This window comes from Populus trichocarpa, chromosome 1, assembly GCF_000002775.5.
Source record: "Populus trichocarpa isolate Nisqually-1 chromosome 1, P.trichocarpa_v4.1, whole genome shotgun sequence".
Classification (NCBI taxonomy): domain Eukaryota; kingdom Viridiplantae; phylum Streptophyta; class Magnoliopsida; order Malpighiales; family Salicaceae; genus Populus; species Populus trichocarpa.
The window spans coordinates 15,138,993-15,211,081 of NC_037285.2; the positions used below are offsets into that span (position 1 = coordinate 15,138,993).

At 31.6% G+C, this 72,089-nt stretch overlaps 5 protein-coding genes and 2 long non-coding RNA genes across 7 annotated transcripts; 5 read left to right on the top strand and 2 right to left on the bottom strand.

The window, feature by feature from the left end:
- Positions 1–1,601: 1,601 nt before the first annotated feature.
- LOC127905243 (uncharacterized) lies at positions 1,602–36,208 on the bottom strand. The gene is made up of 2 exons (XR_008059101.1): positions 36,071–36,208; positions 1,602–1,837 (listed from the first exon to the last, which is right to left on the bottom strand). It is a non-coding gene; the product is annotated as an uncharacterized LOC127905243 (long non-coding RNA).
- Positions 1,687–3,105, top strand: LOC7486626 (probable 2-oxoglutarate-dependent dioxygenase AOP1). The gene is made up of 3 exons (XM_002298088.3): positions 1,687–2,060; positions 2,278–2,602; positions 2,754–3,105. The coding sequence occupies exons 1-3, from the start codon at positions 1,687–1,689 to the stop codon at positions 3,006–3,008; spliced, it is 954 nt and encodes a 317-aa protein (XP_002298124.1). The 3' UTR covers positions 3,009–3,105.
- Positions 15,833–18,230, bottom strand: LOC112326766 (uncharacterized). Its single transcript, XR_002980661.2, has 2 exons — positions 17,651–18,230; positions 15,833–16,206 (listed from the first exon to the last, which is right to left on the bottom strand). It is a non-coding gene; the product is annotated as an uncharacterized LOC112326766 (long non-coding RNA).
- Positions 35,797–37,340, top strand: LOC7486627 (probable 2-oxoglutarate-dependent dioxygenase AOP1). The gene is made up of 3 exons (XM_024581505.2): positions 35,797–36,293; positions 36,511–36,835; positions 36,987–37,340. Exons 1-3 carry the CDS (start codon positions 35,920–35,922, stop codon positions 37,239–37,241), a joined length of 954 nt encoding a protein of 317 aa, XP_024437273.1. The 5' UTR covers positions 35,797–35,919; the 3' UTR covers positions 37,242–37,340.
- A 13,659-nt stretch (positions 37,341–50,999) lies between these two features.
- Positions 51,000–52,536, top strand: LOC7486629 (probable 2-oxoglutarate-dependent dioxygenase AOP1). The gene is made up of 3 exons (XM_002298091.3): positions 51,000–51,480; positions 51,612–51,933; positions 52,067–52,536. Exons 1-3 carry the CDS (start codon positions 51,104–51,106, stop codon positions 52,307–52,309), a joined length of 942 nt encoding a protein of 313 aa, XP_002298127.1. The 5' UTR covers positions 51,000–51,103; the 3' UTR covers positions 52,310–52,536.
- Positions 52,537–55,176: 2,640 nt separating this feature from the next.
- LOC7486630 (probable 2-oxoglutarate-dependent dioxygenase AOP1) lies at positions 55,177–56,610 on the top strand. The gene is made up of 3 exons (XM_002298092.4): positions 55,177–55,620; positions 55,776–56,094; positions 56,229–56,610. Exons 1-3 carry the CDS (start codon positions 55,253–55,255, stop codon positions 56,475–56,477), a joined length of 936 nt encoding a protein of 311 aa, XP_002298128.3. The 5' UTR covers positions 55,177–55,252; the 3' UTR covers positions 56,478–56,610.
- A 12,421-nt stretch (positions 56,611–69,031) lies between these two features.
- LOC7486631 (probable 2-oxoglutarate-dependent dioxygenase AOP1) lies at positions 69,032–71,086 on the top strand. Its single transcript, XM_002298093.4, has 3 exons — positions 69,032–69,494; positions 69,692–70,013; positions 70,704–71,086. The coding sequence occupies exons 1-3, from the start codon at positions 69,121–69,123 to the stop codon at positions 70,950–70,952; spliced, it is 945 nt and encodes a 314-aa protein (XP_002298129.1). The 5' UTR covers positions 69,032–69,120; the 3' UTR covers positions 70,953–71,086.
- The last annotated feature ends 1,003 nt before the right edge of the window (positions 71,087–72,089 follow it).

A 72,089-nucleotide genomic window follows, 5' to 3' on the forward strand; every position in this document is an offset into this window, starting at 1 on the left:
TATACTTCTCTCTTTTTGGGGAACCAATTGGTCTCTAGTTGTCCTTTTCTATCAAGAATATTTCACATGAAAATATGGAGAGATGGTGGATTATCAGGCTCTTCTTGGCCATAAACTTCTAGTACATATATTTCTCTCCCTTCGAGGGAACTAATTGGCCCTTGGTTGTCCTTTTGCATTTTCTAATTTCAATCAATATATATATATATTTCTCCTAGGGTAAAGTCACCACTTGGTGTTTATAGTTAATTAAAAATTAATTTTTATTTTGCATTTTTTTTAATTTTTTCCCTGTTTAGAAAAATTATGAATGATATCTTCAACAAATTAAATTGCTCAGCAATGTACATATTAAATTGATTTGGTATCAGGACAATAATGAAGTTGGCAAGCAGATACTTCAATTGATCTCGATCAATTATGTCATCCAAACAAGAAATAATATAGCCATGGTTAGAATCACATTAATTTGTTCATCAATGAAATTATTTTTTATCATTTTTTTATTAAAAAAATATTTTTTAGACGAATTAATTTCAATGAATCGAAAAGATTTAATTGTATCCCATCATGAAGAAATGGATGTGTCAACAATTGATCATTTTCTAAGTTCGAAATTGGCAGGTGAGGTTCTTACATCAAGCTAAAAGGATTCTTCTTTTTGTTTATCCTGGGGATATGATTTTTCATTTAGAAAATTAATATGGACAAAATTACAGTAAAGGTTTGCATATTACGAAAAAGAAAACCTAATCCAAATTATTTACATCGAAACTAGTTGACTCCCAGTATAAAGCTTCTTTTTCTTTCAATGCCAAAAAGGGTGAAGAAGGCATTGTTAATTGTTTTTTATAATCAAGACAAAAATTAATCGCAAATTAAAAAATTTATACATACATTCAATAAAATAAATTAAGAATTATATATATTAATAAATAATAAAAAGTTTATTGATTTTAACCAAAGATTGAGTCGAGAAATTGAGATAAAAATTCAATTTCTTGGAAAAAAAATGTTAAGTATTTGTTTCAGTTTAAAATCGGGTCTTTAAAGTTTTAATTGATTTGAATCAATAAGATAAAATTTTATTTTTTCCAATTGAGCATTAACTCAATGTCAAAATGTATTTTTAACATTATAAGAGCTCATATAAAGATAATCAAGATGAAAAATCAAATTCAATCTCAAGTTAACTTAATATGAAAAGATTAAATTGAAAATAAAAAAAATCAAATTAAAAAAAAACATTGTTAATAACTATTGTAACCCATAAAATATTGTGTTTTTAACAAGGATTAAAAACTATTACAACCTACATGATTAAAACTTGTTACATTTTCTTGTTTTTTTTTAAATATTCTTATCAAAACTGATTGCTTCACGTGTTCATGATTCAAAACACTATTTTACTATGAATCAATCTTGCAAAACAGTTGTTAAATAAAAAACGAAAGGCACAGTAAAGAAAAATGATGCAAATGAAATGAAAAAAAAAGTTTGAAGGATCCAATACAATACAAAAAAGGATGCAAATAAAAAACATAACCCAAGTTTTTTAATGTATAGTATAATAAATTTTCATATTACGACGGAGAACCTAATCCAAATTATTTACATTTAAATACACCTGAATTGAGATTTCTGTTCCTCATTTTTTCAACAAATTAAAAACCTAGTATCCTAAATATGAGCCAGGAAACTCCTTTTCAGCTTCCTTCAATAGATTTCTGCAAGTCAGATCTAAAGCCAGGAACTTCAGAGTGGGACTTGGTGAAATCTCAAGTTTGGAAGGCAATTTCAGAGCATGGTTGCTTCAAGGCTTTGTTTGACAAAATTCCTCTGCATGTCGAGAAGTCATGTCTTGGTGAAGTGAAAGAGCTCTTTGACTTACCCCTTCAGACCAAAAGGCAACATGTTTCTGAAATACCCTTTAATAGCTATTTTTGGAAATCCCCACCTCCGCTGCAATATGAAAGCTTCGGTATTGAGGATCCCAGCATCTTCGAAAACTGCAACAACTTCACCAATGTCTTGTGGCCACATGGAAACCCAGATTTTAGGTACGTGAGAACATTCTTTTCAACTTTTGGAGCTCAAACTGCAATAATATGCAATTCAATCATTATTATTTTCATATGGGCTAACGAAGGTGAAACAGAACTTGATCCACCAGCATATCGGTTAGGTTGAGTGATCATAAATCACTCGAAAAAAGTATTGCTATATATCCCAACTTCTCTTGTAATTAATCCAAAATCTTCCTTCTGTTTTCTGCAGAAAAAATATAAACTATTTTTCAACAAAAGTATCAGAATTTGAGAAACTCATAAGGAGGATGATTTTGGAGAGCATGGGTCTTGACAATTACTTGGATGAACACATGAGCTCGACTACTTGTGTTCTTAGAGTAATGAAATATCAAGTGCCTCAAATTACTGAACCAACGTATACCTCAAAGCCCCACACAGATAAGAACTTAATTACTATATTGTATCAAAATCAAGTTGATGGGCTGGAGGTACAAACCAAACATGGTGAGTGGATTGGTGTGGAACTCTCCCATGATCACTCTTTTGTCATCTTGATTGGGGAATCCTTTAGAGTAAGTCACTGTTCTTTCTGCATTCCATAAGTTTATTTGATAATATATTTGCTCAAGATTTGAAGTTTAAATTCTAGTTTAAGTAAATTCAAAATATACGGACGTACAAAACATAAGCACTTCCGTTTCTTATTGGAATTGATTTCTGCAGGCATGGACGAATGGTCGATTGCACCCGCCGTATCACCGCGTAAGGATGAGTGGAAGCGAGGCAAGGTACTCTGCTGGATTGTTTTCGTTTTTCAAAGCAGGTTATAAAACCAAAACCCCTGAAGACTTGATCGATGAAGATCATCCCTTGCTTTACAAGCCATTTGATTATTTTGAATTCCTCAAGTTTTTTTCGGCCTGGGCACCTAAGGCTCAGCCTAATCAGTGTGCTTTAAAGGCTTATTGTGGTGTGTGATATTCGTAATCTTAAATTAAAGCAACCTTGTGAGGTCGCTGTTTTTTTTTACTTTGTAATAACTAATAATGAAAGAGTGAATGTTGGTTCGGTATAATGTAAGTCATAACTAGAGTTGTTCAAGTTATAATGTTAATAATAATAATAATAATAATAATAATAATCTTAGCTTGTTTAAAGAAAAGCTTATAAGCGTATATTTACCTTTTAAAAAAACGAAACCAAAAAAAACTTTTAACTCTATTTGGAAAGAAAATTCTACACTAACTAAAAATATAAACAACAAACAACATCTTTGACATCATCTATATCTTCTGGGCATGATCGATTTTAGTCAATCATGATCAATTTGTCAACATGGTCGATTTTGATCAATCAAGGTTGATCATGGTCAATTTTATTATGAAACTGTTTTGACACGGACAAATTTTTTCTTGGATTTTACCTTGTCCAACTAGTTAAAAAACAAATCCTCCAAATGTTCCATGCTAGTCTTATATATTTACTGAAAGACATGTCTTCTAGTTAATACCCACATATAGAAATGTTGGTTTATCATAACGATAAGGATAAATTTGAAAAACAATGAAGGTTTTAAAATACCTATAGTTTCTAGTAGATTGATAGTATAACTATTTTCATTGATCTTTCGTATTATGTTGTGAGATCCACATTTATGTTGGGTTTCTCAATACACATAATCACAACGAAAATAATAATTTTAAGATTTTTTAGAAGTCTCATGGATCCTATTAGAAAAAGTATGATTCTTTAGGACTTGAGTGAAGATTACCTGAAAATCATTTCTTCTTTCTAGGGTTTGATAAACTCTTCAAGTTTAGGTTGTCATAAATTACAAGTCATCCAATTTTCTGGTTTTGAATGTTAGAGAATAATATAAATTATATATTGGGACCTCACCTAACATCTTAAGATTTTGGATTGAGATGGATCTTTGATGTGATAATAGAGCTAGCCATTATGACTAAACGATAACAAATTTGAAATTAATTAATAGCGCAAGGTAGTGTAGACTTATGCAAGTTTCAAACTCAATGGACTTTCACTTGAGGGGATGTGTTAGAGAATAATATAAATCATATATTAGGCCCCTACTTAACAATTTAAGCTTTTGAGTTGGGATAATTCTTTGACATCTAACCATAATCCAAATGAATCATCAGATTAGAAATCTCCTAAACCATTCAAGAGAGAGGAATTGTTATGCCTAGAGTGCTAACTCTTTTATTAATTTCTCTACCTATATACTTACGTTTAGGTATAAAAAAAAAGTATGAGACATAACATTTTATTTATATAGAAAACTTGATAACCTTATCAATGGTAAAATATCACTTTGTCTCCTAAAAACAATATCACATTTTATTTTAAGACAGCCATTAGAGATTTATGCAATCAAATTCTCACTTGATTTTTTTTAGGTCTAGAATTGCAATTCCGTATATAAATTACACTCTACTCCTCGATTTCTAATTTATCTACAATCTAGTCCCATTTGATTAATCATCCTAGTTAATTTCTTATCAATAATTCTTAATATGTATGACGCATTAGATTCATAATATATTGGCTCAAACATAAAACATAATCTTATTCATGATAGGGTTAAATGGATTAAATAATTTAACTTATTATCAATTCAACAAATTGATTGATTTATATTTAAAAATAAAGTGCAGTGTCATAACCTAATTTCTGACCCACACGTTTTTTTTTATAGATTTCAAAAAAACTAAAAATTTCCAAAAGATATATATTTTCAATAAATTTAGCCAATTTTAAATGCTTTATTATTTTTATCACTTTTTTATTATTATTATGCGTCAAGTTAAGATAGAAATAATAATAAAAAAGAACATAAAATAAAAAGAGAATAAAATAAATAGAATAAAAAGAATAAAATATTATTGGGGATAAAATGGGACTAATAATTGAATTTAACAAGCAGAGAATTGAGTTGAAAAAAAGGTAAAAAAAAAAAATCATGAATAATTTAGGATGTAATTGAGAACATGATTGAAAAGAAAATTAAGAAAAAAGGTTTGGTTTGGTGTTAATTAAAAGAATTAAAGAACCAAAGATGAATTCATAGCAAGCAACCAAATTTAAAGGTTCAATTAGGGATGAAAAAAAAGCTTTAGGGTAAAAGTGACAAAAATTACATAATTTTAAAAACCAAGTACTAAACTGTATAAATTCCTAACAAGAAGATCCTTAAGATTGTGAAGGAGAACTTTGACTTTAGGCTTGGGATGATGACCATCAACCTGAAACGTGATGATAATATGTTCTTGAAGATAGCAACATACAAATATTCTGGAAGGGATGACCCAAACTTCATTTAGAAGGTTGTCAAGCCCCTGAGAAACTCAAGCTTAAAGAGTTATTTATCATATCACTATTGTTTGATGTTTGTTTTATTGGTACTTGATGAATAATTTGGCTTGTTTTCTAGCTGCTAGTCTAAAAAAGAAGAAGAAGAAAATAATTTATTTTATGGGTTTGAATTTATTTTTGGATGTTCTGTAATATTTTTTATAGATGTAATATAATTTAAGTTGGGTCAATTTGATCTTAAATAGGCCTAACTAATGTGAATGACACCTTTTAGATCTTTTTTTAGGTATGGTCAAAAGTGTAAGACCAAAGATCAATTTTTACCATCTATACAAGTCTAAAGCCTATTTTTAAAAATGGTATTTTTGACAAGTCTTCTTGTTTTAGAGATCGATGTTGAATTCTTCATGAATAGTCTTTTCAACAAGTCTCTTTTTAAGAGTTTTGTTGTTGCTCATTTTTGCGCCCCATGTGCTAAAGATGGAGCGTACCTCTCTTGAACCAAATACAGGAGTTTAGTTCATGACTTTTGAGGAATTGACAAAAACAGAGAAGAAAGAAATGTTTTTCGAACCCTATTTCAATTGTTTTCTACTATTTTTATCTTTCCCCTTCGTTGCCGAAATCGTCAGGATTCTTAGATTAGTTAGGAGTCTTCGTGATGATAAACTTGTCCTTTCTTTATCTGGTCTTTAAATTTAAATAAATCCCTCAGAATTTGAATTAAAAAAATGATTCTGCTGTTGTCGCAATTCTGTTGTAATACTAATTTTGTTTCGACTTAGGCTTTGATTCTGACTTGACTTCGTGCAATATCTGGCTATTCCAACTATACGTTGTCATTCATGACATGTTAAAGAGTTGATTCGCACCTTTATTGGGTCCTTCAGCCTGCTATTCTTAGGTCAGACTCTCAGTCGTATGAGGATGCTCGGCATTGTTAGTTTCCAAATCAGATCAGAAGACCCTTTTTGACCAACCAGATTGCGACTGAATTCTATTCTTCAAAAAAATTTTATCTAACTTTGAATCCTTCATGAAAGTTGTAGTCTTGTACGTGTAGATGAATTTGGGTTTGTGAATCGCCAAATTTCGATGTCATAAGCTCAAGATATTCACATTTGAATATCTAATGTGAAAGTAGAGAATCCTATCACGAGAAGGATCCTGACCTGAGTTTGCAGGTCTGATTCGAGGGACCCGATTTAATGTTTCAAGGATTTATCGGGTTAATTAAGGACCAATTTTAAACTTTTGAAAATTAATTGGTTTCGTTGAAGGAATTAAGAACAGGGACTGGATCAAAAAACATCATAATCAACTGGCTTTGCAAAAAAAAAAAAAAAAGAGAACATGTGACTATAATATAGAACATCAAGGCTAATATTAAGGAAGCAATATGTCAAGGAGATAATTACTGAATCATATATGTTAAGAAAATAATTACTGCAATATAAAAGACCATATATATAGGATTTGGTTAGTGCTGGTTATGGAAAATAATTACTGCAATATAAAAGACTGTAGATAAAGGAATTGTTGGTATTGGTTATAGAAGACAATCTCTGCAATAATTATTGTAATATTTTCTTGAATAGCACGGGTAAAAATTTCTATATAAATGAACCTGTAGCTATATGCACATGAGGGATTTGTTTAGAGAAAAAAAGTGAGGGGAACACAAAATAAAAAACCCTAAATCTAAACCCTCTCTAAAGGAGCCGCGACCCCAAAAAGGAGGGCTAAGCGAGAGAGCCCCCAGACAAGCCTCCCTTCTCCCTTCAGCCGCAGACTCTCCCTTCCCTTTCTCTACACAGAAGTCACCTCTCATTTCCCTTTGCCAGCCAGCCATTTCAGCTCCCTTTTCTTCTCCCTTTCCCCGCTGGTACTCATTTCATCTCTCTGACAGACCCCTCTCTTTTGGCCAAAACCAGAGAAACAAAGTCTCACCGAGAGCCCCCGTAAACACCAGCCCTCACTCCCTTTTCTTACCGTGAGCATGCACCATCCATAGCAGCAGTAACCATCTCTTCTTAGTAGAGACAAGACGGACGCAAATGAGAGGAAGGACGAACAGAAAAAAAAAAGGGGAGAACATAGAGAGAGGGAGGGAGGAAGACAAAAAATAAAGAGGGAGGAAAAGGGGAAGCACCGGAAAGAAAACTAGAGAACAAACGGACAAAGAATTAACACAACAGGAAGAGCCACAGAGAGAACAAAACACATATATATACGAAGAAACAAACCCAGAAAAAACATGAAAAACCAGAGAGAACGAACGAGCAGAAGGAAAGAACATAAACAGACGAAAACACAGAGAGACCAACCAGCACTCCTTCGCCATCGCCTTCGTCCCTTCGTTTTCGTCTCCAGTTTCTTCTCCTCCAGCGGTGCAACTTTTTCTTCCATAGGCACGGTGAGCTCTGGAAAGCAATAACAGCACCTCCATTTTATGCACTAGCGGCATCCTTGTTGTAACCCATTTTGGGGTCCCCATAAAATATATATATATAAAATATATATATATATATATATATATATATATATATATATATATAGCCGGAAGAAATTAGAAAAATAATAAGAGGTGGGAGCGCTCAGAAAAGAATCAGAAAAATTGACTAAGGAGGTTCGAAAATACAAGGAGTGAAATTGTTTACAGTATATACTTGAATGAGGAGAGCCCTGTTGGAAGAGAAAATTTAATTTGAAGAGAAAAGGCCAAAATTGGATGTTTATGGACTCATTTGGATTTTATTGAAGGTTTAATTGAATTTATAGAGGTTTTGATTGCAAGAAAAATTGATTTTTAAGTCAATTTGGGCTTTAATTAGAAGAAATTTAAGTTCTGGGGCCAAAATATATTTTTTAGGAATTTATTAGGTCAAATCAGGGGCTTAATTGCATAAATATTGAAGTTTAAGGGCCAATTGGGGACTTAATTGAAGAAATCCGAAACCAAGGACCAAATTGGAAAAGGCGCGTAAGTATAGGGGCTGCAATTAACAAAATCCGGGGGCCAAATTGAAGAAATTGAAAGTTTAATGGCCAATTAAGGATGAAATTGCCTAAATCCGAGACCAAGGACTATATTGCAAAAGGCGCGTAACTTTGGGGCCGAAGGTGAAGTTATGTCGAGACTAAATTGCATCAAATCAGAAGTTTTAGGGTCAATTAGGGAATAATATTGAACGAAACTGAAAGTCGGAGGACTCAATTGAAAATTGGCAAAGAAATCCCTACGGCGCCGTTTTGCATTTAAGAAAGGGGGCAGGAACCAGGCGACGCGTCACCCGGTACTGTTCATTTTCTTCCCCACCAAGCTGCCCGAGTGGCCGACTTCCAAGCATGTTTTCTGCCTCGTTTGGCCCCCAAATCCGACAAAGCATGCACCAACATGTCCACCTGGAACCCCTTTATCCCGGGGAGTGGTCCGGTCGGGTCAAAAAGGTTTGGAACGGCTCCGTTTTTTGGCCCAAATCGTGCACCTCGGGCAGTCTGCAAATTTGGCAGTTCGAGGTGCACACTTTGAACCAACGGTTTGAATTACTCAAGTCGAATCAAGGGCTGGGACGTTTTTCCCATTGAAGACAAGATTACCCTCTTTCCGGCCCTATAAATAGGATTAATTTTCATGCTCAAAGGGTTGGCAAAGGAGAGCTCAAAGTCGGCACAAAATAAGCTTTCCTGCCCGGTTTCCTGCAACCAGCCCTCATTTCCAGCTTCTTTTCCCAAACCAGAGGAGCCTCCTCTGCATTCCCCCATCTCCCTTTCACTCGCCCCTCTTTTTGACAGAACAGTCTCCCCTCACTCCCTCATTTCCATCGCCAGGTCTCTCCTCCATTCGGCCCCAGCAGCGGCTGAACAGCAGCAGTAACGTCCCTCTCCATCCCAGCTATTCCCTTCCATCGGCCTCCCTCCCCGGCCAAATCACAGCAGCCCCATTTCCCTTCCAGCCGCCAGCCACACCTGGAGAACCCCATAACAGCAGCCGAGTTCCTCCACCACAGAGCCGTCCCCATCATCTCCTCAGCAGCGACAGCCTCCACAGGAGCAAGCCTCCGCCTTCCAGCCTCTTCACCGGCCAACAACAGTCCTCCTTCCTCCAGCGACGCCCAGCAACAACCGGAGTAGCAGCTCCTTCCTCAGTCACACCAACAGCTCCAGCCGAGAGCTTTCCTTCTCCTCTGCAGGAATCTGCTCCTTCTTCTTCCAGCCGGGACCAGTGCACGCCAGCAAAGAAACCGCCTCTGTCGCGCCAGGTAAACTTCCCTTCCCCCTCATTTCATTTTCGTCTCTTGCGTTTCCTTCTGCATGCAGAACCTTCGGTCTGCATGCAGGAGGATGGGGGGAAAATAATTCCCCCTGTTGGTTTCTTGTGCTGGGCCAGACTTGTTCTGGCCCAGTTAGTTTTGTTGCTGGGCCCGGCTGATCCTGGCCCAGCTCTGCCTTCCGGGTAGGGTCCGGCCCAGAAGAAAAATACCAGATTTTTGTTGGGCCAGGATCGGCCCAACACATTTTAGGGCTGAGTCCGGCCCAGTTCGTTGGGCCGGCCCAGCCCAACCCAATTATATATTATATGTTATGTATATTATATTGTGTTTGTATTATTTATATCTAGATATATACATAGAAAAATTAATTAATTTCGTCGAAAATTATTCCAAAAAATATGTGATTTTCTGCAAGTTCATTACTGTATTTTGATCAATATCGGTTTGTATTTTTATACTGTAAAGATACAAATCCGGTATTCAAATACCCGGTTTTCGTCAAGACATAAAAAAATAAAATAAAATATTTTAAAAATGTTTTGTTTTCATGCATACGGCCTAGTCTCTCCAATATATATATATAAATATTATAACATCATATTTTTCACACAACAAAGAAAATTTCAAAACAATATATGTATTAGCATGCATTTTGGCTTTAATAACCCGTTTATTCAAGCCATGAGAACTAGGCCAATATTTCAAAAATTCAAAAAAAATCTTTTTGTCTTCTTTTAGTATTTGGGATTACGAATTTATACGTAAAACGTATTCCTGATATTAAAAATATGGTTTTTTTACATAGACATTAGAACGGTTAGGTTTTACCCGATAAGATAAGGACCTCCTTATTGAGGAGGACTTTTCTTGAACCATAGACGGACCAACAACTAGGAAACACAACGAGACCTTGAATTTTATCGGACACATAAACAATGCAGCTTACCTTAGGTAGGGCGTATTTGGGGTGCTAATACCTTCCCTTCACGCAACCAGTCCCCGTACCCAATCTCTGAGACCAGTTAGGGTTCCTAGTGACCAAAATACTAGGTGGCGACTCCCATTCCATTTTCTACCAACAAAAGACAATATTTTCTTGTCTCCCCACATTTGCCAGATAGATACCATACACACCTCCTAGATTTTAAAAGTGAAATTTTCGCCGCGACGCCGCGCACCCGCGACAGTCCTCACCAGTAGACCAACGGTGCAACTTATTCTTCGCCAGCACAACAATCTCTTCACTGACGCTTCTTAACAGCCCAGTCGTCTTGCACCGGCTACAACCATGGAGTCATTTTCAGCCCCGACAGCCATCACTAACTCACAGCCCCTTAACCATCGAGAGCAAGTATTAGCCGAAGCTGCCCACAGGAAAACAGAGAAAGAGCAAGAAAACACAGAGGGAAGAACATCCATTCCGCCAGCACATCACACTTTCATCATCGTCTTCGCCATCTCCAGAGAGAGCATCGGCAAGAAGAGACAGAATTAGTGATAACCGGTCGTGCGCAAGAAACTGCAGCATCATCATCTTCGCCCATCAGCAATCAGGTAAGCATCTTGCACTCTTTCCACTTTTGCAAATTTAATTACACGGTTACTGTGCATGCTTTTTTTACTGTTCAAGTGAATTATAATTCACTTGAACAGTAACTAAGGATGCATTTTTTTTCCCAGCCAGGTCACTGGTCTCGGCGAGTGACCCGGCTACGCTGGCTGGGTCCAGCCCAGCCACATGGGTCGAGCTGGACCCAACCCAAAAAAAATAATATAAAAAAAAACAGAGAGAGAGATTTATGATTTTCTGGCAGATTTATTTTATGGTCTATTTTTTTATATATATTGTAAAAAATATTAATCTCGCATTTAGAATACCTGGTTTTCAATGCAAATGCGGTAAATATACATATATATAAAAAATGTTTTCATGTATACGACCAATACCCTAACATATTTTAAATTTCTTAAAAAAAAAAACAAATATTCAAAGTTTTAAAAAAATGTGCTTTAGCATGGATTTCTTAAATAAAAAAAATTATTTTCTTGCATTCTGGATTTTACAACATGTTTGTAAAACTCCAAAGGGTGTTGACCAATATTCCAAAAAATACAAAAATCTTATTTTTGAGAGAATTCATCTATTATTTACTGTTAATGTTTGGATAAAGAAATCCCAAATGAATGAATATCTAAAATATTATTGGGAATAACTTGTTATTATTTGCTGTTAATGTTTGGATAAAGAAACCCTAAAGGGTTAATATCCAAAATATTTTTTTAGGAATAATAAGTCATCACACATCCTTGAAAGAAACCTCGATTATAATTGAGGACATTTTATTTTTTTTTACTCCACGGTTTACGAGCCGTGAGAGTATTAAACACCAAGGCAAAAATAGGCTTTTAAAGCGCTCTGAATTTCCTTAGATTTCTGAATTTTTATCCCTCTTCCTTGCGATTTACGAGTCGCGAACACTTGAAATACTAAGGGAAAAATGAGTTTTTAAAGCATATTGAATCTCCTTAGATTTCTATCTTAGCTATCTTTTAATTCATAGGTTATAAATTTATTTCAAATCAAACACAGATTTTAAGAGATCTGCATCGGTTCTTCTTGGCACTCTGTAGACATATCTAAAGGTATGATCTATATTAGCCAAGGGTTCTCGCTTTTAGACTTTGAACCCAAGCTCATTCATCATAGCAAACATATCATAGGAAAACTGATTAGAGAACACTAACACCATAGCAAGGCAAACCAAACACCTAGCAGCTTACCTTAGGTAGGGCGTACTAGGGGTGCTAATACATTTCCTTTACGTAACCAGTCCCTTGCCTTAGAATATCTGAAAGACCAGTTAGGTTTCCTAGTAACCATAATACTAGGTGGCGACTCCCTTATTCACAAAAAAAAACCCGACATGAATCCCCGCTCCCGAGAAGGGTCACCGCGACGCCGCGCTCCGCCGCGAGGGTGCGACAGGATGGCGACTGCACTAGGGACCCTTGGACTAGGTTTGGTAATTTGTTTGTTTATGTTATGTATTGTTGGTTTTTGTTTCTTTATATGAATGGTTTACTTTGTTCCAAAGCTTGAGCATGCATCTTTACATCTTGTCATACATGGTATATCGGATATGGATAAGATCTTGTTGCATCCTGTCATGCATCACCTTTATTTTTATTATCTTTTTGAGAGCACACACATTAAACTTTAAGTTAAGTTGGGAACTAGTAGCTTGCCTTATGACTTGAGTCAAGGTTTAAGTTTGTGTAAACCCCAACTCTTTGCTGAGTGTTTAGACTGATAGTTATTGGTGCACGTGCCATTCCATTATCTGTTGAGCCCCCATATTGCCTTTACGAGGGTGATCACTGGACAACAAAAGACCCTCTTTAGAGATCAAGTAGTGAACATACCCTATGTCTCACATGAAAGAACTAGAACCCATCCTTAGGGTGTACGCTCCATAATATCTTTTGCATCAAAACAAATCCCAAGGCATTATTAATTCCAGGACTTGTGAACGAAATGGCCACCACTGCTAAATTTTCCATCATGGAATATGGGAAAAATTTTGAACTGTCATAATTGACTGAGAGAGACTGCCGTAGAAGTGATGCTAAGAAGTTATCGCCAATCAAGAACCTGAATTGCATTATGAATGAGGTGAACAAGTTAATAGCTCACTTCCAAAATGTGGATGACATTGCATTTCTTAGGAAATATGGACGCTTGGTAGAGATTGCAAAGGTAGAAGTTTTACACCCAGCTGTACGAGCTTTGGTTCACTTTTGGGATCCGGATTACCGATGTTTTTCTTTTGGGAGCATAGACCTATATCCTACTATGGAAGAAAGAATATGGGATGTTGACTGACTTTCCAAACTATCCATATAAGATCTATTTTACTTTGAGATCTGACAAGGTCATCCCTGGACTGTCAAAGCTACTTAGGATCTTTAACTTGGAAAGGTCTTTGGAGAAGAATGCTACCGGGCTGAAATGGAAGTTTCTAGAAGTTGAACTAGAAAAGAAGTCAGGATCAGAAAAAGAGAGATTGATTGCCTTAGGCATATTTGGCCTTGTGTTGTTCCCAAGGAAAACAGGTGTAATAAGTTTGGATGCCGCTGCTGCTTATATAAAGTATGAGAACACATAAATCAATCTGGTGGCTGCCATTTTAGCTGAAACCTTCCTAACGCTTAACCATTGTAGGAGGACCGGAAAAGGAGCAATGAGGTGTTGCACATAGTTGCTGTATATCTGGATGGTTAGCCATATTGAAACGAAAAAGCCTATTTTCAACATTTTTTGTTGGTTCAACAAAAGACCCCTAATGATAGTGGAAGAAGAAGAATTGGGAGCTTTAGACAACCAAGGTTGGGTAGGCAAACTAGAAAATTTTCCTAATAGTGATTTCAAGTGGAGAGCCCCATGGGTCACAACAATGAATGTCCTGATGAGCTGTGGGCAAAGACATTGGGTGCCAATGGTAGGGATTACAGGTTACGTGAGTTATGCTCCTGCCCTTGTGGTAAGGCAACTTGGGGGCATGCAGTGTGTTCCAAGGACTATGGGAATTGCTCAATTCTACGAGTTGTTTAAAGACCTCATTGCACAAGAAGTTTTGGAGATCATCAAACAAGATTGGAAGCATCTGGTTTTGGTTAAGATGGAAGGTTTGAGGGATCCAAGTGCAAGTGAAGAATACACCAGATGGAGAGACTTATCTACTTTAGCCATGCCTTATGTAGGAGTCAGATCTTCCCAAACTATGGAAGAGCCGATTAAAAGGAAAAGGATCAACAATGAAGAAGAACTGAGAGGAAAAATGGAAAAACTTTAGATAGAGTTTAGCAAAAGCAAAAAAGACAAAGCAATGTTAGAAGAAATGGTATTGGAAGGAGATAAAAAGAGAGTCTTTCTAGATGAGCAAATACAGTCTAGAGATGCAAGAATAACAAAGCTTGAGTTAAAGTTGGGTAAGGAAGAAGATTGCTAGGGAAAAAAGTGAGAAGGAGCTAGGAAGGATGAGTTTGGATTGGATGCAAAGGTGCTCTGAACTTGAAGCATTGGAGATTGACTTTAACAATTGCCAAGGAAACGCAGAATATTACCAAGAAAAATTTGAACAAGTTCAATTTAAACTTATGGATAGGATTGGGAAGTATGAAGATTTAACAAGAAATATGTGGAGTTGGAAAGCTGTTTGGCGGGGATTGCAAAAGAAGAAAGTAAGAGGAAAGGTTTTGAGGCTGTTGAAGCAGAGTTAGCGTTTAAGAAGAATGAGATAAAAGTTCTGAGGATAAAACTTGGCACGGAACACGAAAAGGTGACGTATTTGGACAAGAAGCTAGCAGCAATGGAAAAACACAAGGATCAAATCAACACCAACAATGCTGCTTTGAACAAAATCAATATGTCGCTCATTGAAAAGATGACCAAGACAGATGAGCAAATGGACGAACCTACTGCACCTGCTCGGATTATTAGAATTAATGCGTGAAATGTGGGAGGGGACATCATTCGCTATCGCTGAAGTTTAGCTGAAACCGATGTCTTTTTGGAAAAAATTGAGAACCACGGCTTTACCTTCTTACCTTTAGCTAGAGAGGTGGTGGAAGAAATATACTAGTGAATTTTGTATTTCTAAAAAAATATAATGAACTTATCAAGCATTAATGAGAAGGGACATTGACCCACCTTTTATGCAAAATCTATCTCTTGGCGAAAATGATTCAAGCTTACAACTCAAAAGGTATTACTCTTAACAAGCAATGTAACAAGATGCTTATGAGGTGGTGGCCATCAATCGTTCACGGGAAGGCTGTATCCATATCCAATATACAAAACATTCTTATCATAATCATGCATTATACCATGCATATGTGCACACATTTGAAATCTGTAAAGAACTTTTTCTTCATAAAGCGCATGATCTCATAGCATTTGAAATCTTTTACTTAAAAGAACTTTTTTATGCATGACTAAGGAATCATAATATGCTCAAGATGACTCCCTCAATTCCCTAGTTGGAGAGAACCAAATCAAATCTAAACTTGACATATATTTGCACACGACACTGGGGGGCAAGAAGTGCACATAGGGGTACATAATGAATCAAAGCCCAACATTAAGGAGTATCATCATGAAAACCTCTGAAACACCTTGATGAGAATTGCATAAAAAAATATGATGATTGCATTAAAAGTTTCAGTTTTCATGAACAAAACTAGATCCTTTGAGTATTCCGGTTCAAGAGAACAGGCCGGGCAAATAAATGGAAACAGGAGCTCGAAGAAGTCTACAACGGAAAGGGGGACCTATGTTTCCAAAATGGATAACAAAAACATGCATGCTATATTTTCATAACACTAACCTGGTAGGAAAGGTGTGACAAAAGCCAAATTAGTTCCATGTTTTTGGGAACTGCTGAGGTACAAAATCTCAGGTCAACAGAACTACGGAAAAGGATAGGAACTGTGAACCAGCACTGCTTCATTCCTCGAGGTAAGATGATTTCTTTTAAACCAGCACTTCAATGAATTCAATTTCTTTCCTAAAAGGCACAAATTCAATGAATTCAATTTCTTGCCCCAAAGATATAATTTCTTATGATGTCAATTATACACAATACATATAGATTTTCTTTTTGTATTCTAACATTATAAGAACAAATAAAATAATTAAATAGGCAAAAGGAAGACCCTTACTTAGAGCTCCAACTATATGTGCTCATAATAAGTCAGATCTCATACTGGACATTCCTCCTACAATCCCAACGATAACAAATCAACATTTTGGTTTGGCCAAACATATAAATTCATTCATTTGGAAATTAGTTCAATCCAAGTATTTAAATTCACAATTTACATACATATTTGTACAAACTTAGTACATTTCAACCATACACGAAGTCAGTCCATAATTACTCATATTTATGGCTATCAGAGCAACCAACATTCATGCACTTTCTGAGCTGTTGTAACAGTCCATATTCTTACACATTAGGGTTTCCATAGTAGCCCTTATTTTCCAAGTGTTAGGAATGTCATAATAAACATAAATTGCTCTCATTTGGGCTCTCATAACAGCCCAAACTTCCATGAATTTAAGCTGCCTTAATAGCCCGTTTTCCTACACACCAACGCTACCATAACAACCTTTATTTTTCGCATGTTTAAGCAGTCATAACAGCCCTAAATCCCATTGTTTAGGTTATCATTACAACCCAAATTTCAAAAATTTTAGGCTGTTGCGATAACCTGTTCTTCCATATATTAGGCTAAATAATAAACCTTTGTTTACATGCTCGAGCTATTGTAATAGTTTTTTGCATACACATGACTGTTATAACATCCCTTATACACGCCTAATAATTCACACAACACACTCCTAAAATCTAACAAAATTCGAAGTCCTTTTTATCCCCCAATCTTTGCCAAAACATTCAACTCAACAACTCACACACACATTTATATTTCAAACACAACAACTTATTTCGTCAAATATATGGTGGACATTCTATTAAACCCTTTACATAAAATTTAAACATTCTTAACCTTCCAAAAATACACTACACATAACTAAAATAATATTAAGCATTCAAATCATCACATTATTACAAAACAACCTAAACTAAATTCAAGTTTTCAAAGTTTTCCCTCCATTATTGCAATTATCAATTTTAATCATTTTTAGCAAATAATACCTCCAATACTAATAATCCCAATTTTAACATTTAAAATCAAATTAAGCATGTAATTATTATCATATTACAAGAACAAATGAAAATCCTTATAATTTTGAATCACCCTTCAATATTCAAGAACTAGTATTTTGACCATAATAACTAAATTCAAGACAAACTAATTTATAATATTTCCAATGTGTGTACTAATAAGATATGATGCACTTTGGCAATTTATCGATATAGTTTGCCAAAAATACTAATAATTAACACTACTTAGAATCTCAATGGAAAGGTGATCCAAAACATATACCTTCGGTAGAAAATCAAACACCTTAATTCCTCGCCTTGTAAACCCAAAATGAATGGAGCACAAGATGGTAGAAAATGGTTATCACATATAATGACTGACATGAAATGCTTTCAATTGCATTAAATCCATAGCATCTCTCTCTAATCACTTTCTTATCCCAAATCCATTAATCACCCACATCCCATAAACAATCTCCATCATCGCCATTCATTTTCTCATTCTCAATAAAATCAGCAGTGCCTCAACACTGCAACCAGCCTCCAACCATCGGCTAAGAACCCACAGCAACCATCACTGTTTCTTCCAACTTGCGATAACACCACCAACGCCTCCATAACCAGCGACGTTATCTTTCCTTCAGTTTCAGCTGAGACAGCCCTCATTACCTTCCCTGCCTGTCGATAGTGGTAGTGGCGTCGTTCCTTCTCACATGCACCAACTCCAACAGTCCTCTAACTCGTGCCAGTGATAGTAACTCTCAGTCCCGACCACATTGACCAGTGTTTTCTCTCTCTCAGCCACTCTAAGGGCAAGAAGCCCTAAACAAAGGAAAACGCCCAAAATCGATTTGAGCTCTTCACAGTTTCTCTCTCTCTTGCTTGCAGGTTATTAATTAGGCGCGTGACAACCATGTGATTCGTGTTCAATGGAACTTAATTGGCCATAGCTTAATAGATTTTTCTAATTTGTGTATTTAAATTTTGTGTATATTGATATTTTTGTGTCTTTTTTATTGTGAAAAATTCATATTTTGATATTTGATAGTAATGCTATAAAAAAAATTAATAAAACAAAAATTTAAAAATAATAATAAAATGACTCAATAATCATTTTGTAATTATTAGAGCTTGTGGTATATTAATTTAAGTTGAATTAACGTGATCTCATTAAAATTCATTGAATAATAAAAACAATATTATGCTCCATTTTAAAACAATCAAAATAACTTAGCCAAACCTCAGTTATATTTTTATCATTTTTATAGTTCAATATTCATTTTAGAAACAATTAAGATGACAAGTCTCATTAATTTTTATAGGACTTGATATCAAAATATTATGAAAAAGAAGTTTTATTTCCAGGGACCAATAATAATTTTTATAAATGACTAAAACGATAAGTCTCATTTTTAAAAAGAAACTGGTATTAAAATTTTAAAATCAAATACGGATTACGTTTAATTTTAGTAATTTTGATGAAATTTTTTTAAAAAAACTTAACATTGATATTTTTGATAAATTTATTATTTTTAGAGACTAATATTATTTTATAACATGTTTAAAGATCAATGTAAAATTATTCACAAAATAACTGGAAATTACCAAATAAAAATTAAAAATGATGAGTAGTATCGCTCTTCTCTTAAATATAATTAAACTCTTAGCTGAATATCTGTAACTTTTTTTTGTGGAATAAGTCGATATATTGAAAGGGCTAACCAGAAGGTAGCCAAAAACAAGATACACGAAAGAAAAGCATAAAAGAAAAGAAAAGAGAATCACAAAAACAAAAGGCAAATACAAAAGGAAAGAAAAAGAAAGTCAACAGATACATAACCGAAAAAGAACATCATGATTGAAGAAGCTGATACGTCATGCTTAAAGCCTTGATTTGGTGTTTGACCAATCTATAATACCTTCAGGTCCTATAATTAAAGTAGTGCTAGTAGCCATGAAGAACTTATCAGTAGACTTGAGCCAATTTGAGAGGCGATAAAGAATTAAGGAGAAACTGTCTTCGAAGATCGCAGCTCCATCATTGAAGATTACCTTGTTCCTCATAAGCCATATACTCCAGCTAACACAGCAAGAAAGCATAGACCAAGCCTTACGCTGGAATTTTCCAAATACTAGGTTAGGCCACTGATGTAAAAGATCATCCACACAGCAGGGAAGGCAACCACTAATACCCCACCAATCCAAGAATTTCATCCATAATTTCCACACTGGTCTACAATGGAGGAGAAGATGATTTGAAGTCTCAATCTCATTTTCACAAAAGATACAAAAGGCTTGATCAACTGGGGTTATATTACGGCAAAGTAAGAAATCCTTAGTGCATAATCTATTCTGAACAACTAGCCAAAGAAAAGATTGAACCTTAGGAGGGACCCCTTTTTACCATATCGAAGCATTAAAAGTTCTAAGCCCTAGATTCACAATTCTGTCAATAAGTAAAGAACAAGTTTTAACTGTATAACCTTCATCTGTTGAAGAGGACCAAACTTTCTTATATGAAGTTGTTGCCTTTAGCCGAAAGCTTTCTAGAGATGAGAGAAGGTAGACAACTTGCTCAGTTTCAAAGAGACAATTGTCTCCTCCAAGCTAACTCCCACTTCCATTCCCCTTGCTCCCAATTTCCCAAATCAGCAATTGTGGCATTCAGTTTAGTGGAAAGAATATAGAGTCGTGGGTAAATGACTTTCAATGGAGAGCTATTAAACCAAACATCAGACCAAAACCGAGTTAGAGAGCCATTTCCCACTACAAATCTGTAATTATTGGCTAAAGCTGAAGAGACAAAGTCTGTTGAAGTCATAAGGGATGAGATGTCCCTCCAGATACAAGACAATCTTCTACTAAACATAGGGAAACCATTTTCAAACACCGGCTTGAATTTGTTGAATACCATCTTCTTCCATAGCTCATTAGCAGGAAGAAAGAGCCTTCAAATCCACTTGAAAAGCATTGCTTTATTCTTGGCTATTAATGACCCAATCCCAAGGCCACCCCTATCCTTATCCCTAACAACCATACTCCATTGAACTTTGCAAATTTTTCTCATTTTGACAGTTCCCGAACATAAGAACTTGCGTTGGATGGAAGTAAGTAAGCGACACACACCTTTTGGCATAAGGAAGATGGACATGAAGTACAAAGGAAAGGAGTTCAACACACTTTTGATAAGGCAAATGCGACCGGTCATGCTCAACACTCTCCCTTTCCACGAAGTTAGTTTCTTTCAAAACTTATCAATGACGGGTTTCCATGTTGAAATCCTTCTAGGATTAGACCCTAAAGGCATCCCCAGGTAGTTACATGGAAGAGAATCATGCCTGCAGAAAACTGATTTTGCAAACTCATCCAAGCAAGAGTAATCAACATTGATTCCTATAAGAGAACTCTTAAAAAAATTAATGTGCAAGCCTTAGCATAGAGCAAACCACCTTTAGACTCTTTTAACTGACTGGAGGGCATGCAAACTAGCTGGCATAAAGACAAGTGTGTCATCTGCATATTGTAGGTGACTTAAGAAGTTATTAGAGCCAAAATCAATACCCCGAAAGATGTTTGAGGTTACCGCACGTTGAAAGAGAACAGATAGACCTTCAACAGCAATATTAAAAAGAAAAGGAGATAGGGGATCACCTTTGTCGCACGTGTGCTGCGTCGCGGCGATCGTCCTCTACACTCAATGTGTGTGTGTATCTGGAAAATATGGGGAGACAAGGAATTCTTGTCTCTTATCAGTGTAAAATGAAATGGGAGTCGCCACCTAGTATTTTGGTCACTAGGAACCCTAACTGGTCTTAGAGATCGGGTACGGAGACTGGTTGCGTAAAGGGAAGGTATTAGCACCCCAAATACGCCCTACCTAAGGTAAGCTGCATTGTTTTATTTGTCTGATCAAAATCTAAGGTTTGGTAGCGTTTTCTAATTGTTGGTCCTGTCTGTCTAAGATTCAAGAAAAGCCCTCCTCAATAAGGAGGTTCTTATCTTATGGGGTAAGACCTAACCGTTCTAATGTCTATAAAAGAACTATTGTTTTAATATCAGGAATACGCTTTACGTGTAAATTCATAATCCTTGATATAGAAAGAAACAAAATAATTTTTTTTGGATTTTTTTGAAATATTGGCCAAATTCTCGTGACTTTAATAAACTGGTTATTAAAGCCAAAATGCATGACAAAACATTTTTTTTTTGAAGTTTTCTTTGTTGTATGAAAATAGAATATGAGTTTTTTAGCTTTGAGAGATTTGGCCGTATGCATGAAAACAAAAACATGTTTTTTTTTTAATGTTTTGACGAAAATCGGCTATTTTAATACCGAATGTTGTATTTTTAGCAACATAAAAATACTGCTTGATATTAATCAAAATGACATAAAAAATACACGGGAAAATTGCAAGATTCCAAAAAATATTTTTGAATTTTTTTTTAAAAAAAAACCGGGCTGGACCTGGCCCAACCATTCTGGGCTGGGCCTAACCCGGCCCATATACTGTGGGCTGGACTCAGCCCAGCCGCGTGGACTGGGCTGATGATCCAACCCATGAAATATAATTAGCTGGTTACTGTGCTCCTGCACAGTAACCAGTTAATTATTTTGCTTGCTTGCAGAAACGTGCACAGTGCACGTTCTGCATGCAAGCAAAGAAACGAAGAAACAGAGATGAGGGGAGGGTGTTACCTGCAACAGAAGACTTTGGGTAGATGAGCTGGCGGTGGAGAGGTGACGGTGGTGGCAGCAACGGCAGACGGTGGTTGCTGCCAGTGGCTGCTTCTTCTTCTTCCTGCTGCCTTCTGCTTTCTCTGCCCCTCTCCTGTGTTTATTCTGTTCTTTGTTGTTCTTGGTCTGGCGGTGGTGGAAGGTGGTCGGGGAAGCGGCTGGGAGGAGAAATGACGATGATTCTAGGCGGTGGCACGACTGTCTTTTCTTCTCCTCCTCTGTGTAGAGCTCGCGATCTCTGTTTTTTCTTCCCTCTCTGTTCTTTCCTGTTTCTCTTCTCCCTCTCTGGTTCTGCTGGCATTGGCAGCGCTGATGGTGGCGGGATGGTGGGGCTGCTGGTAGTGGCTGGGAGGAACGATGGAGGCGCTGGTGGAGGTGCAATGGTGGCTCTTCTCTTCCCTCTTCTGTCTTGCTCTTTCCCTCTCCTCTGTATCTCCAAAAACAATCCCACGTTTGGTTTCCCTTTCCCTTCTCTTTCTGTTCTCCTCTTCCTCTTTTTCCTCCCCTTTTCTTCCCTGTTTCTGCAGCTTGCTTCCCTCTGCTCTCCAAAAAAATTTTCCTCCCTCTTCTTGTCTTCCCCTCTCTGTTCGTCTACCCTTCTCTCTTTCTCTAAAATTTTGCCCCCCGGTTCGTTCCTCTCTTTCTCAAAAAAATTGTCCCCCCACCCTATGGTTCTGTTCTCTCCCCAGTATTTATAGGCAGCCGGGGGAGAGGTTCACCATACCCTGTCCAAGTGCAGGGCATGGTGGCGTGGGAGTTGCAGGGTATGGTTGTGTAGGTGTGGGTATGGGTCATGCGGGATTTTTGGGCAAGTGGGGTGGAGAGAGAGAGGGGAAGAATAGCGGGAAAATTTTTCAAAACTCTCCTTCTCCCCTGTCTCTGCATTTGCAGGGGAGAAGAAGCTGCACAGTGCCGTTCAAAACGGCACCGTGCAGTTTTTTTTTTTTTTTTTGAAGAAAAGGAAAAAAAAATTGGGAGTGACCCAAAATTGGGTTATGACAACCTTGCCTAATACCTCGCCCCACTTTGAACTCTGGGGAAGGAGAGTCATTAACTAAGACTGAAAACTGACTAGTAAACAAGCAGGAGGAAATCCACCCTCTCCATTTAGCACCAAAACCCATGTAAGTCATCACCTCATCAATGTAATCCCATCAATGTAATCCCATAGAACTGAATCAAAAGCTTTTTGGAAATCAACCTTGAATATGAGACCTGATCAAAAGCTACAGGACCCATCTCTACTTTCTTCCCAATTGGAGCTTTATACAGATTGTAAAAATAATCAACAGTAGCGGATTTGATTTCTGGTAAAGATCGAAGTTTAGCCCCCTTATGATTGATCATCATAATTTGAGATTTGGCTTTTCTGAAGTTAGCTATCAAATGAAAAAACCTAGTATTACGATCCCCTAGCTTGCACGACAACTATCTAGATCTCTACCTCCACTTGCATTCAACTCTATTACTGTAGGTCCATTTATCCCTTATAAGAGATTCAAGCTTGAGGTGATCTGAGGGACATAGAGGACCAGCCTCCTGTTTTCTCTCTAGATCATCAATTTGGGAAATCACAACCTGAAGCTTGTGCTCCTGATCACCAAAATCATCTTTGTTCCATCGCCGAAGTTGAGCTGCTACAAAGCTAAGCTTCTTAATAAATCCGAAGCGTCCTGGGAGTGCAGTACACCCGTCAAACCAAAAGCCTCTAATAATGTTTTTGAAGTTAGGAAATTGAAGCCAACAGTCCAAAAATTTAAAAGGAAGATAACCATTCTCTAGGAGGCAATCAGACACAAGCAAGGGGCAATGGTCTGACATTTCTCTAGGTAAATGATGGAGCATTACATTGGAGAACTGAAGAAGAAAGGATTCATCTGAGAAAGCATGGTCTAGTTTGCTCATCAAGCAATTCCTGAACCAAGTGAAGTAACCTCCAACCAGTTGATACTCAATAAGGTGACAAGAATCCAGAAAATTCCTAAAAGCTGAAAAGCCCCTGATATGAAGATAACCATTGCTTCTATCAGTCTAATTTAAAGTCTCATTAAAATCTCCCACCATCAACCATGGAATAGGGAAGGCATGTCTGAGGACACACAAGTTCTTCCAAAGATCCCATTTTTCTAACAAAGAACAAGGGGCATAAACACCAACAACAGCACAGATAAAACCACTTTGCATATGCTGACCGTACAGACCAATCCACCCATAACCATATTCAACAGAAGAAACCTGAAATTTTGTATCATCCCAAAGAGCAATCATACCCCCTCTACTTCCTTCAGCCTCATTACAAGCCCAGTTAACATTGTTATTGTTCCAAACATGAAAAATGAAAGAGTCTGTGCAAGTCTTAATTTTTGTTTCTAGAAGAAAGCACACATCAATATTATGAATATCAATAAGCCTACCTAAAACCCATAATTTTCCAGTCCTACCCAGTCCACATAAGTTCCTTCAGAAATTAGTGGTTATTCCTTCGGTAATCTCTCTTTTATTCCCTTCCGCCTTGTAGTGATGTGTCTGGTAGCTGTTAGAATCCTGGTGTTTTGTTTAAGAATAAACTCCTATCTTTCAGGAGCCAGCAATTCATTTTTGTTAGAGTTGATTAAGTCAAATAATGACTTAGTCATTATTTCTGTTTCTGTTACCACAGTCTTCGGGATATGAAGATGTGGGTTGTTTTCTTTGATTCCAAATTGTAATGGCTATTTAAGCCAAAGGCATTCTATTAAATAAGACGACTACACAATTAAAGGTGTGCAAGATCATTGGTATTATAACAGTAGCGGCATCCAATATCTTTTTTTTTATTAATGTGGGTGTCCGGACCAGCCTGCACGTACCTCGACTAATCTCACGGACCCTAAAGTTTACGACCATGTAATCCTCCAGTAACTCTGAGGTTTGTGGAACTCGAACTGGTGACCTCTAGAGAACAGACTCAGGACCTGACCAGTTGAAATACACCTCTCAAGTTGGCATCCAATACTTTTTATAGCTAGCAATAGCCAGCAAACGGGGTTGTCAGTCCAATCATAAACTATAGATTATTTTCCACTCTAGTCTTTTTCCCAGTGGCTCCAAAACACCTGCTTTTTCTTTTCATGCTATGTTATTATTCCTCGATATAATATCATGATATAAAAAATATTCATGAACCAAAAGCACCTACTAAATGCTCTACTGTATGCTTTTATTATTTGTTGATCTTATCATGGCTCAACTTTGATGGAGTTTTACATATGTCTATGTTTACACTTTTCTTTTAGAATTATGTGTTCTTTTTTAATTATGATCATATGTTGGTTATAATGAATTCATGTATCTCTACTTGATGAACCAAGTTTTTATCAGTATATTTTTATTAAAAAAATATCAGATCAAGAAGATTTATGAGTATAAGTTTTCTATAACACAACCATGCCTTAGTGAAGGCGCCCAACTACGATTGGACTTGATAGTGTGCTAAGCCCCGAACATGCTGGGCCTGCAGTGTGCCAAGCCCTGGGCATGCTAAAAGAATGATCATCCTCTATGGATACGCCCAAGGGAATGACCAGACCCTCCTCCCTTGGACACGCCTAGAAAAATAACCCAACCTCTCTTGGACTCACCCAAGGGATAAATCTAGCCTCTTTTAAGCTCACCAAAGGAATGACCCATCTCCCTTGGATCTCGCCTAGAGAAAGAGCTCAACCTCCATGACCTCAGTTACATTTGACGTCTTGGACTCTAATTTCCCTACACTTTTTAGGTATATAAAAGTCCTCTAGAGGCCCACTATATTTCCATCAAACATTAATACAAATGTAAGTGATATTTATCTCTTATTAAATACCATTAGGGTAAAATTATACTTCATACTCTTCTATTTACAAAAGGACAAGACTCATGGGCTATAAATACACCATGAGACTTTCAGAACAAAGGTACATAATCTTCATTCTCTATTCCATATATATTTTCAAAGTATCTATCTCTAGAATATTATTGTCTTTTTAAAAAGATACTTATTTAAGTATCAGAGAGTCCTCACCTTCACCAAATGATACCTTTTGCAAGTATTAGTCACAAGTCATCTTAGCCTACAAAGCATCAAATATAAGTTATCAACTATTTTATTTAGGGAGAATGAATGAGATTTCTAGAATTAATTAATTAACCGAATCTTTAATCCAAAAACCTTGAAATTTTTAGGGTACTTGAATTTCTGAAACATCATCAATTCCTATTACCGTCTTAAGAATATTAATTTTTTCTGCCTTTAAGGATTTATTTTTCCTTTTGCCTCGTTCCAATGCTATTGCGTGTCTTGCAGCTACCCACGCGATCACATGGCTAGTTATAATTAAAATTCAAATTGAACAGAAAAATAATTAGGTGTCAAGTATTTTTATATACATGGAGAAAAGATTTGAAATAACTTCGAGATAGTATCGACACCTTTGCATCTAACTAGAAGTTCATATAATATTGGAAAAATAATAAAATCTCTCCTTAATTTCAATATCTCAATAATAACCCGTTTATTTTATAAAGATAAAGTCGCATTATCACTATGAATTAAGGACCATTTCTTTCTTGATTTTGACCCCTCGAATGCAACAATTAAAATATAATTCTTTATAATAAATGATATTTTGAGATTAATTTGTTGATGAATTAAGATTAAATATATTTTTTGCACTATGATTCAAGGACCATTTCTTTTTTAATCTCAGGACCAGATTTTGACCCCTCAAAAGCAACAATTAAAATATCATTTTTTTTATATAATAAATGTTATTTTCAGATTAATTTGTTTATCAATTAAGATTAAATAGTTTTTTTTTTAATGGCCTTACATATGCATTGTATATCTTCATATTGATTTGATATGTTAAAAATAATATTTTTTTCAATGTTGGTTTCAAAATGTCGTTGATAAATGGATGGAACCTCGTATAAGGAGACACGAGGTATTTGTACTAAGGAGTGTGTTTGATACTGAAAGAAAATATATCTCCTTCCAATGTCTCAATAATTACCCATCTATAGTTTTAAGAATTTGTTTGCCAATGTGATGATTAGCCGTGTGTTCATAAAAAAAATTGATTTATTTTATTTAAAATTAACTTTTTAATTGTTTTAATTTATTAATATTAAAAATAAATTATTTTAATATATTTTCAAATAAAACACTTCTAGCTGTTACATACTTTATTTGTTAAATATACATCGTAATCATGATAGTATCTTATATTTGTTATTTAATTGGGACATCATCAAATGTGATTACGAGGATAATAGTAACTGATTAACCGTCCAACATTTGATTCTAGTTTTTCCTTTCCAGACAATTAGATACGACAAAAGATATCAAATTACCTTAATTGGGTTTTTTTAAAAAAAAAAAATTATTATGATGGAATGATGTGAGGGGTTGCTCTCCATTACTTGCCTGTCTAGCAAAACCTGGATTGCTAATAGTCAATCTCGTAAAAGGACAACGCCTCACCATTATTTGGTTGCCCCCTTGTCTAGATTGGGTAGACCGACCTAACCATTAAGTATTAAATATTAAATATTATTAAATTATATATATATATATATATATATATAAAGCTTAAAGGAGTGAGGTGAGAAAACGCTAATTCGCCGCTCCTATTAAATGCTCATTTCATACTGTGGTTGCGGCAGCAGTAGGAAGCAAACACTAAATTAAAATGTTTGGTTAATACTAATCATATTTTTTTAACATGGATCCTACTTAAAAACTGAGATCAAACCTCAGTTTATAAGAAGCAATTTTTATCTGCTTATCCTTCTCTTCTGCATGGAGAGTGTCTCAACTGTTTACGTGAACAGTTGAGACTGTCTCTACTGTGCCAGCTGGATCAGGTCCAGTCCAAAGTTAAATACATTGAACCGTGTCTGACCTAGTAAAATAAAATAAAAATTAAATTTTATTTTTAATTATGTTTTATTCGAAAAACTAGTATTTCACATTATTCAATGACATTATATAAATTAGAAGAAGATCGCTTAATGATGTAACATTTGTAAAATTTGATCACAACCCCAATTTTATTCCTGATGATATTTTACCTGATGTTGTTGCGCGCTTACAAAACTAATAAAACTGTAGTCCTTGTCAGATGTATTTCATACGTGATGGAATGGTAAATAGTTTAATAAAATAATAAAAAATATTTTATATTAAGTATTATTCATTTCATGATGTAATAGCAGCAGTTAAATCTATAATATTTAAATTAAAAACCATCAATATTAATATTTTTTTTAAATTAAGTTTTAACCTCAATTTGAAAAGCATTCTTAACGAAACACATTAAACTACTTTTTGTTCAACCTCAATTTCAACCACAGTTTTAACCAAACATATATAAATATCAAACCAACTTCAACCAAAAATACTTTTATAAAAACAATTTTTTTCAAACCACAGCCACAACAGCTACCACAATACCAAACACACTTGCTCAAAATTACAATAGTAATCAATTTTTCTTTCATTTTGACTTTTTTTTTCCTATGGTTATTGAATTTTTCTTTTTTAATTTAGTCCTTATATGATGTGTTTAAGGGAATTTATATAATTTATTTTAATTTGTCTTTTATATGGTTATCGAGGTATTAAAAAAATATCTCAGCATCGGGTTGGTATCAAAAAAATATTTCATCATCACAGTATGATCTATTTTTAAAAACGTTTAGTTAAATAAAAAATGATTTAAAAAAAACTAGGTTATTAAATTTTATGGAATCAATAACCTGGTTTGCGAGATTGACGAGGTAACCCCAGTTGCCCTGATTTGTTGTTTTAGCAGGGTACCCTTATTTCTAATTAAAGTATAAAGCTAAATGACTGTTTGGGAATGCGGTAAAAACCGCATTTTTCAAAAAATCAAATTTTTTTACTTAAAATTAATTTTATTTTTTTATGTTTTTGAATTATTTTGAAGTGTTGATGTTAAAAATAATTTTTAAAAAATATTATTTTGATGTATTTTCAAGCAAAAAACACTTTGAAAATCAAACCGCTACCACACTTTCAAACGCCCCTTAAAAAACGTGGGGAAAATAATGTTTCCCCACACTCATTAGCATTGTGGATTCAATAGCAATCCACTGTGGATTTTTTTTTTTTTTGCTTTGGTTATTGATTTTTTTTTATTAAGTCCTTATATGATGGGTTAATGGGATTTAGAGTTGATAATTTATTTTAATTTGTCTTTTATATGGTTATTGTGGTATCATAAAAATATCATAGCATTATAGTATGGTCTATTTTTTAAAAAAAAAGTTAAATAAAAAATGATTTCGAAAAAAACTAGGTTATTAAACTTCGTGTAGTCAATGACCTAGTTTGCGAGTTTGACGAGTTAACCCTGGTTGATCACAGGTTTAACGGGGTACCTTTCTTTCTTTCTTTGTTTTTTTTTCAATTGAACTCGATTATGTGATTGTGTATTTTTTTTATCATATAGTTAAAAAAATAGTTTTAAAAGAAAAACATGTTATTAAATTTTAGAAAGTCCATGGTCTTGTTCACGGATGTGGCGAGTTTAACTTTTTTTTCTTTATTCATTTTTTTAATTTCATCCTTTGATATTGGGCTGATTGAGTATTGATCTTCATAATGTGTTTCATTTTGCTTTCTATGAGGTTATCGTAGTCTTAAAAAAAATCTTAGTATTGGTTTGACACTCGATTTTTCAATTGTCTATTTTTTATCATATAGTTAAATAGATAATAGTTTCAGAAAAAAACAAATTATTAATTTCAATGGAGTCCATTGCCCGGTTTGTGGGTTTTACATGTTGACCTGGATTACCTGATTCATGGGTTTAGCGGGTTTACCCATTAAACCTGATATGCTATTTTTTTAGTTTTTGATCCTTGAATTTTTCTAATTGTTTTTTTTTATTTCACTCTTCTGCAATATTGGATTGGTTGGGAAATATAATTTGTGGTTTATTTTTTTCTACTTTTTATAGGGTTATTATGATCTCAAATAAATGTTTTTTTTAGGGTTGATACTCGATTTTGCAAGCATTTAATTTTATAATAAAATTAAATAAAAATAATATATAAATAAAAAAGTTATTAAACTCGTTGAAGTCCATGACCCAGGTCAAAGAATAACCGAGGTTGATCCAATCTGGCATCGTATCAATATTAAAAAAAATTGTCATCTTAAAATTTTTTTTTAAAAGTTTATATCATGTTTTTACTGATCATCAAAGTTATATTTTGACCCATTAAATTGAATGATTCACTTTAGGTCAGCTCCCACATAATTTAATTCAAAATACGAGTTAGGAAACGAGCCAAGTTGGTAGGTTTTAAGATCAAACTGTTTGATTGAATTTAATAATATTATTAAAAAAATCTACATACTCTTAACATGTTTTTTAAGCTTAAAAAAAGAATAATCCAACTCGAGCAATGTGAGGATGAATGTACAAGCATCTATTATAATATGTTAACAAAAGCTAATCAAATAAGGAAAAACACAAATTTATTTACATTGTTTATTAAAATAGTTTAATGGAACAAATTGTAAATACATAATCATTTGTGTAGTTCACCTTAACAAAAAAATGATGTCTTTTCCCTTAAAAATATAAATAATGAAATGTCTTACTGCTGGGAGTATTAATGTTTTTTCTTAGAATCCATTAGTAATTAAAGAATCTACCAGGAATATATGTATATATTTTTTTTTCTTTTAAGAATAGTAAAATGATTCAATTCCTCTCAAAGTAAAAAATTTTAAAATTGATAAACAATGGTATTTATATCTTTTCACTTTTTAAAATAATAAAATGACAACTTTACCCTTGAAATAAAAAAAAGAAAACATGCATTCAAGGGTCTTTTAATCTTTTCACTACAATCTTTTTTTTATTAATAGTTTCATGAAGGACAATTTGATCTTTTTGCATAGATTAAATATTATTTCAATAGAAAAAGGTGTTGGTGGGTGAAGAGCAAGCGTCAATGCTTCGGAGGCACCCGTGAACTTTGAGTGGGGCGTGCAGCACCTCCCAATGACTAGAAATGATTTTCTATTGTGTTGTTAGAAGCATCGTCGTGTTCTCTTCCTGTTAGAGTCACGCATATAGGCTGTGGTAGGACGATTTTTTACTAGTGGGGCTTTTTTTTTCTTTCTCCTCCCTAAAAAATTATAACTTGATCCTTTTTGTTGTTAATATTTCAAATTTTGTTCTTATTTTTCTGATTTTTAATTTTTAATATTGGTCTTTTTTTCGAAGTCTTATTTATTTTTAATTTCATCCTTCAATTTCAATTTATCATAATTTTTTCCTCCAACTTGGTCCTCTTTATTTGGATTTTTTTAGGCCCTTTATTTTCTCTAATTATAGTTTTATTTTTGTCATTAGAACTGTTGTTACCCATTTTTGGGTTCCCCACAAAAAATGAAAAAAATACAAAAAAAATACACATAAAAAAATATATATTCGGAAGGGATAAAAAAATAGGAGTGAGAAAAGGATGCTGGAACTACCATAAAATGGCTAGGAATTGGTTGAGGAGGTTCAGAAATACAAGAATTGAAATTTGACAGTAAGAACCCTGTTGATAAGAAAAATTTAATTTGAGGAAGAAAAGTTCAAAATCAGATGTTTATGGACTCAATTAAATTTTATCCAAGGTTTAATTGAATTTATGGAGGGTTTAATTGCAAAAACATTGATTTTTTAAGTCAATTTAGGCTTTTATTGGAAGAAATTAAAGTTATGAGGTCCAATTATAATTTTGAAGAGTTGATTTGGTCAAATCAGGGGCTTAATTGCATAATTATTGAAGTTTGATGGCCAATTAAGGACTTAATTGAAACAATCCAAAACCAAGGACTAAATCGGAAAAGGCGCTAAAATCAAGGGGTCTAATTATAATTTATCCGGGGGGCTTGATTACAAAAAATACAAAACTCCAATGACCAAATCGAAAATATACATTTTGAGTAAGAAAACGGTGCCGTTTCATAGGCACTATTCATTCTCTTCTTAAGGAGCCGTTTCAACAGACAGAGGATTTGATTCAGCAACAAAAGCCGCAGATTGCTTCAGTTATGGGGAGCGTTTCACAGCTAATGCACGCCGGCCGTTACTATTTTCACGCAATAACGCATGCATCCTCTGGCTATAAAAGCCAGAGGAGAGACCGAGCAGAGAGGACCCCGGGGGGGAAGTGGAGAAATGGAGAAAGCATAAGGAAAACAGAGGGAGGGAAAAAGATTTAAAAATACACAGAAAACAAAAAAACAGAGAGAGGGAAGAATAGAGGAAGAACTGAAGAAGAGAGAGCTTCGACCTATCAACGTCACCATCGTCTTCGTCCCCAAGCAACAGCTTCACCTCCAGCTGCACCAGAGAAACAGAGGAGGAAAGCAACGAGACAGCAGGAAAAAGGGGAAGAAGAGAAAGAAAGGAGAGAAACAGAGAGAGTGAACGTGGGTGGAGAAGAGAAAAAGAAAAAAACAGAGGGAGAGGGGAAGCAGCACGAGAGGGAGACAGAAACGAGCAGAAGGAAAGAATGTAAGCATAGGAAATCGTAGAGACCAAACCAGTGCTGTCATCGTCTTCATCAGAACCAGTTACTACTGATCGTGAGCCAAAGTTTTAGCACCGTCAGTTCCGTTGGTCTCAGTTACCAGGTAAGCTTCTCTTACTTTGCATTTTGATTACAGCATACAGTTTTGTTTTCATTGTTGTTGTTTACTGTTCAAGTGAATTATAATTCACTTGAACAGTAAAAAGGGGATTGCATGCGTGATTTCTTGCCCAGCCGGGTCACTGGTTTGGGCCAGCGACCCGGCTAGGCCTGCTGGGTCCAGCTCAGCCACATGGGCCGGGCTGGGCCCAGCTCGAAAAAAAATTTCAAAAATTATTTCAAAAAAATTTGTGATTTTCCGCAAATGTTTTACTTCATTTTGATCAATATTTCTTTGTATTTTTATACTGTAAAGATGCAAATCCGGTATTGAAATACCTGGTTTTCGCCAAAATATTGAAAAAAACAAAAAAATATTTTTATGCATATGGCCAAGTCTCTCTAAAAACAAATTAAAAAAAATCATATTTTATCTTCATAAAAAAAAAAAGGTTTTAGCATGCATTTTGGCTTTAATAACCAGTTTATTAAAGTCACGAGAACTGACCAATATTTTAAAAATTCCATAAAAATTATTTTGTTTTTTCTTTTAATATCTGGGGTTATGACCTTATACGTAAGACGTATTCCGGATATAAAATTCTTTTATTGACGTTAGAACAGTTAGGTTTTACCCGATAAGACAAGGACCTCCTTACCGAGGAGGACTTTTCTTAAAATATAGACGGACCAACAACTAGAAAACATGACAAGACCTTAGATTTTATCAGACAATAAAACAATGCAGCCTACCTTAGGTAGGACGTATTTGGGGTGCTAATACCTTCCCTTTACGCAACCAGTCCCCGTACCCGATCTCTGAGACCAGTTAGGGTTCCTAGTGACCAAAATACTAGGTGGCGACTCTCATTCCATTTTTCCACTAATAAAAGATAAGAATTTCTTGTCTCCCCACATTTGCCACATTAATACCAAATTTTAAGGGTGAATGTTTTCGCCGCGACGCCGCACACGTGCGACAAGAACCGTTCCCCCTTCCTTTGACACAAGTGTGCACTGGTTTTTATAGCCAGTGCACCTCCTAATGCAAGCCCACTTTCCTTTTTTATTTTTTATTTTTTCTTTTTTTTTATAAAGCATTAGATAGAAAATAAAATCAGTATTAAAATGACCCATTTTGGCCGCTGAAAATCAATTATAGCTCCAGAAAAATGTTTTGACCACCAAAAAATGTTTTGACTGTCAAATTATGAATTTGACCCTAGGAAATCATTTTGTTTTACCAATTTTCACAAGGTAAATTCGATTTTGACCGGAAAATTATGGTTTTGGCCAATTTTGATGGAAAGTCAGTTTTAACCAAGAAATGACGGGTTTGACCTCAACAACCTTAGTTGGACCAAAAAATGATGATTTTGACCAAAAAAGACGAGTTTGATCTTGGGAACTTCATTTTGGGCTAGAAAAATCATTTTTCGTCTTTTTTTTATTTTCTTTCAGATGGTGGATTATCAGGTTCTTCTAGGTCATATACTTAAAGTACATATACTTCTCTCCCTTTGGGGGAACCAATTGGTGTCTGGTTTGCCTTTTTTTATCAATAATATTTCATTTGCATTTTTTAATTTCAGTCAATCAACACACACACACTAGGGTAAAGTCACCACTTGGTTCTTATAATTTATTAAAAATTAATTTTTATTTTGCATTATTTTCTTTAATGTTTAGAAAAATTATGGATGATATCTTCAACAAAATTCCTCGGCAATCTATATATTGAACTGATTTGGGATCAGGATAATGAAGTTAGCAAGCGGATACTTCAATTGATCAATAATGTCATCCAAACAAGAAATAATATAGCCATGGTTAGAATCCATAATGTTGGTGTAAAATATCTTGGCTAAGTAGAAGCAGTTATTTTGAATAATATATATTTTGAATAATATATAATAATATAGCCATATATTTTTAACCTTTCCTCATATCCGCATCTCTTCGAAGCATCATAATATATAATTTAAGAAATTGTTTTTTTTAATTAATTTTGATTTAAAAAATTTCTTTTTTGATAGAATTAATTTCAATTAATTTCCTTATGCAGATATGATTTTTCATTTAGAAAATTAATATGGACAAAATTACAGTAAAGGTTTGCATATTACGAAAAAGAAAACCTAATCCAAATTATTAATTACATCTAAACTACTTGACTCCCAGTATAAAGCTTCATTTTCTTTTTCAATGCCAAAAAGGGTGCAGGCAATTGTTAATGGTTTTTGGTCATCAAGAAGAAAATTAACTGTGAATTATAAATTCAATAAAATAAATTAAGAATTATATATACTAATAAATGATAAAACATTTATTGATTTTAATAAAAAATTGAGTTAGGAAGTTAAGATGAAGATACAAGTTCTTAGAAAAAAATTGTTAAATATTTGTTTAAGTTTAAAATCGGGTCTCTAAAGTTTTAATTGATTTGAATCAATAAAATTAAATTTTATTTTGCCCAATTGAACATTAATTTAATGTCAAAATCTATTTTTAACATCATAAGAGCCTATATAAAACTAATCAAAATAAAAAATCAAATTCAATCTCAAGTTAACTTAATGTGAAATAATTAAATTGAAAATAAAAGAAGTCAAGTGACAAAAAAGAAAACAAAGAAAACATTGTAGTAACTATTGTAACCCACAATAAATTGTGTTTTTTTTTTAATGTTGTTTTTTCCTGTTTTTTTCTTATAAATATTTTAGTCAAAACTCATTGCCCTCACATGTTCATGAATTAAAATAACGTTCCATAGTTTATTGAGGATAAATTTTGTAAAATAGTTGTTAAATAGGAAGCAAAAGGACAAATAAAACAAATGATACAAATGAAAAAAAATAAGTTTGAAGCATCCAATACAACAAAGATGCAAATAAAAAAACATGACGTGATATAAAAGTTTGAAGAAACCAATGAAAAAAAAAAAAAACTTAGATGGCTGACTGTTACATGAACATTGTTCCCACCTCCAAGTTTTTTAATTTATAGTATAATAAACTTTCATATTACGACAGAGAAAACCTAATCCAAATTATTTACATTTAAATACACCTGAATTGAGATTTCTGTTCCTCATTTTTTCAACAAATTAAAAACCTAGTATCCTAAATATGAGCCAGGAAACTCCTTTTCAGCTTCCTTCAATAGATTTCTGCAAGTCAGATCTAAAGCCAGGAACTTCAGAGTGGGACTTGGTGAAATCTCAAGTTTGGAAGGCAATTTCAGAGCATGGTTGCTTCAAGGCTTTGTTTGAAAAAATACCTCTAAATGTCGAGAATTCATTTCTTGGTGAAGTGAAAGAGCTCTTTGACTTACCCCTTCAGACCAAAAGGCAACATGTTTCTGAAATACCCTTTTATAGCTATTTTGGGAAATCAACACCTCCGCTGCAATATGAAAGCTTCGGTATTGAGGATCCCAGCATCTTCGAAAACTGCAACAACTTCACCAATGTCTTGTGGCCACATGGAAACCCAGATTTTAGGTACGTGAGAACATTCTTTTCAACTTTTGGAGCTCAAACTGCAATAATATGCAATTCAATCATTATTATTTTCATATGGGCTAACGAAGGTGAAACAGAACTTGATCCAACAGCATATCGGTTAGGTTGAGTGATCATAAATCACTCGAAAAAAGTATTGCTATATATCCCAACTTGTCTTGTAATTAATCCACAATCTTCCTTCTGTTTTCTGCAGAGAAAATATAAACTATTTTTCAACAAAAGTATCAGAATTTGAGAAACTCATAAGGAGGATGATTTTGGAGAGCTTGAGTCTTGGAAATTACTTGGATGAACACATGAGCTCGACTACTTGTGTTCTTAGAGTAATGAAATATCAAGTGCCTCAAATTACTGAACCAACGTATACCTCAAAGCCCCACACAGATAAGAACTTAATTACTATATTGTATCAAAATCAAGTTGATGGGCTGGAGGTACAAACCAAACATGGTGAGTGGATTGGTGTGGAACTCTCACATGATCACTCTTTTGTCATCTTGATTGGGGAATCCTTTAGAGTAAGTCACTGTTCTTTCTGCATTCCATAAGTTTATTTGATAATATATTTGCTCAAGATTTGAAGTTTAAATTCTAGTTTAAGTAAATTCAAAATATACGGACGTAGAAAACATAAGCACTTCCGTTTATTATTGGAATTGATTTCTGCAGGCATGGACGAATGGTCGATTGCACCCGCCGTATCACCGCGTAAGGATGAGTGGAAGGGAGGCAAGGTACTCTGCTGGATTGTTTTCGTTTTTCAAAGCAGGTTATAAAACCAAAACCCCTGAAGACTTGATCGATGAAGATCATCCCTTGCTTTACAAGCCATTTGATTATTTTGAATTCCTCAAGTTTTTTTCGGACTGGGCACCTAAGGCTCAGCCTAATCAGTGTGCTTTAAAGGCTTATTGTGGTGTGTGATATTCTTAATCTTAAATTAAAGCAACCTTATGAGGTCGCTGTTTTTTTTTTTTTTGCTTTGTAATAACTAATAATGAAAGGGTGAATGTTGGTTCGGTATTGACACCGTGTATAGAGTAAGTCATAACTAGAGTTTTTCAAGCTATAATGTTAATAATAATAATAATAATCTTAGGTTGTTTAAATAAAAGCTTATAATTACCTTTTAAAAAAGACTAAACCAAATAAAACTTTTAACTCTATTTGAAAAGAAAATTCTAAACTAACTAAAAATATAAACAACATCTTTGACATCATCTATATCTTTTGGGCATGATCGATTTTAGTCAATCATGATCAATTGGTCGATCATGGTCGAATGGTCGATTTTGATCAATCTAAGGTCGATCATGGTCAATTTCATTATGAAACTGTTTGACAGCACCAAATTTTTTCTTGAATTTTACCTCGTCCAACTAGTCCAAAAACAAATCATCTAAATGTTCCATGCTAGTCTTATCTACTTACTGAAAAACATGTGTTCTAGTTAATACCCACATATAAATATGTTGGTTTATCATCACGATAAGGATAATTTTCAAAACCAATGAAGGTTTTAAAAATACCCATAGTTTCTAGTAGATTGATAGTATAACTATTTTCATTGATCTTTCATATTATGTTGTGAGATCCACATTTATGTTGTGTTTTCCAAAACACATAAACACAACGAAAATAATAATTTTAAGATTTTTTAGAAGTCTCATGGATCCTATTAGACAAAGTATGATTGTTTAGGACTTAATTAAGTGAAGATTACCTGAAAATCATTTCTTCTTTCTAGGGTTTAATCAACTTTTCAAGTTTAGGTTGTCATAAATTACAAGTCATCCAATTGTCTAGCTTTGAATGTTAGAGAATAATATAAATCATATCTTGGGACCTCACGTAACATCTTAAGATTTTGGGTTGAGATGGATCTTTGACGTGATAATAGAGCCATTATGACTAAACGATCACAAATTTAAAATTAATTAATAGCGCAAGGTAGTGTAGACTCATGCAAGTTTTAAACTCAATGGATTTTCATTTGAGGGGATGTGTTAGAGAATAATATAAATCATATATTAGGCTCCTACCTAACAATTTAAGCTTTTGAGTTGAGATAATTCTTTGACATCTAACCATAATCCAAATGAATCATCAGATTAGAAATCTCCTAAACCATTCACGAGAGAGAAATTGTTATGCTTAGAGTGCTAACTCTTTTTATTAATTTCTCTACCTATATACTTACGTTTAGGTATAAAGAAAAGTATGAGACATAACATTTTATTTATATAGAAAACTTGATAATCATATCAATGGTAAAATATCACTTTGCCTCCTGAAACAAATATCACATATTTTATTTTAGGACAACCATTAGAGATTTATGCAATTAAATTCTCACTTGATTTTTTTAGGTCTAGAATTGTAATTCCATGTATAAATTACACTCTAGTCCTCGATTTCTAATTTATCTACAATCAAGTCCCAATTGATTAATCATCCTAGTTAATTTCTTATCAATAATTCCTAATATGTATGACCCATTAGATTCATAATATATTGGCTCAAACATAAAACATAATCTTATTCATGATAGGATTAAATGGATTAAATAATTTAACTTATTATCAATTAAAAAAATAGATTGATTTATATTTGAAAATCAAGTGCAGTTTCATAACCTAATTTCTGACCCACACGTTTTTTATATAGATTTCAAAAAAACTAAAAATTTCCAAAAGATATATATTTTCAATAAATTTAGTCAATTTTAATTGCTTTATTATTTTTATCACTTTTTTATTATTATTGTGTGTCAAGTTAAGATAGAAATAATAATAAAAAAGAACATAGAATAAAAAGAGAATAAAATCAATAAAATAAAATATTATTGGGGATAAAATGGGACTAATAATTGAATTTAACAAGTCGAGAATTGAGTTGAAAAAAGATAAAAAAAAAAAACAAATCATGAATAATTTAGGATGTAATTGAGGACATGATTGAAAAGAAAATTAAGAAAAAAGGTTTGGTTTGGTTTTAATTAAAAGAATTAAAAAACCAAAGGCGAATTCATAACAAGTAACCAAATTTAGAGGTTCAATTATGAATGAAATTAAGGAAGAAAAAATGCTTTAGGGTAAAAGTGACAAAAAATACGTAATTTTGAAAACCAAGTACTAAACTGGAAAAATTCTTAACAAGGAGATCCTTAAGATTGTGAAGGAGAACTTTGACTTTAGGCTTGGGATGATGACCATCAACCTGAAACTTAATAGGGATTGTATTATGTTTTTGAAGATAGCAACATACAAATATTTTGAAAAGGATGACCCAAACTTCACTTACGAGGTTGTCAAGCCCCTCAAATGTGAGAAAAGCTTAAAGAGTTATTTATCATATCATTATTGTTTGATGTTTGTTTTATTGGTACTTGATGAATAATTTGGCTTGTTTTCTAGCTACTAGTCTATAAAAAAATAATAATAATTTATTTTATGGGTTTGAATTTTTTTTGGATGTTCTGTAAAATTTTTATGGATGTAATATAATAATTTAAGTTGGGTCAGTTTGATCTTAAATAGGCCCAATGAATGTGAATGACACCTTTTAGATCTTTATTGGGTATGGTCAAAAGTGTAGGACCAAAGATCAATTTTTACCATCTATACAAGTCTAAAGCCTGTTTTTGAAAATGACATTTTTGACAAGTCTTCTTGTTTAAGAGATTGATGTTGAATTCTTCATGAATAGTCTTTCTGACAAGTATCTTTTTAAGATGTGTTAGTACAAGTTGATAAATTCATTTATCCTGTGGATTTTATTGTCTTGGATGCACAACCTATTGAAGCATGTACTTCATTTCCTGTTATTTTAGGACGTCCGTTTCTTGCAACTTCTAATGCATTGATTAATTGTAAGAATGGACTGATAAAGCTATCATTTGAAAACATGACATTGGAGATGAATATTTTCAACATTTGCAAGCAACCTAGAGATGATAATAATTTATAGGAAGTAGATCTTATTGAAGAATTAGTTTATGATCAATTTGAATCTACCTTGAGTAAAACCGAGTTTGATGAATCTGAAGAATTACAAATGATTTATTCTTAGGAAGAAATCAAGGACAAGAAAGACACCGACAATATTGTCGCAGATCATTTGTCAAAATTGATAATAGATTCAACATTTGACATCACACTAATTGATGATTACTTTCCTGATGAATCTTCACTTTTTGTTGCTTCAATACCTTGGTTTGTTAATATTGACAATTTTCTTGCTTCAGGATTTTTGCCAGCTCATTGGAGTACCCAAGATAAAAGAAAGTTTTTGAACGAAGTACAAAATTTTTATTGGGATGACCCTTACTTATTCAAATATTGTCCTGATCAAATATTTCGAAGATGCATTTCGGACAATGAAGTAAGTAGTGTCATTAAATTTTATCATTCTGAGGCATGTGGGGGTCATTTGTCATCAAAGAAGACGACTGCAAAAATATTACAATGTGGGTTTTATTGGCCCACCATGTTCAAAAACACACATGTGTTCTGCAAAGCTTGTGAAAATTATCAAAAGTCAGGATTTATTTCAAAACATAAAGAGTCTTTAGATAATCTTCTATTGACTTTTGGGACATATCCTAGTGGCAATGTGCATTGTGTATTTCATGACTTATGACCCCATTCTCATAAAGAACATGATCGACATAGTCTTGGGAATCTAACAATAAAAGACCCTGTTTGCTAGTTTTTAAAAAAATTGGATGGGAAGCCTATCCTCGATCCATAGAGGGCGTTTAAGTCGTTCTTGGATGTAAAACCAAAGAAAGATGTGAGCCACAATCACAACTATGATTTAAGCCTTAGTTTGTAAAAATTTTGTCTTTTGGTTTTATTAATAGCATAATATTTGTGTTTTGTTATTTTTGGTATTTGTTTAAGTGTGTTTCAGGTTTGTCAGTGTTCGTTGTTTCAAGTGATGTCTTTTATACTCTATCTTTCTACCTTAGGACATTGAGGACAATGTCTCATTTTGGTTGGGGGGAGAGGGTAGTAGTTGATATTAAAAAAAAAATTAACTAACTGTGTTTTCTATTATTAAAACCATTTGCAAAACTGTTGTTACTAGGATGTCAGAGTAAAGGAGGAATTTTAGTGACTTTTGAGATGCATCTTAGTAAACATTCTTAACAAGGTATTTCATAATACTTTTTAAAATATTCAGGTTTACAAACTTTCGCATTGTTATCACTTGATTTTGCTCTTATACTCATTTAACAAGTATTCTTAAACCTTCATTTTCACACACACACACTTTAACATATGATTGTGGGTTGTGCATTGGATTATTACATTATTTATGTTCTTTTGTTAAAGGTAACAATTAAGGGAAAGGGATAGTATATAATTTGCAAAAAAAAGAAGATAATATTGATGATGATAAAAACATAGATAAGTTTGGTTTCGTAGCCTCCCTAATTTAAGCAATTAAGCCCAAAGGAGTGTTTTAACACCTAATATCCTAAAGTCAACTGACTTGGGAGTTATTAGCCAGTGCTTGTTACATGGGTTAAGGAGAAAATAGAGGAAGAAAAAAGTCTTTTCCCCTGCTTCGCGCGTCCAAGGGAAGAAGAAGACTCATAGTGCCGTTCAAAATGGCACCGTTTCGAGCTTCTTCTCTTCTTTTTTTAATGAACAGTGTATGTAACGGCGCTATTTTGGACAAAACACGTTGTTTTATTTAAAAGGAAATGGCGACAAAATCATGTCAAAGTCCAAATCAATCCTTAATTTGTGATTTGTTCAATCGAGTCCTCAATTGCAATTTTGATTTAAAAATCAATCCAATTGCATCCCTATCAAAAATCAAACAGCAGCCCTGAAGTTGGCCGATTTTTTCACTTTTTTTTCCTTGGTCTTGAATTAGTGCAATTTAATCCTTAATTGATCAATAAACTTCTAATTTTTTCAATTTGGCCCCTGATTCAGTTTAATTACAACCCCTCTATTTACACGCGTTTTTCATTTTGGTCATTGGTTTTGGATTTCTTCAATTAAGTCCCTAATTGGCCATCAAACTCAATATTTATGCAATTAAGCCCCTGATTTGACTAAATTAACTCCCAAAAATTATAATTTGACCCCAGAACTTTAATTTCTTCCAATTAAAACCCAAATTGACTTCAAAATCAATTTTTCTTGCAATCAAACTCTCTATAAATTCAATTAAACCTTCAATAAAATTTAATTGAGTCCATAAACATCTAATTTTGGACTTTTCTTCCTTAAATCAAATTTCTTTGTCAACAGGGCTTTCATCAGTCAACAAAATACCGTCAAATTTTAATCTTTGTATTTTTGAACCTCCTCAACCAATTTTTGACCTTAAATCAATTTTTTGTATTTTATTTTTTTTCAAGAGAAAAAAATATGAATTGGGGAATAATCCAAAAATGAGTTATGACAAAATTCATCGTTGTAATTGGAGTCTTCATCAAAAGGACATAAAAAAATGCTTTCTTTCATAAGAAGCTCATCAAGGAAGTTGTAATTGGAGTCTTCATCAAAAGGACATAAAAAAATGCTTTCTTTCATAAGAAGCTCACCAAGGAAGTTTCTATGCATCCTTCTTCAAGTTCTCATCACCTAGAGAGGGAATTTTTTAACGACTCGATAAAATCTTTACACAATCTGAAGCAAGCATCCCTAAGTTGGTTTCATAAGTTATCATTTACAAACCAAAATATTGGCTTCAAAAAGTCTAGGATATATTATTCACTATTCATTAAAATTCTTAATAACTCATTTACAGCTATATTACTTTATATTGACTATATAGTTAAGGCTACGAGTGTTCTCAAGAAATTCCTAAGCTCCTATTTGAAGATTAAGGATCTTGGACCTATGGAGTATTTTCTTAGGATGTTGCTTGATCTAAGACTAGAATTGACATTTGTCAACAAAAATATAGCTTGGATATTCTAGAAGGAGCTGGTTTTCTAGGCATGAAACCTATTAAATTCCCAATGAAATAAGATTTGAAACTAACTTCTACCGATGGTGAACTTCTCAAATACCCATTCAGATCTCAATGAAAATATATTGGATTCACCCAGGTTAATCTGGGTTAACTTATCAAATTCGTAATCCCAGTTACGAGACTGTGATAACCTCATAGAAAACAAATACAAAATAAACTATGAATTAAAAATAGTAAACTATGAAATAAAAATTCCAATCAACTAAGTGTTAAAGGATAAAATTAAAAAAAAAATCCAAAAAAATAACCCGAGTCAACTCGTGTTAACATGTCAAACTCGTGTTCCAAGTCATGAGACCAAGATAATTCCATATAAAGTAAATAAAAAAATTATGAAGTCTAATTCTCAATCAATCCAATGTTGAAGGATGATATTAAGGAAAAAAAATCAATAAGAAAAGTAAAAAACCCGAGTCAACCCCTGTTAACCCGCGAAACTCATGACATGAGTCATAAGATTGAAATAACTTTATAGAAAGCAAATAAAAAAATTATGAAGTCTAATTTCAAATCAACAAAATGTTGATGGATGAAAATGAAAAAAAAAATCAATTAAAGAAATGACAAAAATAGAACCCGAGTTGAGCCTTTAAATAACCTGTGATTCGGGTTATAAGATTATGATAGCTTCATAAAAAGCATATTGAAATAAATTATGAAGTTTAATTCCCAAAGAACTCAATATTGAAGGATAAAATTGAAAATAAAAATTGAATATTTAATAAAACAAAGAAAAAAAAACAAGTCACAATTCTAATGAACAAGGGTAAAAGTGAATTCTGATTATTATAATTATAATATCATATGTATATATTTAAGATATTGTATGAACAATAATGTAAGGTTATATGTGGTAAATAAATATGTAGTTAAATAATTAAGAGTTATAAATGACCTTAAACAATAGATTAATAAATTAAAAATATCTTTAGATATATAAAAATTATTATATAGACTGCAACACTAAATTTAAAACGGAATACAAGAATAATTAGGCATCAGGAGTTTTATGCCAAGAAAAGATTCCAAATAACTCTGGCATAATATGGACCACTTTGCATCTAACTTTAAATTTATATGATATTGGGGAAATAATAAATTATCTCCTTAGTTTCAATACCTCAACAATGACCCGTTAATTTTATAATGTAAAACTAATAACATAATTACCACTATGATCAAGGACCATTACTTTTTTATTCTTAGGGACCAGATTCTGACCCTTCAAATACAACAATCAAAGCATACGCATTGCACATCTTCTCTTTGATTTCATATATTAAAAAAAAAATTGTTTTCAATATTAGTCTCAAAACTTAAATGATAAAAAAGCATAATTTTTTTTTTATTATTATTAACGTAATTGTTCGGGTCAGCTTGTGCGCCTCAACTAATCCCATGGACCCTGAAGTTAACGACCATACAAGCCTCCAGTTACCATTATATTAGCAACCACAAAACTCGAACTTAAGAACACAAGAAAAGTAAACCCCTTAGTCTCAAGTTTTATCATTGAATCATCTACTATATGGTTGATAATAATAATAAAATAAAATAAAAACATAAACTTCCTTGAACTAAACGTATGCATGTGAGAGTGTGCCTATATATATATATATATATATAATCGAGGCCTGCTTTCTTATATTTATTCTTTTTAACGTTAGGGACCATATCTTTTTTAATTGTTTTTTATGGAATCAGGGACCAGATTTAGACCCTTCGCTACAATTTAAATCTCGTTGAATATATACTTAGAGAGATACAAATATATATATCCTTCCAACGCCTCAATAATGATTATATTTTAGGATGATAAACCAACATATATGGACACTCTTAATCAGGGACCAGTGCTTTTTTAAGAGAAGAAAAAGATTTGGGACCAGATTTTGACCCCTCAATTGCAATTACCAACCATAAGATAGAGGATGCCATCTTACCGACCAGATCATACAGTTGGATTTGCACTTGTCACTTCATTGAAACCAGAGAATCATTAGCATGCAGCTAAAAATATATAATTCTCTAGATATATAAGCATATATTCCATATTTATATATTGCTTGAATAATAATAAAATACATTTGGTCCCCAAGTTCTGATGTCATCCATGATCCATGATAAACTGTCGATTAGTAAGCTGCTGAAAGCTTAATACGAACATAATGACGATTAAGAGATAGCACAACTGGCCTTTCATGGAATTTTATTTTATTTTTAATTATTTATTTTATTTTTAAATTGTTTTGATACGTTGAAGTTAAAAATTAATTTTAAAAAATATAAAAAAATATTATTTAAATATATTTTCAAATAAAAAATATTTAATTTTTTTTTTCCGCTGTTATAAGCACCATAGTTGTCCCAACATACTTTTTTTTTTTTTGAGAAGTATATGATTTCATTGAACGCCATAATCTGGCGGCATGTGAAATTACAGAGCCTGCAGCATATTAATTTTGCAGAAACTACCAAACGAAGCAAGGTCCATACAAAGAGGACAAAACAATAGATATAGTCTAAGAAAACAACATTGGAATCTACACAAGATAACCATCACAACAAAACCCAGGGGAAACTTCCAAAAGTCTTCAATTTATTTCTCTAGTGAATCTAAACCTCTGAAATGAATCACCTTTAACAGCCTGATAGACATAAGCTGAGAGATTGATAAATACCATACATTTGATAATTATCTTTGCTTGGAATACAAGTATAAAGTCTATCGTTCAACGGTGTAAAGTTTTTTTTTTTCATTTATAATAAATACTAGCTTTAACCCGTGCTATTTCGGGGTAGGATTACAATTTAAATTTTAACTCTGTAAATATTAATTATGGATTAAGTATATCATAATTTTTTAAAATAAAAAATATAAAGATTCCATATACATTTAATAAAATAAATTAAAAAAATATATGAATCGATAAATTATAAATAAATTATTAATTAATACTAATTAAAAAATATAGGAACAAGCGCGCTACACTATAGATATGATTTGAAGTTAATTTCTAATATAAAAAACAAAATAATTACATTATGAATTTATTTTCATCTATCATACTTTTTGTTTTAATTAAGGAGCAAATAAAATATTGTTTATAATTTATATAATAAAATAAAAAATATATGAACTTATAAATCTTAAAAGAATTGTTAACACTAATTAATTATAAAAACAAGAAAGCTAATCTTCCCGGTAAAAATTATAAAGTGTCCTTTTTATTTTAAACATTTTCATTATCTTAAAAGGTAATTTTTGTTACTAATAACAAATCATTTTGATGTTTATAAAACAAAAGTAATTTAATTTGTTTAAGAAATAAGAGAGATGACATATATTGCTATTTAAATATAAATAATTAATGGAAAAGGAAGAAAAAACATTAGAAAAGAAAGAGATCAAGCTCTAATAGGCTAATTCACGTGTTAGGTCTGAATATAAAAATGTAGATATGTTTGGATGAGAATGTATTTGGTTTGGAGATATAGTGATTTTTGTTCAAAGGGATAACATTTTTTAAATACAAATGACACTTTTAAAAACTACAAAAACATGTTTTTTACTTAAAAGAACACAAGATACCTCCCATCCAAACACACACGAAATAACACTGGAGCGTGTGTCTTAAATGATTATAAAAGTCTTCATAAATCATTTATCAACTCCAAAACATACTAAATTCATTTAAAAAAACTGAAAATTAATCGAATTTAAAAAATCTAAACGGATCATAATATTGTGCTGGAAGGGGAACACAAGCACCTCCTCTCCTTAAGTCTTCTAATCTAACATTTTGATAAAATTTAATTATATTTGCTTATTTAGGACAATATCAAGTAATTTTATCTACTAAACTAATTAAATTGTAATCACTTACGAAATGACACTGGAGCGGGGGTCTTAAATAAAGAAAAAATAAACTAAGCTGACAAAGTGTTTTGTAAATGAATATTCAGCTTGTTTTTCAACGTGAACAACTAGACTGTACAAGTGAAGTATTTAAACTTAAAAATTCCATGAAATCTGGTTGATGACAGTGCTGATTTATTGTGATGACAGCTTCATGGCAGAGAAGTTTGTTACGATGATAGCTTGATAATAGAGAATTTGACAGCAGAGAATCCCTGTAAGTTTGCTGAACTACCATGCAGAGTTACTGTAAGTTTGAACTTGCCGAAGTTATAGGCTTGATTGAATTGTCATCTTGGTTTGAAAATATTGCCGTTAGAGTTCCAAGATCACTCAACCTCTCTCCAGTAATTGATACTAGATTGTGAGAGTCACCATCCTTTTTTCTCCAAGAATCTCGTGTATTCTTATTTTTCCATTGACTCTCACAATTGTTGGCAGTGCCAAGTTGCAATAGGTGGTTAACATTAAATAGTGAAAATATTATTTTGATGAATGATTAACGAGACGCCAATCATAAAATTCCATGTCATTTAGTGAAATTATTTTGATGAATGATTAACGATACGCCAATCATAAAATTCCATGTCCTGTTGGTGACGCCGCCCTAAACCTTTTGGCCTATTACCTGAATGTTTTGGTGGGCAAAATCTCAATCAGTATCTCCTCTGTACATGACCATCCAAGAACGCCAAATATAAAAAATGTATTTCAAGAACCATAAGCGAAAGCATACGATATAATTAATTACAGTTAAACCTATATAAAGTAATATCTTTGGATGATAAAAATTTATTTATTAATTACGATATTATTTAATTGATAAATTACTAATTTATTAGTTTACATATTAATTTATAAAATATCATTCCTCTATGTATTTGTATAACCAAAACAAATTTAAAAATGTTATTAATCTTATTAAATAAAATTCATCGATCTATTTGTTTTTCCAATAACTAAAATTATATTAGATATATACTTTATTAATACTTCATGAATGAACATTGAATCAAGCAAAAACATATATAAAAAATTAAATATATACACTATCACAAAAAGTAAAATTAAACAAAATGGCTTTTCAATTTAGAAGTGTAAAAAAATTAACATTGATGGATATAATGCATAAAGCATTGTGTGAGTGTAATATAAAAAATCTAACTTGCACCCATAAGCAATTGCACCGGGTACTCTTAAAATCTAAATTAATAACATTGATGCCATAAAAGTTTAACTTGCAAATCAGCTAAAAAAACAATATCAAACACTATGAAGAGATGGGGGGGCATTTTTATAAACAGAGAGTCATATTTTTTATTTCAAAGAAATGGGTTTTATTAGAGTAATTAATTGTGGCTTTATTTTTTATTTCCTAATTTACTCTTAAACTTCGGTGGAAAGAAAAAAAATATAAAAGCATTATTTTGTGAAATAAAAAATAGAACAATCAATTTACCCTAATATAAATCCTACAAGCTGCAGTCAATTAATTTATCCTAATATAAATCCTGCAAGCTGCAACCAATCAAACAAAGAAATAAAAATACAAATCACAAGTAAACTTTTTCTATAAAAAAATTGAAGCAAAGTCATCAATTAATTTATCTTTCATCTAACAAAATAAAGTAATTTAAATTTAAAATCTATTTTTGTTTTGTTTTGAGATGTTTGCTAATAATTTGATGAGGTTTTTTTATAATTCTACCATTTTCGCTCATTTGTTTCTCAGATCTGTCAGTTCTACCAATTATTTTTAAAATTCTTGTTATAGTGATTTTTTTCTAATTAATTAGATATATTTTATTGGTTTGTTTTGATTATGCTTGGATTTTTTTAATGTTTTGTTTTTAGTAGAGCCACCAAAATTATCAATTTTTTCTTACGATATATGTTTTGATTTTAAGTTAAACGATGAACAAATTAAGAAGTATTGATTCTTTATTATTTTTTGCTTTATTTCAAAATTTATCAAACATAAATAATGCTTCGCTTTAGCTAATGTTTCTTACTTTGTATGTTTATATTTGATAGGTATAAAGACCAACAACATTAAAGTGATTGATATATTAGGAAGATAAAATTATCTTCATTGCTTTGACTCAATTTGATATTACTTTAAACATTTTACCTTATACAAAGGTTATTATATGATTGTAATAAGTTATTTGAATAAAACTAAATTACGCAAGTTTTGTTTTACAACTCATGTACAATAAATTAAAACAAATACTACATAAAAGCTCTTTTATGAGTGGTTTGTTCATTACAAAGAATGTGAATATGATTGAAGAACTAATCATAAAAAAAGCAAAAAATTTCTTTAAAAATATATACCTTGTAAATAATTCTATTTTTCTTAAGGTTAGCTCGAACGCATCAAATCAAGATATGATATCAAGATGTATTTTTATTTTAGAGAAAGCAATTTAAAGTTTACAAGAGAGATAGTCTATTTTTATTTTAGTTGATATAAAACTCGTAGAGAGCAATTTAAAATTTTCAAGAGAGATACTAGATTAACTTTCCATGAAAATTGTTTTCAATATGAATAAAACATGGTTGTTTTATAGGCTATAATTAGATTATTTTCGTGTAACAAAACAACTTGAAGGTGAGAAACAAGACAAGAAAAGATCTATAATTGCTATTTAATGTAAGAAGGATAGTTATGAGAAAATTCTTTTATAGTTCATTAATAAGTATTCTAAACTATAGTGTTTCAAAAATATAAAACTTGAGTGGTACGAACTATAAGTATTATACCAATAAACAAGCATGGTTGACTTAGAATTTATTGACAACTTTGTAGAAAATTGGATGGTAGAAAAATTGTTTTGCTTATTGATAATTGTCTCATTCATCTTAAAACTATTGAAGGTTTAAAAATATAGAATTTGTTTTCTTACCAACCCAAACAACGACAAAGATTAAACCTTGTGATGTGGGGATATTATGAGCTTTCAAGATGCATTATTATCATTAATTTTATCAAAATCATTTTAGAGAATTATAAAATTAGGATCCCAAATCTAGAGAAAAATAAATAATTTAGATGTAATAAATTTTGCAATATCGACTTAAACAATATATGTTCAAGCATATATAATTGTGAATTGTTTTTGACATTGCAAAATTAGTTATATGGATAACATGATTTCAGAGAATTGAGATCAACACTCAAATGATGAAAGCGTTAAACAACTTCATGTTCCAATCAAAGAGTTAAAAGTATCATAATACAATAGATGATAAGTATCTTTTGAACTCATTGGAAGAAAAAAAAGTCAACTACATAATTATTAAGTGATAAGTAAATTATTAAGAACATCATGAAAAATGAAAAAAAAGATGATACTGAAGATGATAATTCTATAATAAAATATATTGCATACAAAGATGCACTCAAAGCAACAATCATAATACATAATTATTTTTGCAATGGGAGAATATATAGTTTAGCAGAGCTTTTTAATTAAATCACTAAAAAAAGTTTAAAATAAGGTTACATCAATTTTTTTTTAAATAATTAACTTCAAAGTCATATTTTATGAAGGTATTCAAATTGAGAGATTAGTGATATATATTAAATGGAACCTACGTTTTTTTTAAATATATTATACGAATTATTAATAAACCACGTTAATTTCAAATCAGGATTAATAAAAAATATTATTTAATTGAAGATATTAATTATCAAGGTATATGGTTGTACCGTATTTATAATTTTTTCGTCTCATTTTGTCTTATAATGAAACACAGAGGCGCTATACATACTCTTATAAGAAACATAACAATGATTACCCATCACGACTTAGGATCCTGCAAGCTTGCTGATTAGTAGGGGGGGGTGGGGGAAAGAAGCATGGGTTCCAATGAACTGCCATCAAAGCTTCCTATTCTCGACTTCGCCAAGGAAGATTTGAAGCCTGGCACAAGTTCTTGGCTCAAAGCTTGCAGTGATGTTAGGCTAGCGCTTGAAGAGTATGGCTGTTTTGTAGTAGAGTACAACAGACTACCTCTAGAACTTAGAGATAAAGTCTTTGGTGTTTTAAAGGAGTTGTTCGATCTCCCGACTGAAACAAAAATGCAGAACAAATATGAGAAGCCCTTGAATGGTTATGTTGGACAGATTGCCAAACTCCCTCTCCATGAAAGCATGGGAATTGACAATGCAACATCTCTAGACGCAACTCAAAATTTCACAGATCTCATGTGGCCTAATGGGAATGATCGCTTCTGGTACGTATATGTATATTGTTTAATGAAGAGAACTAGCAGGTTCTACTTAACAGTTTCTCTCACATTATAAGATTCCGACATGGTTATTTGTCTAACTAGTTTAAATATTTTTTCATCTCAATCTTGATTAGTGAATGTGTTCTCAAGTACGCTAATCTAGCTGCAGAGCTAGACCGAATGGTGACCAGAATGGTATTTGAAAGTTATGGAGTAGAAAAGTACCATGACTCTTATGTTGAGTCTACTACTTACCTTCTTCGGCTTTTGAAAAATAGACCTCCCAAGGTGGACGAGCACAATTTAGGTTTTGTCACTCACACTGACAAGAGCTTCACAACCATACTTCATCAAAATGAAATTAATGGGTTGGAAGTGGACACCAAGGATGGCAAGAAGATCAATGTTGAGCTTTCACCTTCGTCTTTTGTTGTCATAGCTGGTGATGCATTAATGGTGAGTCACTGATTATGATTATATTTCTTTCAAACCATATGCCAACCTAGCTACTGTGGATCGTATGAATCCAATCAGATAATTATTGGTGATCAAGTCACTGATTATGATTAATTATTTGTCTTACGTACAGGCATGGAGCAATGACAGAGTAATATCTCCTAGCCACCGTGTTATCATGAACGGAAAAATAGACAGATACTCCCTGGCGCTGTTTGCTTTCAACAAAGGAATATTACAAGTTCCTGAAGAACTTGTTGACGAGGAGCACCCTTTAATGTACAAGCCACTGGATCATATTGGACTCCTTCATTTCTATCGGACAGAAGAGGGATACAAAAGCAAATGTCCTATCAAGGCTTATTGTGGCGTTTGAAATTAAAGGGAAAAATGGACTTGTACAATAATTACTTGATGCTCTCTACTGCTTGCTATATAAGGCCTGTTTTCATGTATTTCGATTCCAATGCCAGTGTTTTCCTTTTCTTTTTCTGAAGTTTGATGGGTTTTCTTTTTCCTTTTTTTGTGCTTGCATTTCAAAATGTATTAATGCTTCGTACAAGAAGCAATTTAATGAATGTCATATGTGGTTATGGTTAGAAATCTGTTGTTGATGATGATTATGATGCCATATCAATAATCGTGTTGTTCTATAAACTCTCACAAGCATGAAAATATATATATATGGATGGCCATCACAGGGCTGGTTCAGCATGAAGTGTTCGTTGATCCTGTCAAGAAAGTCCTGGCTAATGATCCAAGTGATTTAATGAGCTGAAAAATATAAAATGCAGCATCCATTGAAAAATAAACACTATTATTCGCTTTATTTCAGAAAGATCCTCATGCTTTTTATTTTCAATTTTTTTATAATTAATATTTGTTTATTCAGAATATTAATTAAGTTATGTATTTTTCTACAATATACCTAATTAAAGTTCATTTTGTAAAGAACCTATAATTACAAGAATTAAAGATATTTTAAAAACTATGAATAAGAAAGGGTGATACAACATATCAATTAATAATATTGTTAATCTACGTGAAATTTCTTTGATACATGGGAAAATACAACAAATTAATCATTTAAAATGAGTCATTTTTAATGAAAATGAGTGTCCTCCTTCCACTCTCTCTCTCTCTCTCTTTCTCTCATATGAATATGAACAAAAGTAAGATTAATGAATAATTTTAGTTGTTGAAGCTATATTTTCGTGAGAAAACAGTTTTAATTAAATATATTGATCAATGAATCACACGCCAGTACTAAAAAAGGTTATGTGTTGCTCTATCACTCTCGTTATATTGGAATTGAGGGTATTTAAAAATGTAGTAAAAAGCATTTGTTTTTTGAAAATATATTAAAATAATATTTTTTATTTTTTAAAAATTATTTTTAACATCAACATATGATTTAAAAACATCAAAATAAAATTAATTTGAAATAAAAAAAATATATAAAAAATATATTTTTTTTAAAAATACTTTTAAAATGTAAATAACAAACAGAATCTTCATCTACCTTATCTCTCTTTCAGAGTCTCTCTCAATTTCGACCCGTTGGAAAAATTAAATCCTTGATGAACAAGTCCGACTCATTTGATTAGTGACACCCTCTATAAACTATACAGAAGAGTTATCTTGTGATGCAAAGAAACATAACAATGACCCTATTAATAAATTGTCTAGTCGCTGTATTAGGTTTCAAAACTTTAAAATATTCGTACTTCGTACTCGCATTGCTTACCGCAGCACTGCACTACTCATAAATAAGGTGCAAATTCACGTCTCAGCTACGACCGGGTCATATGTTTCAAGATGTGAATATACCGCATTTTACTTACTGTTTTGGAATAAAAAAAACACAGAGAATAATGATAGAATTATATTTGATTAAAGTAAAACAAAACATGTGTATATATAATAGTTAAAATAGAAAATAAATGGAGAAATATTTATTGTCTTCATCTTTTTATTTTGAGATATATAATAACCAAACACTACCTATAAACACATTTTTTTTTATGGTGTCAATGTGTGTGATAATTATCGAGGCTTAGTTTAGAGGCTAATTTGAAAACCAAAAAAGAAAAACACAAGTTATTGAGTTATTGTTGGGTTATTTGGTCAATCTATGTAAGTTATTTTTTTATTAAAATGATATTATTTTATTTTTTTATAAATATTTTAAAACTGACCCGACCTTGTTGGGATGAAATCAATTGACTCACTGAAAATCTAGATGGGGGTAATGACCATCCTTTTTCAATTTAACTTAAAGCATAGCTAAGTCATGCTTTAAGTTAACTCTTTAGATTGAATTTAATAATTATGATATTAAAAAAAATCTTGTTTGATATGAAAAAAAAAATAGGTATCATGTTGGTATCAAAAAAATATCTTAACATCATGGTGTGGTCTATTTAGGTTTTTTTTTTTTAAAAAAAATCAATAAAATATGGTTTTGAAAAATACTAAGTTATTAAAATTTGTGTTATTGTTTTTTTATTTTTAATTTGGTCTTTATATTATATGTTTATTGGGATTTAGAGTTAATATTTTATTTTAATTTGCTTTTTATATGGCTATAAAGGTATCAGAAAAATATATCGACATCAAGTTGGTATCAGAAAAGTATCTAAGCATCGTGGTGTGGTTTATTTCTTTAATTTAGTTGAATAAAAATAGTTTTTAAAAAAATTCAATTATTAAATTTTGTAGAGTCAAAACTCGATTTACGAGTTTGGTGGGATAACCCAGATTGACTCGATTTATGAGTTTGGCAAGGTACCTTTTTTGTTTTTTTTAATTGAACTTTAATTTTTTTAATTGATATTTTTTATTTCACCCTTTTTTAATATTGAATTGGTTTGAAAATAAAATTTATGATTTATTTTTGTTTGTTTTTATTGATTTATCATAGTCTCAAATAAAATTTTATATTTAGAGTTTGTGCTTGATTTTGCAAATATATGTTTTTTTCATATAAATAAATAAAAATAATATACACAAATAATAAATTTATTAAATCTAGTAGAGTCTATGATTTAAATCGCAAGATGATTAAGGTCAATTCAATATTATGTCATCTTAATATTTTTTTTAAAAAAATCATCTTAAAGTTTTTTTTTTTAAATCATATTTTTATTCATTATGCAAGTTATATTTAGATCATAAAATCCATTAATTATATCCAATATTTTCATTTGTCTTGTTATAGGTCGTTGCGATACTAACAGTATAAATTATGGATGGGTAAAACACTAAATTGCGCAACATCTCAAACACACTCCAGCAAGAGAGAGCGAGTACAACAATCATGGGTTCTGAAACAGTATCTAAAATTCCTGTTGTTCATTTGTCCAAGGAAAACTTCGAGCCTGGCTCTAGTTCCTGGCTGGCGGCTTGCAATGATATCCGGCGAGCACTTGAGGAATACAGCTTCTTTGAAGTAGTATACAGCGAACCTTCAATGGAATTTTACAGGGAAATTATATCGGTGCTAGAGGAATTGTTCAATCTCCCTCATGAAACAAAAAACAGAAATACACATCCTAAGCTCGGCCATGGTTACATGGGGAAAATCCCTGGCTTCCCTGAAGGCTTGGGGATCGAGTATGCAACAAAGAAAGATGAATGTCAAAAATTTACTAGCCTTATGTGGCCCGATGGAAATGAAAGATTCTGGTAAGATGCATGTTATTATATTATAATAAATATTTTTCTTTTTCCTTTTCCTTCGACCGATCATCTGAATCCTTGCATATAGCTGTATCCTCCTATGCTAACATAAATGTGAGTTTAATTAGTATGATTTACTTGCTTTTTGTTTATATCTTTAGTGATGTCATCCACTCTTTTACGAAGATAGCATCTGAACTAAATCAGATGGTGGTAAGGATGTTGTTTGAAAGCTATGGTATAAAGAAAGATGAGCCTCTCGTAAACTCAACAAATTACCTCCTACGTCTGTTGAAATATGGAAGATCACAGGGGGAGACGAATGTTGGTTTTAAGGCTCATATGGACAAGACTTTCTTCACTCTACTTTATCAAAATCCTGTTAAAGGTTTAGAGATAAGAACCAAGGAAGGAGAGTGGATTACGTACGAGCCTTCTTCAACTACTTCATTTGCTGTCATAGCTGGTGATGTATGCATGGTGGGTTTATGCTATTTCTTATTTTACAAGATTCCTATTTCAAACGATACACACACACACACACTTAATTAATTGATAACTCTTGATCATGAATTGTGTTGTTTGAATAGAAAATCTTGGTTGGTGTTGTGTAGGCATGGAGCAATGACAGGATAAAATCGTCTTACCATCGAGTCGTTGTAAGCAGCGAAGAAGACAGATATGCACTGGGGTTATTCACATTCCTAGATGGGGTGGTACAACCACCAGAGGAGCTAGTAGATGATGAACACCCATTACAGTACAAGCCCTTTGAACACCAGAAGCTTCTTGATTTCTATCAATCATACAATGATCCAAATAAACGTGACTGCAATATCATGAAAGCCTACTGTGGTGTTTAATTCTCTAAAATGTAATGTGATTATGCTGCTTGACATGTCTCTTTTTCTTTTGTTAATTTTTCCTCGATCGATTGTTTTCAACCAGTCTTATTTGTACCTCTTGGGTGAATGAAGTGTTTAATTATTTGGTGAAGGCTATGAGTCATGTTCTACTTTGGGATTATTGATCTTGTTTCCGAACAACTTTTTGCGATTAGGTCTCTAAAGTTTCAGAAATTCTAAATTTAAGCCCGTCCATCAATATCTTTCTATATTGTTTTAGGAATTATTTATTGCAGAGATTTAATCCCTTCCATCAATATCTCTAAAAATATATGAATAATTTGATAACACAATTAACACCGCTAGAAATTCGACTAAAATCAATGGAATTATCATCAGAATTTTTTTATCGGTAATTTAAGGTGATATTTACCGACGAATGTAAATCTCTTAGTAATTCTGTAGTGTATGAGATATAAAATTCCTTGGAATCTCAAATGAGATTTTGGTTATATGTAGTTATGGAGTTTTTTAAGGTTTGTTCTAGTTAATATTTGGACAAACCTCAAATATACCCCCTCCCCCAACTATTGGAGTTGTATAAGTTTTTCCCTAAATAACTTTCTATATCAATTTGGTTACAAAAAAATAGATTTTCAATTGGATCCTTGTATTAGAAATATTTAACAAAAACAAAAGTTCTCAATAAATCATCATTGATTCTTACAATAAAAGGTACAATTTGGATGAAATCCATGACCCAATATGGATGAAAAGTTGAGAATTTCTGAAACTTGAAAGGCATAATTGATACAAAAAGATTTTTTATTAGCACTATTGCATGTGAATTATGCTTATGCGAGTGCACATCCCATAACTTTGGCTTGTCACCACATATGCTACAAATCGAATTGCTAGTTTTCCAATTCAATGACTTTATTTGTCTAGCTGTTTGCGAAAATGATGTGCTACTAAAGTTTCAAGATGAATTATAAATCCTTCATAATGATCACTTAAAATGACTTAGAAACTTGGATATTTAGATCAGAAGTAATGGTTTTTCGCACCTTTGCAAACGAATCATCTTTCAAAAGAAAAGCCAAGCAATTATAGAAGAATTGGTTTTCTTACAATTAATAAAATATGTTATCTTTGATAACCTGTCAACTATGAAAAGTATAATTTTGTTTTAATTTAATTACATGCCTATAACACTGCAAATACATAACTTTAAATGGTGATTTACCTGTTGCACTATGTTTAGCACTGTTATATGCGAATTTTGCTTGTGTAAGTGCAACAGTCCACTACTTTTGCCTGTCACCACAAATGCTACACTTGAAATTGCTAAATGCCTAATTCATAGACTTTGTTTGTCCATTTATTCATGAAGGTGTTGTGCTAAAGATCAATTATATGTCCTTCACAATGTTCGCTAAAAATAACTTTGAAACTTGTTTTCTCAATAAGAAGTAATGGTTTTTTCCATCTCATGCAAGTGGCTCAGTGGTAAGAGCTTGGGACTAAGGGGTTTGCTCCTTCTGTGGTCTCAGGTTCGAGCCCTGTGGTTGCTCATATGATGGCCACTGGAGGCTTACATGGTCGTTAACTTCAGGGCCCGTGAAATTAGTCGAGGTGCGCGCAAGCTGGCCCGGACACCCACGTTAATCTAAAAAAAAAAAAATTGAACAAAATGTGTCATATTGAGAACTTGTCAACTATGACAAATGTAATTTCACCTCACTTCAGACACATGCATATGACGCTGCAAATCTATAATTTTAAATGGTGATATACTTATTACACTGTGTTTAGTACTATTGTATTCAAATTTTGCTTATACAAGTGCATCATCCCACTGTTTTGACTTGTCACCATAGATACTACAACTCAAATTGCTAAGTATCCAATTAAGAGACTTTGTATACCCATCTATTTTTGAATATGTTCTACTAATAAAATCTAAAGATAAATTATACATTCTTCATAATGTTTGCCAAAAATAACTAAGAAACTTGTTGTCTAGATAAGACATGATAGTTTTTGGCACCCTTTGAAATTAAACAAACCACCTTTCGGAAAAAAAAAACTAAGTAATTGTAGAAGCATTATTGGTCTTCTTGCAAGGGATAAAATATTTTAATAGGCAACATATTCCAAGTTGATATGATAACAAATATAAAAAGACAATGTAACAATGAATAATATCAATTAGCCAATTGAAGGAATTGAATATAACTTGTTGATTTAGACTACAATCATTATTGACACATCTTATAGCAAAAAAATATAACTAGGATTCTAAAATACTAAGGTTATAATTCTAAATTGTAGAGAAAAATATAAAAAAGATCTAATATATTATGAAAAGTCCATAAAGATCAATTATTTTTATTATAGCAAAGATCAACCTACCATATACCCAAAAATAAAAATAAGACTAACTAGGAAAATAAATAAATCCAAAATAATTATGAAGAATAATTAAAATTGTAAAAATCACATATTATGTGACATGTTTGAGGGTATTTTTAACTTGGCTAGTTACACACTACAGCCGACCCTCTATTAGCTAGCTAGGTCTTGTAGGATTATTTTGCAAAATTTAAATAGGATCTAATAATTAATTAAAAAATATTAACTTTTTTTTTATCAGACTAGTTGTTTGCTCGGAGCGTCTAGATTTTAGTCTGGGAGTTGGAATGACGTGAAATGGTTCTCGTGAGTCCTAGAAGATGGATGAGGAAATTAATTATCTTACATTGTTTTGGCTGGTTCGAAAATGTCATATGGAGGAAATTAATTTTGTAGATGTATTTTAATATTAATTTTTTAGAAAACAGGCCACCAATTTTTGTTATTTACCTAAAGAGGATCTTGGTAACAAGTTCTCCAAATTATACCCTTAAATCTCTTATAGTATGTATGTTTCTATAATAAGCCAAGGTTTTATTATATAATATGCTTTCTTCGAAATTATCAAGGACAAATAATTGGAAGAGGTAAATGATGTATCAATAGGGTATCGCCAACTGTCTAGAAAGAACAAATTGAGATGAGGCTGCCGTGACAGCAACTTGACAGTTGTATTTTCAGCTACTAAGGAGTCCTTCGATATTGTGTTTTTTATATTTTAAAAAAAAAATTTAAAAAAAATTTAAAAGATGGAATTTTCAACATAATATTATGACAAAAAAAAAATCATTCCTAAGTTTGTCAACAAATGATGATGTGTTATTTTACTATCGAAAACACTCAAAAAATATTTTTTTTTATTTATTAATTATTTTTAGTTTGTATCTGTCAGTAATTACAAATAGAAAATATTTCGTTGGTTGTTTTTAACAGATATATTCTATCGCTATTATCATTGAAAAGTTAAGATGAAAAATATTATGTTGGTGATTTATAATTTTGTGGTAGAAAAAAAAAAGAAATAAATATTTTTAATCACCAAATCAACCATGCACTTATAATTATTTTTTTTTTTAAAAACCCATTTTATGTCACGATTGAAAGAATTATGAGAATTTTATCTCTCATAACCAAACTTAAAATTTAAATGCTAATGGTTAAAGAGACAACAGCCCTTCACCATCCAACCAAATCACTCAAGCTTCATATACTTCATTATTACAACGTATAGTTTTTAGAAATTGGAGACTTACGCATAGTGTAATGCTTTATCAGTGTTTTTGAACCGTCACTGTAGGACACCTCAATTTAAATCCGATTATAATTCTATTTGTCATCGTATAATTTTTTTATATATATTTCATTTGGGATTTCGTTGGTAAATACCGATAGAGTATTTTTGTCAGTATATACTGACGGATTTAGTGATGGAAAAATTTATGTCGGTAAATATTACTGTAAAATAATAAAGAAAAAAAAAATCATCTACTAAAACTTACACGTCATCGCACAACTTTTTTATTTATATTCTGTCTAGGATTCCGTTGGTAAATACCAACAGAGTGTTTCTGTTGGTATACGCTGACGGATTTAGTGATGGAAAAATTTATGTCAGTAAATAAAAAAAACTTCAATAATTCCATTTGTATTTGTTGAATTTCTGGTAGTGAGTGTAAGGGTATTTTTTTTAAGTGACAATAATATTCATATAAAAAGAATATAAATATATAAGAACGTTTGGGAAGAAAAAATTCTTAAAAGAGCATGTGAAAGAATGCTCGAACATTTACACTGTTATTTAAAATATGTCATATAAAATATTACCATCCTTCAATCATAATATTACATAAATAAGCATTATGCATTGAGATAAAAATTAAAAAAATAAATTATAACATTTGATTTGAAAATATTGAAATAAAGTGTTGTATAGTAAAGTTGTTAATTTTTCAACTCATATGGCGTGGTAATTGCTCCCTCCTATGATTATTTGGATCTAAACCTTAGTATCAACACCTAAAAGAATTTATTATATTTCTCTAAATTCACTAAAATAGTCTAAGTTAATTTACAAGCTAACTCAGAAATATAATTATTATTATTGAATAAAAAATAAATCAAAATTGTATTTTGATAATTTATTATTATTAATTAATTACACTAGTTGTACCTGAATGCGTCACGTCTTTTATTATTAATAACCTTTTATTCCCTTAAAGTCTCACCCTCAAATTGGTGGGTAATGGAGAAAAAGCAAAGATTTTTGTAATTTTTTTTACATTAACTTACTCTTTTAACATTTCTTTAAAAAAAAATCTAATTTTATCCTTATAACATATAAACCTCTTCAATTTTCACTTTGATTTCACTTTACTTCAAATTAAAACGATAGTAATTATATTTAATATTATTGTCTTCCATTATATATATAAAGAAACTTTATTTCTCTTCCATTATTGTTTTTATTTATCCAAACAAGGGGGTAGATTTTTTCCATCCTTTCCCCTTCCCAAACCGTAAAAGATTAGAGTGTATATAAAATTAAATTAAATTCTTTATTATTCTTTGGGACCTCCACATATCACAACATTTTTTGAAATATCCATGTTTTGGAGGTTTTAAGTTGTGCCAGCAGAAGATGAGCAAAATTAAGCAAATTCTTCAATAAATATATTTGGCAATCATCATCAGATTGTAATAATGTGGTGGTGGTCCTTCCTTAGGTGTCATGGGTGATGATTTAATTAGAGATGCAATCTCAATCAAATTAATAACCATACTACTAATAATGTAACGGGTGGTCCTTCCTTAGGTCTCTTTCTTCACCATATCGTCATGGTTTATTGTCCATTTGAGTTTTTTCTTTTTTATAATAGTAGGTATCCAGGCCAGTTTATACGTATCTTAACTAATTCCCCGAGATTCTAAAGTTAACGACCATATAAATCTCTAGTGACCTTAAAATTTATGATATTTAAACTGATGATTTCTGAGAAATAAACCTAAAGTCTAATCAGTTGAGCTATACTTTTTAAAATTTTATTTGTGTTGTTAATAATCTTAATAAGTAATCTACGTAAAGATGAGAATCATCATAAATCATAAAAATAAAGGTAAATTACTCTAAGTTTCTTAGAATTTATTCATTTTATCTCTGTTCTATTAAAAATTATATTTTATATCCTTATTAAATAAAAAATTTCAGATAAAATAACTAAATTAGTATAATATATTAGAAATTCTCTTTTCCAATCTTTTCCCCTTTCTTAGTCCCTTTTCCTCTTTCCTTTCTTTCTTTTCATCTTTTTTTTTTCAATCAAAACTTTAAATTGAAAATAAATAAATAAATAAAAATTCCATAACAAGAAACATGGGAAAACTAAACCTCTAAATTGAACCAATCTATTTGATTTTGCAATATTTTTTTGCTGTTGAAGTTTCTTTTGAAGCCAAGTAAAAATAGTCAAAACTGGAACTAGGCTTAGTTTCTTGCTAGGTTTTAGAACGCTTCAAGGGGCAGCCCCTTCCCTCCCCTTTCAAAGTAAAATGTGAGCAGAACTATAGCAATAAAAATGATTTTATTTGCATTGGCTGATGAGTTTCTTTCCATGATGGAATTTCACACATATAGAATGATTTGGAGATGCAATCTCAATCAAACTAATGACCGTATTATTATTAATAACGTAAGGGGTGGTCCTTCCTCAGGTCTCTTTCTTCGCTATATTGTCACGGATTATTGTCCATTTTCATTGTTAATTTTAATGAGGTAGTCTAAGTACAGATGACAATCAGAAAAATTAAGGATCATTAATGGTCCCGTTAATAATAAAATGTTTACCATACCTATCATTGTTTTAAAACATAGTAATTTGCAAATATATGACATGGCTGTCCGTATTTTATATCAAATCAAATTAAAAGTTGATTGGATTAAATCTAGCTTATCTAGTGTGTTAACCTATCTAATTTAAACTTGGTGACACTTGGTTTAAGTTTATTTTTAATAAAAATAAAAATAATATCATTTTAGCTTTTTTTAAAACAAAAAATCTTGAAATGATATTATTTTAGATGGACTTTGATCAACTTGAGTCTACCCAACCCATGACTTTGGTATCAAACTATTTCTTGTAAATATAATTTGTTTAGTGGCTAAGTGTATATTTGATAATGTAATGCAAGTAGTTTTATATATATATAAAATTTCAACTAAAAAAAATATTAATTTGATATCTTTTCAAACTTTGTTTAATATTTTTAGTATCAATATATTAAAATAATTATAAAAAAATAAATTAAATTGATGTTTTTACATTCTAAACATGTTTTGAAAATCAATTTCAATCATTTAATATCAAACATTGCCTAAATAATGTATAACGAATAATCAACATGCTTTTGGATCGAGATCCTCTCATATTATGTTAATAAAATGATTGTAATATTTGTTAAATCTAAATCATTGAATTTAAATTGAATGGACATGATTTAGCGCATAAAGAAAATGATAACAATTTAACTCTTTATTATTTTATTTCTCTCACCTAATATATATTATTGAATTCAAAATCAGTGTTTCGACCAATCATGCTACTAAGAGAACATGAGAGGATCCAAATTCAGATTTTTCATATTAAACTTTTATATAAATTGACGAGTCAATTTAAAAATTACAAAATGTGAATTTTAAATAATTAGTATACTATGAAAGATATATTTGTAAGATCATTTATATGAAAGATTTGTTTCTATGGTATTACTCTTTAATTTGTAAGACCATTTTTTCTCAAAACTATAATAAAACCTGACGCTAAAGGTTACTCGAAGCAAGACCTGGATCATGGATCTAGATGGTCAATCTAGATTGACTTTAAAAATTATTTTTAAAATGATTAAACAACATTGTTTTGACGTCCCTTTTATAAAAAAAAATTAAAAAATCAAAAAGTTGAAAATCGAGTTTCACGTAGGATAGACAACTTTGGTTTTTGATTGAGTCGGGATGAGTCCTTTTTATTTTTCTCAACTTAGACAAATCCAAGTTATAGGTTGGTTGAGTCCCAAACTAACCCTCTAAACCAATTTAGATTTTATAACTGTGGTCGAAACATTTATCATAATAGAAATACCTCATTGTTTAATATACATCATCACTAATTTTTTTTCTTTTTCAAATTACTACTACCTTTTAGCCTTTTTTCTCGAGAAAAAAATAAAATGGGAGAATTACATTGATATTCCTATAATTTAGTTGAATTTTTTTATTTTATCTTTATTTTTTTAGAAATTATAGTTTACAGATCAAAGTAATTTTTAAAATTATTAACCCTTTAAATTCTCACAAAAAAAATATCGACAAAAATTTCAAAATATTTATAGAATTATCATTATATTTCAATTTAATGACTAAGAAATCTTTATATTAAATATTATATTTTTGTTATTAATTGTTTTTAGAAAAAACCCTAGTCATCATCCACCTCCCTTTCTCCACCCTATAATCCCTAACCCAAACCTAAATTTTTCATAAACTTATGAAGCTCATATTCTCAACTATGAGAAAAAAAATATTTTACTGTAAAAATATAAAATGAAATTAATCTGCTTAGACTGCAATAATCAATAATGATGAAATTAAGAATGAATTTTGAAGCTCCTCCAAGTATACCTTGCCCAAAAACAATGACTACCCAAAACCTACATCATCAATTCATAAACTTTCTCATCAACACAGCCCCATTTATCTCCCTATTTAAAAGCTAAAAAAGCAAGTCTCCACTCTTCTCTTAGTTACACTAAATTATGATTTGTTATAATGCTTGACTTGTCAAGCCAAAAAAGCAAGTCATATCCTTTGCTTTTGAGGGAAATGGGCAGCCATTTCGAGTGTTTGAAGAAGGCCTAGTTAAAAAGGGCAGCCATTTTCTTTGCTGAATGAGCTCAAATAGATCGATGAGATATTGAGTGGAAAAGGATTGAGAAGTGCAGAAATAGATCGATGATATTAACAGTGTTCGACGAAATCATTGAATACACATCATTGACAAATCATTGAGATTTCAAGGAAGAATTAGAGTTCTGCAGGAAAACTTGCAGGTTTTAGTAATGAAAATGGGCACAATTTGAATGATGATGGTTGCAAGAAAAGAGAGAAATTGAGAGAGGAATTTTGTTAAATATTGGTGGGTGTTTGTCTTGTATTATTGATGTAAACTATAATTTTTTAAAGAATTAAAGTAAAGTAAAAATAATTATAGGAGAGTCACTGTAATATTATAAAATAATATTTGTATAGCTCATTAATACATCATTTGCCTTTTATCTTTATATAATTTGTTTATTAAGGTAAATAATTTAATATTTTGAAAAGAAATATTTTAGAGTACCATACTTTTACTTTGAAAATTCTTCTCTTAGTTTTTTTCTTTTTCCTATTATGATTTTTTTTCTTACTTTAATTGCAATGCAGATTTGTACTAAAACAAAATGATTGTATATACTCTCATTTTTTTTTAATTTTTCTAAACAATTTAAGTTTTCAAAATGAATGGTTATTTGATATTACATCAAGATTTATTTAACTAAATAATTTCACAATTTAAACTATTAAATTGAGTGATTCTAATTAATATATTTGACTAAATGATCAATGCCATAACTTATTCTTTTTTAAATGATTATAATATCTTGATTCAAAGGTATTTTTGTCCACGTGTTAGTTAAGGGAACGTAGAAACAAATAAAAAGTATAATATTTTTATTTATGTTACATATTTTATAAGTGGATCAATCAGAACATTAAATGTAAAATAAAATTAACATATGGTTTTACTCTGAATTTAGAAGAAAAATGAAAGCTAATTCGATTTTAAATATCAAACATTAATTCAATAAGCATTCGAAATTATCTCATGTAAAAATAATCTAGTAAATATTAAAAATTACATATAATTAAATAATACATGTTAGAAAGACATGGAAAAAAAATCCTAGTCTTTGTGAAGTGCCAGCATAAAAATTGTTTAAAACTCTTGAAAATCATTTGAAATAAACTGAGAAATATGGTAGATCGGATAAATTGGATTTTGCAAATTTATAATCGGTTTTTTTTTCTTAGTTATGCGGCACCGCAATAAACAATATAATATAAAACATGCATGCAGGTCATAATTGTCGTTTAAAAAATTAATTGGTGTACATTTTGTATTTCGTATATGGAAAATAAAAAATAATCTATAACGCTGAACTTCAATACTAAATGACGTCTCAATCTTTATATGTTGGTATATGTAAATCTCATATATTTTAAATAATTATCTTTTATGAAAAATATAGTTACGGCGTAGAAAAAGTTTATCTGTATTTTATTGTTTTTCATATGTATATATCCCACCACAGTTATAAGATTCAAATTTAAATATCTTTGTGAAAGTAATTAAACACAGAAAAATATAAAGATATCCTCAAGCAAATTTGTGTGTTAATTGAGATTAAATTTTTCACATGATTTTAAAGGTACTCCTTCATCATTTAATAAATTCTTCTCGGTACTAACCTAAGAATTTAAAACTAGAAAATAAAAAATAAAAAAAACCAAAATATTGATTTACACTGATAGAATATTTGTCAATGTAAAAGCTGTATTTTTATTGGTACAAATATCACTGATGAATTTATTAAAAAAAATATCTTCTGTCATTATCTCGTCAAGGATTTCATATCAATCATTGGTCATATATTGTGTATAAAAGATAGATTCACTGACAAAATCACTGACAACCATGTTTTGTCAGTAAATCTGTCAGTCTATATCAAAAAAATTAACAATTCTCAGTATTCTCCAAGGAAAATGAGTATGTTTTACTGACGGACAAACTGATATAATTTTTATATTCATCAATGATTTCATCAATGTTTTAGTAATTTTTTAAAACAAAATGCTATGAAAAAATGTGACATTAAATCAAAAATTTAAATCGAAGAACACATTTAATATTATTAATTTAACTTTAAAAATAAATTACAAATGTTTTTATATAGTAAAAAGAAGCTGCATATAGAGTGAGAGAGGGAGGGGGATGGGGAGGAAAATCTCATGAAGATCCATAAAGGGAAGGAAAATGATTGGACAGGAATGTCATCATCTGTTTCATTATCTCCTCTAATTGCTTTATCATCTCCTCTAATTGCTTCCTACCTTGTTCTTCATATTTTGCCTTTATTTCAGCCATCAAAGTACCAATTCGTTGTTCAACCAATAGAGAATCCACTATGTGACTATCTCTAGATATCCCTCTTACTCTCAATGGTGTGGGGAGGTTTAAAGTTCTTCAAAACCTGAAAGTCATTTGACTCGGCTCTTCTCTTCAACATCTATATTCCTACCTGGACTATAAGTACCAAGTATGATTATAGATAAGAACATTAATTTCAACTTTATACACATCTCTAGAGGTAAGTTATAAACTATTAGTATGACCACCTTATAACAATAGGGTGCAATAAAGGACCCAAATGGATTGAACCTATTTGTACACAAACCAAAACATACATTTCATAGTTTCATTGAAAACTAAGGATGCACCTTATTAAACTGCTTACAAGCTTCACCATTGAAGGGATGCCCTGTGACTCCATCATGTAAATGATGTCATGTCACGTATTTAACCATCTTTAGAGATATAAATAACATTTACAGTCTAATAATGATTGAGAAGTATTTTAGTTTTTAATATGCAACAATTGTATTGGATTTTACAGCATAGAAGTTCTCTTTAAGTCTATTCCTTTCAGGTAATTTTTTTTTTCTAATTTAATGATGTTATCATCCATTACTTAGAAAACCTCTATAGAACAATGATGACAACATTTATTAATAATGTAACAATAAATTCAAAATTCAACTTTGGTATTTAAAAGTGAATTCACAATCTAATAATCAATTATTATTTTTGTATAAAAATGTGACGAGATGTCAAAATAGTAACTAAATAAATCCAATTAACAACAAGTAATATGTAACCAACTAATTATCTATCATTTGTTCAATTCAAACTTATTCGACCTAAATTAATATTATTTTCCCAAAATTTTCAACATAACAATAATTAAAATTGACAAAATATGATTGTTACCCATTATATAACTCATAATTTCTTTCAGTATAACACACCTGAGTTACAAAATTAAAATCAATTTTATCAAATTACAAAAAAATCCAAATTTTCACAAATCCCAAACAAACCCTAACATACAAATCAAACTTTAATTTTCTATCAAAAGGTTGTACAACACTTAAATATACAAGCAAACCACACAACAAATACTAAAAAAATCAATATATTAACTTAAAACATAAATGGGTCGGTTTGCTTATTTGATGTAGGGAATATTTAGAAAAAATGCACCATGAAAATGTTGTTGGCACTACGAAGTATTGGGTGGTCGAATTTGTGATGATGAGACCTAGATTTGCGGAAAAATAGGGGGAGGGGCTACTATTTTGATTTGCAATTAAAGAAAAAGAGGAGGATAGGGTTGGTGTCAATTATAATACTTTTAAGTTTGCCAATGAAATTTTCGACATAATATTATGACAAAAAAAAATCGTCGGTAAGTCTGTCAGCAAATGATGATGTGTCATCTTCCCGACGAAATCACCAAAATAATATTTTTTTATTTTTTAATTATTTTTAGTTTGTTGATGATTCTGTCAGTAATTACAGACTAAAAATATTTCATTGGTTATTACATTGGAAATTTTCGATAGATATATTCTGTCGCTTTTATCGTCGAAAAGTTTAGATGAAAAATATTATGTTGGTGATTCATAATTCTGTGGTAGTAACAAAAAGAAAATAAATATTTTTAATCACCAAATCAACCTTTTATAGTTTTTTTTAAAAAAAAAACCTATTTTATGTCACGATTGAGAGATTTATGAGAATTTATTTATGAAAATAAATATTGTAATGCTTTAATTTTATCTGGAAACAGGGATATTAGAATATTTCATTGGTGCTTTGAATTAAAAAGTCATGTGGCACCAAATATGCTCTTTTGTCGTATTTAGCTCTCATTTGCAATTGGTGAGGTGTATATAAATAAAATACGAATGTTACACAAAGAAACAGTTCATGGCGAGCTGTATATAAATAGGCATAGCGAGGGAAACTGAATAGATCAACAAAAGCATTCTTCTTCATAATTTATCTCAACTCTTCAACGAGAAAGGAAAAAAGAAATGGGCTCTGAGACTCCTCTCAAGCTTCCAATCATAGATTTCTCAAATCTAGGCCAAAATCCAGGCGCTGCTGAGTGGGACTTGGTGAAATTGCAAGTTCGTAAAGCGCTTGAAGAGTATGGTTGCTTCGAGGCCTTATTTGACAAAATTCCTGCTGAGAGTCGAAAGGCTATATTTGGTGCAGTTGAAGAGCTCTTTGATCTACCTTTGCAAACCAAAATGCGCAATGCTTCTAAGAAACCTTACCATGGCTATGTTGGACAATACCCTCAGGTGCCACTATTTGAGAGCATGGGTATTGATGATGCCAACATAGCTGAAGAAGTTGAGAGCATGACCACCATCTTGTGGCCGCAAGGGAATCAAAGTTTTAGGTTTACCCCATTCTCTGCTCTTTTTCTGACTTTTCCCTTGTGCACAACTACTAGATTTCAAAAAAAGAAGAAGAAATGCTTGATTGCACTGGTTGTTTAATCTTGAAAACATGTTCCCGAATAATGTGTATCATTTTCATCTAAAATCATATGATTTCACAAAGTTTTCTTACTAATTAGTCAACCTCTTTTGCTAGCAATACTGTTCTGTCCTTCTCGGAGCAAGTGTCGGAATTAGATCAAATAGTTCGAAGGATGATTGTCGAGAGTCTGGGACTCGAGAAATACCTGGACGAACACATGAACTCTACCAACTACCTTCTCAGGGTCATGAAATATAAAGGGCCCCAGACAACTGAGACAAAACTTGGGTTAACTGCTCACACTGATAAGAACATGGTGACCATTTTATACCAAAATCAAGTTGATGGGCTAGAATTACAAACCAAAGATGGTTGCTGGATCGATCTCAAACCCACACCAGACTCTTTTATTGTCATGATTGGAGATTCTCTTCATGTGAGTACCTTCTCACCTTCCCTTTCATTTTTTTTTAAATGATTCTTCAAAAATAAATATATAATTATATATGATCCTTAAAACTTTAAATTATTGATCAAACACAAGGTGAAGGGTAACTATGTCACACCGATAAATATCAAGTTTTTGTAAGAGTTATTTATATCTCACTTTATTAAATTGTTCTTTTTAGACTTATGCAGTATTTGGAAACACAGTTGAAACCATATTTTTCAAAAATTTGTTTTTGCTTAGAATTAATATTTTTATGCTTTTACATTGTTTTGATATGCTAATGTCAAAAATAATTTAAAAAAAATAAAAAAAATATTATTTTGATGCATTTTCAAGCAAAAAACACTTTAAACCGCAACCATTATCACACTCTCAAACATTATATACACGTTTGTGTATGTGTGTATTTCCCCATGCATATGCATAAATTTAATGTTACAAGTGATGAGTTGTAATTCAATTGAATTTCAAATAATTTCTTATAGCCAATAAATCTTTTATATATTAATATTTTTTTTATTTAACACACCGTAACATAACTTATCTCGATATAACTTTATTATTATATAATGTGTTATTCAAGGACTTTGGACTATTGGGTCGATATGCATATATATTATAGTGATGCATATCATGGAAATGTATACTATAACTTTGAACTATGATTTTATGTAGGCTTGGGCAAACGGTCGACTGCATTCTCCATATCATCGAGTTATGATGAGAGGCAATGAGGCAAGGTATTCTGTTGGATTGTTTTCAGTCCCCAAAGCAGGCTATATAGTAAAAGCCCCAGAAGAGTTAATTGACGAGGAGCATCCCTTGCTTTTTAAACCCTTTGATCACGTCAAGTTCCTTGGATTTTACTACACAGAAGCTGGTCAGAGAGCTCAATCTGCGTTAAAGACTTATTGTGGCGTTTAAATTATACTGCGGTGTGTGCATTGTACTGTTCCTAAGCTTGCAACTTGTATCATTTTATCTTTTATTTGCTTGTTTTTTTAAACTCAATGTGTGTTGTATTATTCTTCAATAAATTAAGTTATTTCTACCTTGAATTTTTTGTTAAAAAAATAATAATAAATTGGAATCAAGGACAAAATTAAGCTCCAACAAATGAAAACATAATCAATTAATTAATTCGATTTTTTTACGGTCCCACAATGAAATTTACGGGCTTGGTCTGGACTCTACAGGATTTTTAGAACCAAAATTTTCAGAGTTGCTAGGCTAGGACTTGCTGTTGAAAAACTGTAAAGAAAATGTAATAGTAGAGGATTTTTAAAATATTTTTTTAATTGAAAAGTATTAAAATAATATTTTTTTATTTTAAAATTTTTATTTTTAACATTAGCATATCAAAAACTATTTAAAAAATTAATACTCAAATTCAAATATCATGTGACATCCAATTAGACTTCATAGCATTCATGGCCTGGATTTGATCCATACATGGAGATGGACAGGATTGACTATGGCACCCGAAAAGAAACTAGCAAGGGAATACAATGTGAAAATGATAGGAAGTAACTATTCAATTTATTTTCATTACCTTGAAAATAAGATTTTAAGTTAATTTATAATATAAGAGAAAAAAATATTGATGTTGTTGATATCATGAAATTTCTTAAATAAAAACTGGAAGAATGATATATATGTTCAATAAAAATAAATTGAAAATATCTAAACTGATAAATTATAGAAAAAATTATTAATGTTAATTAAATATTAAAATAAATTGATCTTTATTGTAAAAAACAAATATAGATACACATGTAAATATTTAACCTTATCTCTCATGGTGATTTTGGATTTTCTATTTAATTATACGGTAATTAAAATAAATATTTATAAGAAAAACAATGATATAAATTTTGAAGGAAAAAGTATTTTTTTAGTCAAATTATCTTTTCTTATTCATGTACTTTATTTTTTATTTTCCTAAAACATATCATTTTTATTTGCTATATGTTTTATTGAACAAAAAATGAAGGTAATTAAAATGAATAATTAAAAAAATTATTGATTTGAAATAAGGGGGGAAATGTATCTCTTTAATCA

Excerpts from the sequence above, each read along its gene's own strand:
- LOC7486631 (XM_002298093.4), top strand. The coding sequence starts at position 69,121 with ATGGGCTCTGAGACTCCTCTCAAGCTTCCAATCATAGATTTCTCAAAT. Across the intron at positions 69,495-69,691 it reads CAAGGGAATCAAAGTTTTAG|CAATACTGTTCTGTCCTTCT; the intron begins GTTTACCCCATT and ends CTCTTTTGCTAG. Across the intron at positions 70,014-70,703 it reads TGATTGGAGATTCTCTTCAT|GCTTGGGCAAACGGTCGACT; the intron begins GTGAGTACCTTC and ends GATTTTATGTAG.
- LOC7486630 (XM_002298092.4), top strand. The coding sequence starts at position 55,253 with ATGGGTTCTGAAACAGTATCTAAAATTCCTGTTGTTCATTTGTCCAAG. Across the intron at positions 55,621-55,775 it reads GATGGAAATGAAAGATTCTG|TGATGTCATCCACTCTTTTA; the intron begins GTAAGATGCATG and ends TTATATCTTTAG. Across the intron at positions 56,095-56,228 it reads TAGCTGGTGATGTATGCATG|GCATGGAGCAATGACAGGAT; the intron begins GTGGGTTTATGC and ends GGTGTTGTGTAG.
- LOC7486629 (XM_002298091.3), top strand. The coding sequence starts at position 51,104 with ATGGGTTCCAATGAACTGCCATCAAAGCTTCCTATTCTCGACTTCGCC. Across the intron at positions 51,481-51,611 it reads AATGGGAATGATCGCTTCTG|TGAATGTGTTCTCAAGTACG; the intron begins GTACGTATATGT and ends AATCTTGATTAG. Across the intron at positions 51,934-52,066 it reads TAGCTGGTGATGCATTAATG|GCATGGAGCAATGACAGAGT; the intron begins GTGAGTCACTGA and ends TCTTACGTACAG.
- LOC7486626 (XM_002298088.3), top strand. The coding sequence starts at position 1,687 with ATGAGCCAGGAAACTCCTTTTCAGCTTCCTTCAATAGATTTCTGCAAG. Across the intron at positions 2,061-2,277 it reads CATGGAAACCCAGATTTTAG|AAAAAATATAAACTATTTTT; the intron begins GTACGTGAGAAC and ends TGTTTTCTGCAG. Across the intron at positions 2,603-2,753 it reads TGATTGGGGAATCCTTTAGA|GCATGGACGAATGGTCGATT; the intron begins GTAAGTCACTGT and ends TGATTTCTGCAG.
- LOC7486627 (XM_024581505.2), top strand. The coding sequence starts at position 35,920 with ATGAGCCAGGAAACTCCTTTTCAGCTTCCTTCAATAGATTTCTGCAAG. Across the intron at positions 36,294-36,510 it reads CATGGAAACCCAGATTTTAG|AGAAAATATAAACTATTTTT; the intron begins GTACGTGAGAAC and ends TGTTTTCTGCAG. Across the intron at positions 36,836-36,986 it reads TGATTGGGGAATCCTTTAGA|GCATGGACGAATGGTCGATT; the intron begins GTAAGTCACTGT and ends TGATTTCTGCAG.